The sequence below is a fragment of the Cupressus sempervirens genome, chromosome 5, assembly GCF_028749045.1.
Source record: "Cupressus sempervirens isolate cs-2001-9-10 chromosome 5, ASM2874904v1, whole genome shotgun sequence".
Taxonomy (NCBI): Eukaryota; Viridiplantae; Streptophyta; class Pinopsida; order Cupressales; family Cupressaceae; genus Cupressus; species Cupressus sempervirens.
In genome coordinates this window covers 308660141-308732229 of record NC_143122.1, presented here as the reverse complement: position 1 = coordinate 308732229, position 72089 = coordinate 308660141, and the positions used below count along the sequence as shown (strand labels likewise).

The 72089-nt window shown below is 32.3% G+C and overlaps 2 protein-coding genes and 1 pseudogene across 2 annotated transcripts in view; 2 read left to right on the top strand and 1 right to left on the bottom strand.

Moving 5' to 3' along the window:
* Positions 1-234, bottom strand: part of LOC149555845 (uncharacterized) — a 5665-nt gene extending 5431 nt beyond the window's left edge. The window contains exons 1-2 of the mRNA XM_089829564.1: positions 156-234; positions 1-37 (exon numbers count right to left, since the gene is read on the bottom strand). The exon at positions 1-37 is cut by the window's left edge and continues 147 nt beyond it. Coding sequence (XP_089685690.1) covers positions 1-37; positions 156-234 — 116 coding nt within the window. The remainder of the gene's footprint in view (positions 38-155) is intronic.
* A 13844-nt stretch (positions 235-14078) lies between these two features.
* Positions 14079-17343, top strand: LOC149555844 (putative disease resistance protein At4g33300). Its single transcript, XM_089829563.1, has 6 exons — positions 14079-14424; positions 15309-15406; positions 15803-15955; positions 16316-16663; positions 16979-17123; positions 17240-17343. Exons 1-6 carry the CDS (start codon positions 14079-14081, stop codon positions 17341-17343), a joined length of 1194 nt encoding a protein of 397 aa, XP_089685689.1.
* A 26496-nt stretch (positions 17344-43839) lies between these two features.
* Positions 43840-70923, top strand: LOC149555843 (putative disease resistance protein At5g47280; annotated as a pseudogene).
* The last annotated feature ends 1166 nt before the right edge of the window (positions 70924-72089 follow it).

Genomic DNA, 72089 nt, shown 5'->3' with positions numbered 1-72089 from the left:
GAAGGAGTCTTACCGGATTCAGAGACATCATTGTTATCTGCGCTTGCAAATTCAAACCTAGCTCTATCATTAATGATTGATGATCGACCCACAACCTCAAAAAAAAGATTTAGGTCGATCACTGTTATGAGAGACTAGGTTACTAATGCCAATACCTGGAGCAGATTTAGCCGCTGTCGAAAAAGGATTACCTGGTACTTGCTCGGCGATCTTGCCATTACTCACCTCAAACATCTTAAAGTCTTTAATAAATATTAAATTAGAGTTGCATTTAAATAATGAGCGCTAATTATTCTTATTAATTTAAATAACAAACTATGCTTTAAATAGTGCTTACACTAATTAATAAATGGAGGAAAAGAAAATATAAAAGAATATTTTAATTAAAAAGTTCATTAAATGTGCATGAAAGAATTAAATTTAAAAGATTTGATTAAAGTTCTAATTTAGGCGTATTTATATTTATTTAATTTGATAATAATTTAATTGGAAGTTTTATTTTTAATAAATTCTAAATAATATTATTAGTTAAATTAATAAATATTATATAAAAACTCATCGCATGATTTGATAAGGGAGAGAAAGCTTTAATTTAATAAAGTTTATTTTAATTAAATTGCATAAAGTGTGTGCATGAAAATTAAAATATAGTAATTAAAGAAAAAGGCTTTTCACATGATTGCATGACAAAAGCCTTGATTTGGGGGAAAATATCTTTATTAAAGAAATTAGAGCTCATTTCTAGATACACAGGTTTGGAGGAGCCAATTTTTGAAAATAGGGTTTTCGAAGGAAAAGGAAGATTCTTTTGTGTTTGTGTGTTCATTGTTTTAGCATCATATCCATGTAGGATAATGTGGGTTTGTGCAGTAGTTGCTCATTTTTCAAATTCATGTCTTCTTCATGTCTGTTGTGTTTCTATTTTCAGAAGTTCTTTGGGTTGAAACTCTTGTTTGAGAAAATTGATTTCTATTATAGAATTGTTTGTGATTTAATCTAAAATTTTTTAGTAAATATTGAACTTTAGGGTTTTCAAAACCTAATGAATTATGAAATTCACTTTTGTATGCACTTTATGTAACGTGTGATTTATTAGTGTTTGAGTTTTCGGGTTTGACTTAGATTTGGCCAGTCAACATGTTTACCAGAGGCTCGAGAGTTCTATTTTGTGATGTCATGATGATGTTTTGATCTCGATCTTTTATACTCAACCACAATAATGTGTCTAGTATGCTCTATGAGATGTTTTGATGCATTGATTGTTGCTTCCCAATATTCTTGTGTGAAACTGAGGTGAATGGTGTGACTTATCTAATATAACCTTTGAGTCTTCGATCAGTTGTATTTGGATTTCTTTCCAGTCGCTTTTATAGGACTGAGGTGTTTGTATGATTTGTTCTTGGTGATGTCATGTTATGACATGGATTGGTTTCTATATACTTGATTTTGGGATCAGTCCCGTTAGGATGATTGTATTGGTGGAATCTGCGATTATGATCAGTGTTTTTTTAGTACTTGTCAGTTGCTTGTTTAAGAACTGATGTATGGTATGTGGTCTTTTGTGATCTTTTGATTTTATTGAGCTTAGAGTAAGTTATTTATAATGTCATGTCGAGAAGTGGCTTACAATGGAGGTGAGGGCCCAAAGTGACTGCTAGGGTAACCCATTGTAAGTTGTTTAATAAGTGAAAACATTACAATAAATGGGAATAAAATGAACCTAATAAGAGTCTTTGTATTTCCTCGCCCATGCCTTGAGTTCTAGTACAGACTAGGATGGGAGTAGAGAGGACGCTTGGTTGTGACCATGCATTGTTAGTATGCCTTGTCAGTACGAAAGGATACTAGTGCTGCATAGAGTCACTAGGGGGTTGAGGTCAAGTTAGATTGCTAGGGTAACTCTAGCATTGATTAGTGCGATGACACTTGCCCACTTGCATAGTAGATTACTTACATGTCTGTGTTGCCTCTAGGATTAGTTGATACTTGTGTCTGGGTACCTTTGAGTTAGATTGCTTTTAGGTGATTCCTTGAACCTAGATGTTGGATTTGATTATTGAGTTTGATATCATGTTTGGGACTTGAAACTATCTCCTTAGCATGGTGGGAGTGGGCCTTTTTGGGTTCCACGAGGTCGGGTGGTAGTACTTTTTCTTATACCATTGAGATCTGACTATCAAATATCACTGGTGGATGTGTTTGTGTAGATGTTCCTTTCTATCTATTCTTGTATTTCTATGATGGATGGTTGTACTATTGTATTGTATTTGATTTTATAAGATCTTAAGAGATGATGTAATTTATTTCATGATGTATATTATTTCAGCCTTTCATACCCTATGGCATGTACAATGGATGATTGTGCATTTTTTTTATTGCCAAGTGGCATCATATATAATTGTATATTATCTAAATGGATTCATAATAGTATACTATTATTTGATGTGGATTTATTATATATTAGATTTATTATTAATTAAACTTAAATGTGATTCAACGTCATGAAAACCTTAAGAGTTGTAACTTGTTTATGTGTTGTTGATGTATGTTAATTGCTTCTGCTATGTTATAACTGTTGTTGTTAAGTTATTATCTTTAACTTTAAAAAAAATGTTTGACAAACTTAGTAAAACTTTAGGTTAACTTCTTTTGGGTCACATGGTGGGGCATTACAACTCAAGGGGTTTTTTCAATTTGGGATTAGTAGTTGTTTCTTGGTTCAGTAGGAAACAAAAGTTTGTGGCTTTAAGTTTAGCAGAAATAGAATACATAACAACTAGCACTGTGACATGTGAAGCTATATGGCTTCAAAAGTTGTTGGTAGCCTTGTTTGGTTAGAGAGTTGAAACTACTGTGGTACATTGTGACAATCAGAGTTGCAGCTAGCATGGTGACATGTGAAGCTATATGGCTTCGGAAGTTGCTAGTAGCCTTTTTTGGTCAGAGAGTTGAAACTATTGTGATACATTATGACAATCAGAGTTGCATCAAGTTGTTTGAGAATCCAATGTTTCATGATAGTTATAAACTTATAGACATTAGATATTACTTCATTAGAGATTGTGTACATAGATAGGTTGTTCAGCTACAATGCATACCTGTAGATGGGTAGGTAGCAAAAATTCTGACTAAGGCATTGGGGAAGGCTAAATTCATCTTCTTTAGGGATAAGTTGTGTATCATGTAGAACAACTTCCTTGCTAAGAGGGAGTGTTAATTTTTGTAGTGAGGAAGTTGTCCAGTCCTAATTAAATAATTACTTATTTTACTGAGAACCTTGGTTAATTAAATAATTGTTTAATTATTAAATTCTTACAACCAATTTAATTATGGTTGTTAAGATTTATTTTATCTCAGCTAATGTCATTGATTATTTTCTTTTCAAAGAGAGTAGTATAAAAGGAGGGCTAGAGGGCATTTGTAATCATCAAGTCTTGAAGACACATTTGTAGCAATAACAAATGTATTTGTAGTGTTAGCAAATCAAGTAGTTGATCAAATTTTGTGAAATCATTTGCAGTGATAGAGAATGCATTCACAATGAAAGAGAATAATGTTGCAGTGGGACAAGGGCACAATGTTAGCATTGGGATAATAGTGGGGGATATCAATGGGAGATATTGGGAGTTTGTCAGAGTTTTGCCGGTAAGAGGCAAGGAATTCTTTTGTAACTCTTATATTGCTGAAGATTAATATATTTTTCATTTGAAGAATTGGTTTTCCCTTAGAGGTTTTTCTAGGAAAAACTTTGTCCAAAAATATTGTGTCATCGTGTTCAAATTTCTTTTTGTAGAATATTTTTGAAGTTACAATTGTGTTGTTTAATGTTTGATTGTGAATTAGTTTTTGAGAGGTAAATAATCTTTCAAGATAGGAGATTAATAATCAATGATTGCAATTGTTATTTTTCACACTTTGGCATAGATTTAAAAAAAAATATCGGCTGTGAAAAAATCAAAATTGAATAAACATTATTTAAAATTTTTGAATTTCTAAAAAACCATAATGACAATGGAAAAAAATTGAACAAAAAAAAACCTTAAATGAGATGATCGATACCTTGTGAAAGAGGTGTTTCAATAACATCTTATTGCTTAATGTAATAACCAGTGAAACATGTGGACTCCACCCTAAACCTCAAAGTACCCATCCCGAGACATCACCATGCCAGATACTTGGAGCATTGGACTACCCCCACCTCTGCCATTCTACAACCATGGTGCAACTAGGATAAGTACTTGAATATCTATTTTAATTTTAATTTTTGAATGTTACTAATAGATATGTAATATGTTACCATGTTAAATGATCAATGACCTTGTCACCATCCCCTCCAAAATTGAGACCCGCTGTTGCCATCCCAAAAACTTGTCCAAAACATCCCGTTGTACCCCAATACGAATATTACGAATTTTACACTGGTAATAACTCGTTCCCTCCAAAATTGAGACCCCCTGTTGCCATCCCAAAAACTTGTCCAAAACATCCCGTTGTACCCCAATACGAATATTACAAATTTTACACTGGTAATAACTCGTTCTCTATACTAGAGAAACGGGGAACGAAAAGCAAAACCTGGAAATAATAATAATATAGTTTCTGATGAAATGAAATGAACGATTCCTATGGAAACAATGCTTATTTTTCCTTATTATAAGACCCCAGTTTGAAGTGGAGCTGGACACGGAAGGTTTGCGCGCAAAAAAGTCGATGAAACAGAGGTGAAACAGTGGTCAAACTGCACTGTTACCTTTAAAACGCACAGGAATGACCCTAAAATTATTCGAACAGAATGCTTGGAAAATGTGGAAGCAGAAGACGAGGCACATGGTTTTTAAAAAGTGGAAGCAAATTTTATTTTAAATAGTAATTCAAACATCTATTTTTCTATTATGATAATAGTTTATTACGCAATAAAAGATTTTCAAAGGTGTGAGACCATTTTACAATGTAGGATAGAGCATCTAGTATCTAGTATGATATCAAATAACAATCAAGAAGAGCACCAAGGAAACCACTAAAACCATTACCAAAACTTGCAAATCATCCATCTGGAGGAGGGTGCTTTGTTCTAAAATTTAACCACATTACGAAGATCATTTTGCTTCACAAAGAAAATTTCATAGAAACCACTAACAGATGGAGCATAAACAAAGAAACCAGAGTATGATATCATTCAGGGACTAGTGGACTAGTGCTAACCCCACCCCAGACAAGGACTAGTGCTGCATGCACAACAATCTAATACAACGGGTGTAAGACTCAAAAGGCCTACAGTAAGTAGACATAACCGTAGAAACGCACTAATAGTTTTATTAAAAAAACACTTATTGCATACCCCTAAAAACTACTATTATATGCTGTAGGTGTAGAACAAACAAAAAAACTTGCACCGCAGTCATAAGAAGCGCCACTGACCCTGCGAACGAAGCTATGATCAAAACCCAAATTTCTCATATAGTAGTTATAGAGGCCTTTCCTAGCATTGTTGACAGGTTCACAAATTGGATTCCATGTTGATCTGCTCAATCTTTTCACAATCTCCACAATTTCCTCATCGTCCATGCCCAAGGTTGAAAAGATTTCATTTTTTCTCAGCAACTCCACGTCATTGGTGTCGTGGATTAGCTCCTTCAACAGCCGAATAAAAGCAGTAACAGTGTTTTCTTTAATCTCTGATGAGCATACCTCAAATGCTATCAAGTTTCTAACGATCGTCTCAGTCATAATACCAATCTTTAGCACGGGAAGATATAAAGTAGAATGAGTGGTGTCAAACCGTATCAGTTCAATGCCTCCATCGAAACCGCTGAATTTTACTCCGATTTTGCTCAAGTCTGAAGCAGACTGAATACCAATCTTTCGTCTGTTGCGAAGCCTGACCTCTTCCGATTGTCGCTCCTTGTGATTTCTGTTTCTAAGCCGTGCAAGAGGAGACCAGCCATTTTGAGTAGGCCGTTGGTCAGAGCCCTCATGATGACGCTTCCTATAGAGCCTTGCATGGATGGAATGCAGGAGATGTCGAGAGCTATCTACATCTATTGGCTCTTCATGTCTGTGTTCAATCCACAAGGGGGAGTATCTAGAGCATATGCCTTCAACAAAGTTCTTGAAATTAGACTGATTTAGTGGGCCACAAATAAAAGCATAGAGTGACTCTAAGGCAAGCAGAGGGATTTGATTCTCCAATTTGAAGACATCTGTCATCACAGCAAACCACAGACCTTCACCTGACTTTAGATCATGGAATGGGTTGCTATACTTATCTGAGATTTTTTTTTGGTCGATGGTGGGAGAGGAAAAGGAGGAGAAAGGAAGCATCCCTAAACAGCATCATGGTGAAAGCCTCATCGTTCAGATTTTTGAATAAATGAGCATCCCCGTAGAAGTTCCTGCAACGAGGGACTGCACTTGCAAAGAAATTGTCATCCTTAAGATCTGAAAGACTCCCGCCATTTCGAACTTTTTAAAGTGGGTCAAAGAAATCTGCGGGAAGCTTGCTGATAACTGTCCGTGCAATGACTTGAGATTTCTCAGACTCCATTTCAGCAAGGTGTGGTTTGAGGAAGTGATAGGGCCCTAACAATATCGCCTGAGGAATGAAGATGGCATCGTTTTCTCTGAGAGTAATTGGCACCATGAAAATGCTAGCAAGCCCTTTATCGCTACCCACTTGTAAGATGTATGAATCTTCTTGGTTTTTGGCGAACCATTGTGAAACGTCAATGGGATCTTGACTGTCCATGATACCTTTCAGCTTAGATGTGCACAAACTTCACCAGTATGCAGTAACGGGCTTAAGGTTATACAATGGTAACGGCGGATAATGTTGTACATCATCGGCATGACCACAGAAACGATCCTATCCATCGCGTGTTTTGCCTGGATAGTGATTGACAGGCACTAAGACCTAAATGTGGAATAGCTGATTCAAAGAAAATATAAGAACCTCTCTTTATAATCTTTAATTGATGTCGGCATCAAGAGAAAATGCTAAAAACACAACGGCGAGAAAAGCCTTACCGACTTCAAGACTGGATTCCATTTTGCCCCATAGTTGTGAATATTACAATTACCTTCTCCCACACTAGATTATCTCTTTGATTTTATCTTTGAAGTCAAGTCATTCTAAATTTATTAATAAAAGAGACTTCAAATTCCTTTCTTTCGGTTTGTTGGAATAGTGTACTTTGTTTTGGAACGCTCGCAAATGATATTCTGTTGTCTTTTACTTAGCTTGCAAAATAATCGCATAGTTATTATGTTGTTATTATGTTGTTTTAAGGCAAATCATATTCTGAGGCTTTATGCTTAAGATCTGTTTGGTTTCTGGAATTTAAAAATCTAGAATTTCTATGAATCTTGGTTTAGACAAATCAAGGTTTTGCAAATCTTCATTCTAATTTTTGGGATTTTACTTAAACGGTTTGTTTCACTTGGAAGATGCATGTGAAGGCACATTTTTATAAGTAAGCTTAGAGTTGAAGAAAAATTTCAAAAAGTAGTCCAATCTATTGTTTTCACACTCCTTAAAAGACATAACTAGGTTTTGATTTTCAATTCCTACTTGCTAGTAGGAAGTTGGAAAACCTGGTTTTGAGGCAAAATTGGAAGTCCAATTCGTCAATTCCATTTTGCCAATTTTGAAACAAACACAAAAAATTTCAAATCCGGATTTAGAAAAACCAATCCCTGTCATCTTCCAAGAACCAAACGGACTCTTAGCCTCATACTCTGTGAGAAGAATACTCCTGCTACTTCTCCTGGGAACACCTTTTTATTATAATAAGAATCCGGTTAACTTGGTCGAAAGAAAGCGACTCAAAAGCAGAGAGGAATGTTGAAAGACAAATGATGCATTTGTAGCCGAATCCAAGGATTCTCGGATGGGTTGGTGACAATCGAAATTAAATCCCATGCAACAAATGAAGTGGAATATTATATTCAAAATATTAATCTCATTTATCTCATGTATAATAAAAATTTTTAAAGTATGCATGATTAATCTAAACATTAAAGGAAATTAAAAAAAATCAGAGAAGCAAAGCCTATGCCATGAGAAATGATGTGACAAACTTCTTCTTCATGGCAATATTTCTCCTTCATGTAAAAACTATTGCTGATACAAATCACTACAATCTCCTCAAGCAACTTCTCATTTTAATGAAGATCGACCATGCATGAGGTTCGACCTGTGGAACGTTCAAAATCCTTGAAAAAAAAAATCCACTATCAGTTGGATAAGATAAATCGGAAAACCTTTCCCAACAACTACGAAATTGCATTTCTGGTGCGAAACCCAACTTTAGCAGCCCGAACATCTGTAGGGAGAGTTAAACAAGTCGAAAAACAACCCTTTGCTTTTGTCGACAGTGTGAAAGAGGTTGAAAAACATTGTTTGTCTCCAATGCGAGACAAATCCAGTGGGTAGTGCCCACATAGGGAATTCCTTATCAATTAATTAAAATTGTTAGTACATGAAGAATATAGTATCATTAAAAATTATTATATCATTATTTTTTGCTTACAATGATAGACTCTAGTACGTTTTTAATAATACAATTATTTTTTAGATATACTTTAATGTGAATAAATTAAATTGTAATTAATATTTTTAATCATTAATAAAGTCTTTATAATAATACTAAAAAAGAAATTATATATCAAGATATGGTATTAGAGGCAAGAAGACCCTTTCCATATGTCATGGACATATCCATGCCAACCCAGTGAAAAAAAAACCTCCCCAACAAAAATTTCCACCCAACCCTTTACATACATCATAGCAAAATGACCACATAATTTACATAAATATGATCCATACACCTAGACTTCCAAAACCAAACCAAATGCTACTCAACCTAAACTTATTAAAACCACTTCCCTACATCTTTTTTGGTAAAATTTAGAAACCCAATGCTTGCCCTAACAACCCCAACCTTGCAATAAGCCTACCTCCCACTAGAATCTTTCATACGAGAAGAAGCAAAGACACATCAATGCTTGTTCCAGAGACATCTATAAACTTAGCTAGGGAACCCATCACGAGATCAAGACCTGGCCCAACTCCCTACTAACTAGAGGCATTTGAATCCATAGACAAAAAACTACCCCCAAAACAAGGGGTTTAACTGACACACTCGAACTATTGACTAATACTAGCTAAGAGTAGGCTTAGCCCACTCTTAGCCAATAGCCTGAGCCTAATGCATAACAGTGGCCCTAGGCTATTGGCTAAGAGTGGCATATCACCTCTAGTTTCAAATCAACCACCGTAAGTGATAAAGCCAAAACAAAAGATGAAATCTCCAAATTTGACCTTGGACGTTAATCTTTTTGTAGATATTCTTCACTAAAAAATAACTTTAGCGCCTCCTAGAAAAATTCTCCATCGAACATGAACACATTCTTGAGCCACATGGTTGAAATCAACCCCTTGAAGCATATGATTTTACCATTTGTAGCCAAGGAAAATTTTGCCTCCATCTTGCCACTACACCTCTCTTCTGTGCCTCAATGTGAGTATTTGAAAGTTTGTGACAAGGAACAACTCCTAATGTTAACTACCATTATTACCCAATCTTGCCAATCTACCACACATGCCAAAACTATGGGTACTTAGTCATCTATGATCTCGTCTACCTCCATTTGCATAAGGAATATCAACTTTTAGAGATTTTGATGCAATGGTGGCATCAGTTTGTACAGGTCTAGGTTGCAAAAATCCTCCTCTAAAATTCAAATTTTCAAATTAGCTCCCAACTTTGACAATGTGTATGCCACCTCGTTGCCTTCCCTTATTACACGTGATTAATATAATTCATCAAATTTGTCCAACGAACTTTGTATCAACATGCCATGTTTATCTAATTACCAAGTTTCCATTTCACCTTGGGTGATGTCATTCAACACTAGTTGCGATTCACCTTCCAAATGGATTCTTCGACCCCAATTCTCATGCCCAACAATACTGCTTCTACTACAACTAGACACTCAGCCTGATTATTGGTTTTTCTACTATCCTTTTTATTGCTATTGCTAGGATTGCCAGTCTCATCCCTAACAACTACAACAATCCCAGAGGGTCCCAGGTTTCCTTTGGAAGTCCTTTCCAAATTGACTGTGATCCAACCTTCCTCTGGGACCTTCCACAAATTCTTTTCTTGTTGAATCTAAGAGGATTAACCCCACGAGATCTATTAACACAAAAATTATAAGTAATTTATAATTTTCAATTTAAGTAAAAAATTTACTTCTAAAATATATTTTAAATAGATTAAATATGTTATTTAATTATTTATTTTTTTATATGAATAAAATGACCATTTAAAAAACCTCTATGTAAAAAAATTGTTTCAAAAAATTAATAGAAAAATAAAATGAACAAAATAGCACAAATAAAGATAAGAGAAAAAAAAATTATAAAAATTAAAAATTAAACTAGTTTAAAAATTAGAATTAAAATAATCTAAGAAAGAAACTAAATTAATTTTGAAATCAAAAAAATTAATAAATTAGCAAAATCAACATGAATAGAAGTAAGAAACTAAACTCAAATAATTAACTAAACTAAGAACTAAAGAATTGAAGGCTTGACTGCTTGAGTGCTAGTGTGTGTGTGATGATGTCATGAATGCATGATGCAAAATGGAGCAAATGGATGGGCTTATAAAGGGTTCAAAGTGAACTTTATCCCACAAGTTTACTAAACCTTAAATAACTCCTTAAATCAATCCTTGAATAGGGCTTGAGAGGGGGACAAAAATGGGTCTCAGGCATGGATGCACATCGTGTTGATCTCTAAGCCCAAGTTTCCTATTAGTTTCTAACACTTAGTCATTTCCATGGTAGTGTTGGTAAGTCATCACTATGGATGAGCCATCTAGAGAAGGTCAAGCTACAAAGGACTTGTTTATATTTCTTCACATGCCAAACAAGTCAAAGGTTGTCAAGTACCCAAGTAGAGAAAGTGTCAGGATGCCAAGTAAAAGAGTAGATATTGAGAATTTGGAAAGTTAACTAATGTCGATTGAATTAGTATATGTCGAGCATATAGAAGCTGAGTGCCAACATGAATGTTAGTTATGATTGAGCGTTAGAACATTCAAGTGCCGAGTAAACCAGGTTTGACATATGAGTTTGTAATGATGCAAACACTTATGTAAATCATTTTAGCTGAGTTCTACATGATATTGAATGATTGTAGAGATAGTTAAGGAGAAAATTACACATTTTGGATGAAGACATTAATCCCAAGATAAGCATATTAGCCAATCAAAAAATTAGAAGGATTAAATGACAAAAATATGAAATATGGATCGTTGATTATGATCTACAACTTTCTACGATTATCTATTTAAGGGGGGGTTCTAACCATAAAATCATTATGTGTGATGAATGGAGACGCGGAGGAGTGAAAAAACTTAGACCAGAGTAAGGAAAACTAAGTCAGATAAGAGATCAAACAAAGCAACCAAAGGAGTGAAGGATGAAACAGAGTATATCAGATAAGGAGGTCAAATAGAGATATTGAAGAGAGGAGATCCATAAATATCTTGTAGAGAAAACCAAAGGATCAAGTACTAAATCAATTCTAATAGATTGAGTCAGTGAAAATTTCATAACAAAGTGGTTTTAGTAGTCCTATTTAATTCTTCTAACAGAGTCCTTACTTTATTGTAAGTATTAAATCCTTCAATTAAGGTATGACCTAATAGTCTTAATAGATTTTAATAGAGCATACCTCTAACAGGGTAGATCATTAGATATAATCAAATTGTAGCCCTAACAGGTGAACTTTTATTATTACAACAATAAAGAGTTATGGGTTTCATCCAAGGATAACTTTAAGAAACCCCCTACCTAAAAAAATTATAAAATGTTGGCAAATCCATCATTTTTCAAGAGGAAAAAAAATATTTTCACTTGGAAAAAATTTCAATGTACAAAAACTTTGTTTTAATTGACTATTTTTTTCCAATGTGGAAGAATTTCATAAAATCAGTGTGATTAATTCCTTTTTTTTAGTGAAATACATAACTTAGGAAGCAATTTTTTCCCTCTTGAATGGAAATAATATATAAATTATGAGGTGATGTTTCCCCATTTGATGGAAAAAAATACATAATTAATGAGGCAATTTTTCCCCTTAGCTTGAAAGGGTACATATTTAATGAGGCAATTTGGTGGCTATTAATGCAAACAAATGTAACACATTGGTGAATGTTGTACAACTTGTTTTCAAAGCATGTGAAACATGAAAATTAATTTCCTTTTGGCATTAAATGCATGCTTTATAAAACCAAGTTGCTGAGAAAAATGAGAACATGTACTCAAAGCAGAAGGTTTTCTCTAGATTACCAACTGCGGTTGGGAAATTTGATGAGCATCCCAGGACTTCATATTCATGAGCATCCAAAAGGACAGGCACTAGACCCTATAGTGCACCTAGGGTAGGTTGGGTCTGAAGAAGATTAGTATGATATTATTAGTAGCATGATGAACATTATGTGAAATCTCTAGATAAATTATCCTAGGTATATCAGTGACCAACATGAACTAGAGCAGGAGGTAGAAAGGGAGGTGTTGGACCAGGCAATTCATGATTTGTGATGACAAAAGAGGCTCAATCCACATGCTGCAAACATAGAACACCTTGACAATTTATTGGTAATGTTTCAAGCTATGCGATGGGTACTTCATTAATTGCTTGTTTCCCAAATCATTTTGTAAAATTTTTGGGAAAATTCTCCAAATTAGTTATTAGTTACCAAAGGTACTGAAGCTTGTACACACCCCTTCATTTTCTATAAGAAGGGGTACCAAGACCCTTTGGGACTTGTATTTATAGGATATACAACATATAATACGTACAGTTATAAGGTATTGTACTTTGTTAAATGTTCATAGAATATAATTTATAAGATTATGCAACTATTTCAATTTTCTAGCTTGATTGTACTCATATTTTTAAAATTAATATAAATCCAGAATATTTTATGCCTTACTGGATGATGTTTGATCAAGGTATTTTTTGCCTACTAGACTTTATCTCGAAAGGCCCTCCTTGTTTGGAAAAAAGTACATATTAAAATGTATTACGTAACAACTACAAAATGGAAATGGGTAATAAATACAGAACAGTGGAGTTTTACCGAACAATAATATATCGTTTGATGATTACATATCAATGGTGGAAGTCTTATTTCGGGTCGAATGCCTAAAATGAAACATCGATCTAATTTTAATTTCCATAATGGTGAGAAGTGTCCACTATCCTCACCACCACCTCCACTTCACACTTGAAATGTGAGTTGGCGTTAATTATATGTCCCATCACTGTCAATTACATTCCCTTTACCATTCACTTCAAATGATTCACTTTTTCTTCGGTGTTGAAGAAAAATTATAAACTATAACCCTATATATGTGGGAAATATATCCAAAGATTTTCTACTAATAAAATTTAACTTTAGGGACTAAGGTATACAAAAGGTTAAATGATTTCCATGGCAGTCGACCTTATTAAGTTATTAGTAGGCTCTTTTCTTTGTCATTTCTCAAAAAAAAAATTCATTGGATTAAATTGGTTTATAATTATACCCACTAAACCATTGTGGTGCTCAAAATGTCATATTTATTATTATAATTATGATTCTATTCTAGCTTTTAATTTTTAATTAATTAATAATTATAAAAATGGTTGACTGACTCTCCCTCTCTTGTACTATTTTGAAAACTTTTATTTTTCTAATTTTCTCGAAAGACTTCGGGTTTTCCTAGACAGTAAACTGAAGAGAGGTAAAGGCGGGAAGAAGTACCCCATATGTGGAAAATTTGCTTGCTCGGTCCCTAAATGCAGACAATTCATCGTGGAAAAAATGTGCGAGAAATTTTCACTCTGCTTCCAACATCCCGCGTTCAATTTGTTTGCTTGCTCGCTAAATGAGTACAATTCAACGTGGAATCAACACTGCAAGAAGTTTCCTCTCAGCTTTCATATCCCTCCATTTCCACTTCACTCTAGGGGTCATTGATAAATAAGTGGCTGCCCTAATCACCCCCGATACACTAACAAAATGGTTTTCGCCTATGTTCTTGCGCTTGTTCAAGGAGCTGCTAGAGAGGTTGTTAAATCGCTTCTCTCTAGGCCTGTTGATGCGGGTGTCGATACCCTTCTCTTAGGCTATCAAAAATTGGGACAATGGGTGAGCGAGGGGTTGTTATGCTTGCAACCCTCATCTTCATTTGCAGACTCATACATTCCAAAACTACCCAAACATAGTGTGGGTTTGGAGAATCAAGTAACGGATTTGAAAAGACGATTATTTGAAGATAATTTCAATAAGATCGGAATGATGGGAAGTGCGGGCAGTGGCAAAACAACCTTGGTTGCTGCTCTCTGTATGGATTCTAATGTCCAACGTAAGTAGACCATATATTTACTCTTTGAATCAAGTAATCTTGTAAAATGCATTTTTTGGGAGATGCTCTCGGGAGGGATGCTGAAACCATAAGTTAACCATTTACACACACCCACACAAAAATTCATGCTGAATCAAGGAATTTTGTTAAATACTTGTTTTTGTATTGTCTGGGCTTTGATAGGAATTAGATCTGAGAAGAGGAGGCTATTTTAATGCTGGCCTATATTCGCCCAAGTGTTGGGTGACCTATTTCGCTGCTAGGTAAAATGTGGATCACTTTAGCAATCGGATGAAGGAACTGTTCTAGCATGGAAATCTTCCTCAGTTAGTCAAGCAGGGGAATCCTTTTCCATTGGTATTTGTTAATTGTGTCTCGTCTGCTATTGATGAGCTCTTCATTGTGTGAACCATCTCCTGTTGACAAGGCTGGATAGTCCTCTTCCATCCTCTCCTCCTCACAGTGCCTAAAAATGATTCATGTCTTAATGTTGTTTCTGGATTCTCTTCTCCTTCCCTCCATCTGTCGTCGCCTCCTCGAAGTTTCTAAACACCATTCATGCCTCCACCTTTGATGTGCAATCCTCTCCCCTTCCCCTCTTTCTCTTTTGTCTTCATTGAAGTGCTTAAAGGCAATTGAATCCTCAACTTGCTTATGTTAATGCAATCTTCTCCCTCATCTTCTCAATATATCCTCTTCCTCTCCTTCTTCTTAAAGAGCTTAACGGCCATTGATATCTCCTCTCTTCCCTTCAATAACCCCCTCTTCTCCTCTTTTACGCCTATGAAGAGCATTTATTCATCATCTTGCTTTACTTGGTGTAGTCCTCTCTTCTTCCCCTTAATCTGTACTCTTTTCTGCTCTGCTCTCCTCTTCCTCTTAAGCTATCCTGTTTGGTCAGTCCTGTGAAGACATTTGTCCTCCCCTTCTAATCTTTGATCCATCCATTCGAGCCCCTGATCTATCAAGACCTTACTATCAGGTGAAGTGGCCAATATGCGAAATACTTATGCTTAGGATAGCTTTTATTTTCACTAGGAAGTGGGCTTGTCCTCTGATATCAAAATGACAAGTTAGAAAATGTTTCCAATGAGGAAGTGGTGTGTTTAGAGCTTCTAGTCTGGTTGGAAAAGTTGTGTGGGGATTTTTAGCCTGGCTACAATCCTACATTAAACTTCTAGGGAGACTAGAACATAAGACCTGATCTCACTTACTATAGTATGCTCTTTGTGTTCACACTTTTGTATATTGGTAACATCACCGAATCGTGATTAGACTTTCCTGTCAACCTCTCAATAAAGAATTCAAATTTCAATATCTTGATCCTAACTTACTTCCCAATGCATTCTAATGACAACAGTAATGGGAAATACTTCAGAGTGAGAGCATTCATGAGGCTCTTCAGGAAATACTCAGGCTTAAGCGAGAAAATATTCTAGTCATATTAGATGATGTGGGGCCAAATGTTAATCTCCAAGAATTGTTGTTTGAAGCAGAGGGATGCAAGATTGTTGTTACAGTCAGGGACATTGTAAATTCCATACACCTTGATAGCACTCATTATATGTCTTCGCTTGGAGAGGAAGATGCTCTATCCCTCTTTTGTTATTGGGTCTTTGGACAAGAAAGCATTCCAGATGGATGGTTCAACAAGTAACCAGTCAAAGAGGTATACCTATGTCTATCTACGTCTCATTTGTTGATTTTAGTGAACCTGAAGTCTGCTAAATTTTTCATAATACGACATAATATTTTGCTAGCTGATATTGTGTAGATCTGCTATCCATTCCGTGTTTGCAATTTAAGAAGCATGGTTTGTTTAGTTCAATATGTGTAGATCTAAAGGCCACCCTTTGAGATTATATTGGGGCTAACTAGTCTGTACTAACAGGTAGCAAAAGAATGTCTAGGATTACCACTTGTATTGGAGGTGATTGGACATTATTTACATAAATATAGTGAAAATGCATATTGGGAATACGCCAAAAGGCAGCTTTCACAAGGAAGACGAATCAATATTAGATCTTATGAAGAGGATGTTCTCAAGCGCCTAGCATTGAGCATAGAAGATCTGGACAATGATACAAAAAAATGCTTTTTGGACCTGATATTGTTTCTTGAATTTAAAAATATCCCTGTTGATGCTTTGTTTGATATTTGGATTCTTGTTCACAACTTAAGCCTAGATCATGCATCGATGATTCTTGTTGATCTCGAAAAAAGAGGGCTCTTGAATTTGGTACAGCTAACTCATAATTCAAGGTGTGTGTCTTCTTTTAGATTCTTTTGTTGAAATTGCGGTGAAATATGTTGCAGAAAGATATAGATAGTGATCATCAAGCCGAAAGAGTAAATCTCCCATTTCTTCCAGCATGATCTAAATGGAGTTTGGACATGTAATCGTTTTACTTCAACTCAAAATTTGTAATCGTTGAGATGTTGCTACTTCATTTTGAGAACTTGAAAAAGATGTCTCACTGAAGATTGAATGCATCTTAACTCTTGCTTTCCCAACAATTGTGATATATATTCAGTTAAACATGATATGTTGCAGCGTTTGGCTATTTATTATGCAGAATCTGCGAAAAACAACCAAAATGACAAGATATGCAAAAGGTTGAGATTATCTCCATTCTCTTGCTGGGAAGATCCCTCACATGGAGATATAAAAGCCGCTGAGATTATTGCCATTCACACAGGTTGATTGCTTTAAATTGGTTTATTGATATTCACAAGTATCAGGCTTCAAGCAAATGAGTGAGGCCCATCAAAATATATATATTCCTTCTTTAAAAGGTTTTGAATACTTTTGCAGGTCCAATGAAAGAGAATAAATGGCCTAAGTTGGAGTTTTTGGAGGCCCATGCTCTTGTATTGATATTTGATGGAAATGAATATTTCCTTCCACCATTTGTGTAGGACATGTCTCGGTTGAAAATTCTTATCATAATCAACCAGAAATCCTATAGGGCTAAAATTGACGGCATGTCAACCTCTAGTTCATTGGTTCAACTGAAGAGCCTTCGGCTTGAAAAATTTATTGTCCCTGATCTAGATTATTTTCAATATTTAGAAAATCTCAGGAAGCTCTCACTAAGTCTCTGCAGCACTGATAAGGGACGATTGGACATTGAAGTGTGCTCAAAACTACTTAAACTTGAAGAGATTAATATTGACTGCTCTGAGGATATTGAGGAATTTCCTGTTGGTATTTGCAATTTCACTTCACTGAAAACACTGTCTATAACAAATTGCCATCAACTTCACAAGATTCCTGAGAATCTGGTGAAGCTTGCAGGATCTCTTCAAGTGCTAAGCTTAGTTGCTTGTCTGAATCTCAAAGAACTGCCAGCCTCAATTTATGAACTTGGAAAGTTACATTTCCTTGTCAAGGCTTGGAGGCTCTTCCATGTGACTTCAATAAGTTGGAGAGACTCAAAATTCTCAACATGGTTGACTGCAAAAAAATCAAGAAACTTCCTAGAATGGTTAATGGCCTTACGTCTTTGTCAGATGTGATCTACGATGAGCAATTGAAAAAAGAGTGGTCTCATTTTTGTGAGTCGATTAATGTGATAATTGCAGAACCAACATTTAGATTAGAGTTTCTGGACACATAACTTTGCTCCGGCAATCATTTATATTGTGAACAGTGACTGTGGACCATGGGTTGAGTAATTTTCTTTCTAGTTTTAGAAGCAGAGTTAGAAATTAAGACCATTTGTGTCATTGGGGTTGGAGTTCTATCTATGCAGTTTAAACTTATGGCAAGATCACAGAGTGCTTAGCACTACCGTCAATATTGTATTTGTCAATATTGTATTTATGTCATATGTTTAAATTTTTAAATTATTAAGGGTTTTAGTCCCTAGCTACAGCAGACACATGAGTGATCATGCTGCAATGTTCTTTCCATGGTAAATTGTGCCTGAGCAACAATTAAATCCTTTCGCTCGGGCTTTAACGTGTTTTCCTAGAGTAAGAAATTAGCAGATCAAAATTTTTCTTTGTCGCATATTACATTTTCATGGGTCTGGCAAATGGAAAGGAATTTATAAATTCTTAAGCCTTAACATACATCTGGGAGATGGTGGAGAACAAACAGAATCAGTATAAGTTCGTAATTTCTGGATTTGATTGTGTAGAGTTTTTTTTATCATTAATGTTTTGGATCATAGTACATGATTCATCAATATAAGTACGCAATTTCTGGATTTGATTGTGTAGAGTTTTTTTACCATCAATGTTTTGGATCATACTACATGATCCATCATCAAGATACAAGAGAACAAGAAGATCCATAGTGAGGACAAAAATGAATACTCCATGCAAAATTTCTATCACGCCCTTTGCCAAAAAAATTCTGATGTGGGACTCTATGTATGACAGAAGTCAAAATCCTTCTAAAAGTAGGAACCACTTTTATAAAAAGTTTAACATATTATTAAAATCAATTTGGACTATATTTATGTTTGATAGTTTTTAATTTTTAATTTTTTGATTGGTACATAGTTTTTAAATTTATTATCATGTAACTAAATTTAATAATATTGTTTTACTTTTGATAATTTAATTGAATAAGGGACTTGTATATATATTCATTTACAATTAATATACTATTATTTTATTTCAATAAATAATACATTTGACTTTTTAATTTTATAGTATACTATAATTTTGTATTAACATTTTTAAATTATTTTGACAATTAGTGGAATATATATATATATATATATTTCAATGTTGGTGAGCTAATCTTTTTGTTATTCTAGAAAGCTTTGTACATTGTTATTAGTCCTTGCAAATTAATGTACGGGCATACAATTAATTTTAAAAAAAAGAAATATCTTAATAGTCCAAAATTGAAAATGATTTATTTTTAAAATATATTTATGTTTACTAATTTCATCATTCTTATTGATTGTTATCTTTTTGTTAGGGGCTAAAAGTATTTTTTTTGCGACTAAAAAGCCTCCATCAATCTGGATATTCTGTATCATTTTATTCTAGGGACTTACATCTTACCCAAAATCTACTAGGTGTATTCAAATCAAATCATTTTTACAAACAACACTTAAATTGGTAGGGGATTTTCTAGCCTCAATCCAAAACTAGCCACTGTAAATTGAAAATTGAGAAGTCCTTTCTTCTAATATGAGGCCCAATTAGAAAATCTTATGGTACGACGTCTGCTTCCCCATGCAACTCTCTCTTTTTAATTGGAAGAAATCTTCATTCAACATCAAAATTTTTAATTTTAAAATTATGAACCCTAGTCAATTTCCTTGTATTGATCAATGCCTTTTGCAATCAATTTGGTTTTGTATCTTTTCTTACCTGTCCTCTTATGTCAATCAAAATGTCTATTGATTTTTAAAAGCTCAGTTCTTTAGGAGAAGTGAAAGGAAATCACAAGTGTTATTTGCCACTAGAGGGTGAATTTTTTCTTGCATTGTTTCCCTCCTATTGTCACACTTTGCAAGCACTTATTAAATTTTGGTGTCTCTAACTGATTAGAGAATAAAATCCTTGGCTCTGCTTCTTCTAAGAATAACAACTCATACACTGACATTTTTTTCATCCTCAATCTTAGATTATGACTTGGATCAGTACTTTGGTTTGATTTTTATTAATTAATATTGTCTCTCTTACCAACAACATTTCTCAGTACCCCTCTATCTCTCCGCTTACCTTACCTTAGATCATTTTCCTAATAAAATATAATATAATACTTACTCTATAATAGAAACAAATTTCTAGATTAGTCAGATATGAATAAAACATGATAAAACATATTTAAAAAGGTGATAGATGCTACTCCGTGCAAAGACCAAAACCACGACCTGCAACCTGTAGCTACACCCTTTCATGAGACCATAGGGCATCCAACCAAACTTTTGATGTGACTGAATTGTTAGGATGCCCATGGCTTGTATTCGTTGCATTAAGTAGGAAATGTTTGAAAATATCTCAGTGGCAAGTTAAATGACAATATATTGTCATTCACTTTTTTCTATGCAATTGAACAGGTTGGAACAAAAAATTGTACAAAATCAAACATTAATGACAATTATTTTATAAATTGAAATGAAGCAAGGGGAAGAAACGAGCCCACAACCACCTAAGCAATCAAAGCTTAGTGTGTTGCTTAAGCTCGACCATTTGAAAGGAACACATCTATTTTCCAAAGAAACATGGATGTAACTAAACGTCAACAAACCAAGATGTTGGTCTTTTCACTTAAAAAGGTACATAATGTGGTAACATACAAACTTTCACACTTATGTGGAGCTCCACGGAGATCATGACATAATAAGGATACCTATGCATAGGACTAATCTTAAATAATTAAAGCTTAGTTGGGAATCATAGAGGATGAAGAGAGATAAAGGAGGTTGGAAAACACTATATACTCTTCAAAACACATGTAGGTATCCAAAAACATGGGTTACTTGTCATGTCGATGGAGCTTTATGGATGGGATGTTTGGATAAGCAGCAAATCGAATCTCAAATGTAGGCAGACAAAAGAACTCAAAAGAAAGTTACCATGAGCAGATTCAAGATTAAAGACTAAAATCTTATATGAGATCCTCTATAGAAAATGGGTACTTGTCGAATTGTAGAAGTAGCTATAGTTCACCGCCTAGGGTATCTCAAAAAGATCATGAAATCTGACAAGTGGCCCATTCTAGTATGGAACAAAAGTTGAATAGAATAAATAAAACTTGGATGAACCAAAATAATTTGTTTATTTTTTACCAAGTCATTAAAAGGCCCATGGACTGATCAAGAGATAAAATACAATGAAAACATAAGACTAATCATATAAAATCAAACTAATCATGCAGACAAAAAAAACTAGGGAGGAAGTGGCAAGCCATATGAACATGACCAAAATGTTTACATGGGTACAACAATCAGGTGGAAAATGAAGATACTCACTAGTCTAGCTATTGATTAGCTATTCAAAATTTAGTTATGAGATTGGTAGATTGACAAACTTGAAGACTATAACTATAAATGGAAGTGAAAATATATTGATATTGTAGCGACTAGGCTATTTTAGTGTGTTGGGGAAAATATCGATTAACTCAGTGTCAGTAGGAGGCTCAGGTTTTCATAAAAATGATTTGTACTTTAGTTCAGACATAACTTCCCCAATCCCCTCTCTATTTAGACCTCTATAAAAAAACTAGTTAGTGTATAGGCTTAAATATACACACTCAATAAATGAGGATTAGTAGCACCAAATGATCTAATAATGAAATCACATAAGCTACCAAACATGAGCCTATGAATGTTCAACAAAATAAGAAGCATTAAATAATTGGAATCACATAATAAAATATGCAAACCAATCAAATACTCCAAGATTTTGTTACTTCTCTTTGGTCATATGAAGTGTGCACACAGCTATGATTTTAGTAGCACTTAGACTCCGAGCTCCAAGAAATACGATAAAAAGATAGGATTTCAAATGATAGCAAAATGACATAGGTTCGATCTGAAAGTCAGTAATGAAATTAAGATATATGAGAATTGTTTATATAGATTTTTTCAAAATCTATAAATGGTTGAGATCAATTTGGGAAAATCATGATGAATGGACAAGGATGAAAGAGACTGGAGGAAAAATTGGAAAGTTTCCAATTTTAAATTGAACAAGACAAAGGATAAAATTTGAGATATTTTCAATTTTGGAGAGATAAAGTTTCCAAAAATTGAAAATTGATACTTCAGAATCATTTCTGATTCTGTATTTTTAGAAAAAATAGATTTTTCAGTTTATGAAGATTTTCTAATTTTTAAATTTCAATTTCTCATAAAATTAACTTTTCAGATTTTAGAAGATTTAATTGAATTAAAACTTCAATTAGATTTGAAAGATGAAATTAACTAGCAGTTGCGCATTTATGTACGTGTAACGATTAGCGATAGGAATGATTTGTGTAATTGAATGAAAGGAAACAAAGAACTATTATGGTTAAATTTAGAATTATAATTAGATTAGGTTTACAATTTAACTTAATATTTATTTAGGGTTAGAGTTAAGTTTGAGGTTACATGTTTCAAGTTGGCCAAGATTAGATTTAGGATTATGATTTAAATATATCTTAAATTTTTAATATCACTTAGGATTAATGCAATACTACACTAATATTTCTTAAAATCAATTACATAGTGTAATATTAGGGTTAACTTTTTTATGTGTAAGTATTCAAGTTAGGTTAAAAGCTTAATTTATTGGAGAAGATTTTGGACAATATTGAAAACTCATTATTTCTAGAGTAAGGGTTCAATTTCTATGTATGATTTAATAACACTTAATTTTAGGTTAATGGTTATTTTATTAAGATAGATGGATTTATATTTTTAGCAGGTGAAAACAATTTTCAATCCATAGACAATATTGAATTAACTTAGGATTAAGATTATGTTTAAGGTTTAAGCCATAGTTAACTCACATTGTAGTTACATTATGGTTAAAGTTTGGATTAAGGTTTAGCATAGCGTTAAGGGTTTGGGAAAATGATTATTGTTAAAATTGGGATTATGATTATAGTTAGGATTGAGACTATGGTTATTGCTAGGATTTACATAATGGATAGCTCTATAAGTTGTGAGAATATGATGATCTTAGAATACATTATTATAATATAGATAAATAAATTCTTATATTATGTATTATGTTGGAATTAAAATAAAATAATTTATTTTCAGTAAATAAATAATTGTGAAAATTATGAAAATAAAAAAGAAACAGAAATTAATTTACATATATGACAAACATTTCTAAATTTCAAATCCTTTTAATGTAAAAAATTTCAAATTATAAAATTAAACTATAATTTTACAACTAAAACCTAGATACAAATAAAATCTCTCTATTTATTAAAGGTATGTAAGCAATATTTAATTGCATGCATTTCATTTTTATCTTAATACTTACTAAATTAAAAAATAGAAATGATTTCATTTTAAAATAGAAATAAATTTGTATAACATATATTTTAATTTTTCTTCTACTTTGTAAATCATTTCAAATTTTAAAACTAAACAAAGTACTATATCTATTTCTCAAAATGAATCAACATAAATTAAAAACTAAACAATTGAAATCTATACTTAAATGTTACCTTTCTATATTTATTTATTTTTAAAAACATTTCTACTTTATTTTATGCTTTTTCATGCATATTGATAAGAAAACAATTATCTCATATTTATACTCTAAACAACATTTGTATTAGAATTTATAAAAAATATAGAAAGTAATCTATGTATATAACAAACTTTTCTAAATTTGAAATTATTTTTGTGTAAAAAATCAAATGATAACATTAAAATAAAAATTTAAAACTAAAATCTACTTACAAAGGAAATATGTCTATATCTATTGAAGATATGTAAACTACATTTTTTCATACATTTTATTTTTATCTTAATAATTACTAAATCCAAAAAATATAAACATTTATGTGCTAGATATATATTTTTTAATTTTTCTTCTTCCTTATATATTATTTAAAAAATTAGAATTATATTAAATTATATTTTCAATTTTCTAAAATGAATCAACTTAAATTTAAAACCAAAAAACTAAAAATCTAGACTTAATGCGAACTTTATATATTTTTTAACAATATAAATATTTGTGTTCTATTTTATATTTTTGGATACATATAATTTCAAATTGTAATTGATATGAAAACAATCTTTCAATATTTTTTTCTTAATCAACAGTTCTAAATATAAAATCTAGATACAAATGCAATCTTATTTTATCTTTTAAAATTTTGTATTCTATTTACTTTATGCATTTCAAGTTTTAATTTAAGATAATTTAATTTTTTAATTTTAAAATCAAAATGTGTATATAAATTAACTATCTTTATTATTTTTAAGATTTATTGAAAAAATATGAATCATTGCCAATATATTTGATAATAAAAATAATAGATTTTTAAGATCTTTCATAAATAACACATATTTATGAGTACATATATTTAGAAATGAATATTTTTGCAAATCAAATTGAGGCTATCAAAAATGATTTGAACAATATATAAATTGAAACAAAACTAATATGATTTAATCTTGTTCATATTTATTTTTTGTCATGCATGTATTACCATTTCTATTTGCTTCCTCAACTTCTCTATAATCAATATGCATGCATTTTGTAATTGCTCACTATGCATTTATTACTATATGAAGCTTCTCAAACAATTCAAATAAATATATAAACTTGTTATAATCTATATGCATACATTTTGTAACTACTCATTATGTACTTATTATTATGATAAACTTGTTAAGCAATTCAAACCAGTATATAAACTTATGGCATTATAATAACTGCATATATGAAAAAAAAAATTGAACATGCACAGAAGATAAAATAACAAAGATTGTTGATAGGAAATCCAATAGAACCTACATAATGTCAGAAATGAGAGAAAAAATAGGTTAATTGATAAAAATTTAAGTTAAATAGGAAAAGAAATATAAACTTTTGAAGAAGAAATAAAAGTTAGAAACTTTCCTACAAAATTAACAATGATAAAGGAAACTCCAAATTTTTTTAATTGAGTCTTTTAGATCAACGGAAAATCATAAAACCGTGAAGTCTTACAATATTTATGTCCAGTCTTACAACATTTCCGTGCAAAAAAAGAAAATTGAGGAGCAAAGCTCCCACAATAAGCCTATCGGCTTACTTAGAAATTGAAATTGATGTGAAATGAAGATGAAATTAAATTAAATTTAATAAAGAGGAATAGATTAGTTAATTTAAAAAATCAATAATTATTATTGAAATTGTGGGAAATTGAATTTAATTAACTGATAATGATCAATTAATTAAAGGTTAAATAATTAAATAAATTTAATTAATTTAATTAAAATTAGGGAATGATTAAATGATGCAAAGATTTGATTATATAAGAAATAAGATGATTAATTAAAAATTAATAGAAGAATAATAAGCGTGTTAAATGTAAATTTGCAAGTCTGTCAATTTTTGGGTGTCTACAATTAGACCCCATATTAGTGAAAAAAAAATTGTATACATACACATGTACCGAAAAGAAATAGAATTTATTTAAGGATGCCCAAATCCTTAACTTTTATTAATTTCTTGATAACTCTTCCTTTTACCTCACATTGCCTAGGGTCCTCACATTCCCCATGACCCTAGTGTTAAATTTTGTAGCAAGAAAGTTGTCTAGCCCTACTTAAATAATTATTTGTTTTACCGAGAACCTTGGTTAATTAAATACTTGTTTAATTATTAGATGCTTACAACCAATTTAATTATGGTTGTTAAGATTTATTTTATCTCAGCCAATGTCAGTCATTATTTTCTTTTCAATGAGAGTAGAATAAAAGGAGGGCTAGGTGGTATTTGTAATCATCAAGTTTGAAGATCAAGTCTTGAAGATAGATTTGTATTAATAGCATATGTATTTGCACTGTTAGCAGATCAAGTAGAAGATCAAGTTTTGTGAAATCATTTGCAGTGAAAGTGAATAATCTTACAGCGGAAGTGAGGGCGCAATGCTAGCGTTGGGCTAGTAATGGGTTTACTAAGTAGTGGAGTGTCTTTGTTCAAGTTGTTAGTGGACGATGCACCTTATCAAGTTGGGATCGACTGTAGATTGATTTCACTCAGTAGGATTTTAGACTATATCTTGTCAATGAGGCTAACAAGAGTCTGAAAAATGAGGTGGAACATGAAAGTGTTGCCCTAGTAGGAAAAGGGAAAGAAAAGAACTCGCTAGTAGAATGGATTTCTACGAGAAACTTGTCCAAACTGAACCCAATTGGGAAAGGGATTGCTTATTTTTAAAGGGAGAATGGAAAGATAATTCCACTTCATGGTTTGTTGCATGTTCTTAGCTTAGGTATGAATATGATTTCTATATATGTTCTTTAAGATAAGGGGTATAGTGTACTGTTTAGAGGGAATCATGTGTTGATTAAGCATAAGGATTGAAAATCACCCATAACTATTAGAATTAGGAGTGGTTTCCTTTATAGGTTGTAGTTTGATACTCCTAAGGCACTCATAAGTAGAAATAATCCTAGAGATCTTTGAGAGTTATGACATAGGAGGATGGGCCATATTCATTGTAGAGCACTTAAATTTCTTTAAGACAGTGATAGGTGTTATAGAGGTGAGCACAAAGAATGATGATGTATGCAAGGGATGTGTGTTGGAAAAGTTTGTGAAAGCATCTTTCCCAAGGAGCGATACCAAATTTGAGGGTGTTCTTGATCTAGTGCATTTAGATGTATGTGGACTGATGTCGATGAAGTCTCTCAAAGGATATGAGTACTATGTTTCTTTTATTGATGATTTCTCCAAGAAGACCTAGATATACTTCTTGAAGACCAAAGATGAGGTTTTTAGTTGATTCTAAGAGTTGAAGGCTCTTGTGGAGAATGTGACAGAAAGAAGATAAAGGTTCTTTAGTCAGACAATGGTGACAAGTACAAAGGAAACATCTTCTAAGAGTTCTGTACTAAGGAAGGAATCAAGAGAGAGTGGATTGTTCCTTACAATCCACAATAGAAGGGAGTTGCTGAGAGGGAGAACCATTCTATATTAGAGGTGGCAAGGGCTATGCTACATGACCAGGACATGCTTGACTATTAATGGGCAAAAGCATGTAGTACAACACTTTACATTAAGAATAGGGTTCAACGCAAGGTGCTAGGGAAGATGAGACTAGAGGAAGCTTTCATAGGAAACAAACCAAATGTTGGTCACTTTAGAATATTTTAGAGTTTGGCATATTCTCATATTCCAGGTGATACATGTACCAAGTTAGATCAGACAATAGAGAGGGGGTACTTTGTTGGGTACAATGAAACCTCAAAGGCATATAGGATTTTTAATCTATGGATCAGAATAATTATAGTTAAACGTGACGTTAAGTTCATGGAGGACAAGATATTTAGAAGGTACAAATTTTTTATTGTAGATGATCAGAGTGAGCAACCAACAGAAGCTCCAAGACCTCTAGTCAAGGGTAACAAAGCTCAAGTATAGTTACTAGTATGAGCATAGACTTAGGTGGTGAAGATTCGCAGAGTATGGAGTAGCATGCGCAATAGGAAATGCATCTAGAAGACTTAGAGGTTGATATTTCATCCTCTATAGTTGGCAATAGGAACCATGAGGTTCAAGAGGCACAAAAGGATACTTAGGAGTTTGTGGGATCTCCTAGAAAGAGTACTATACAATGGAGGCAACCATCCAAGTTCAATGACTATGTGGCATTAGTTAGTCAATTGATAGATAATGAGCCTTCCAGTTATCAGGAGGATGCACAACATCAAGTTGAGTATGGGACTAGATATGTTCAAGGTGAAGGTATCAACTTGATGGGCTATATTGACACAAATTGGATAGGCAGTGCGACAGACATAAGGAGCACTTCTGCAATGCCTACCCCTACTTGACTTTTCTGATTTGTTTTGATTGGATTCTTTTAGGCATGTTCTATTATTATGTTCTATGATTAGTGGTGTTAGATTACTAGAATTGATTAGTTGTATTTCATATTCAATTGATATCTATTTATCTATATATATATATATATATATATATATATATATATATATATATATATATATATATATATATATATATATATATATTGAGGTACTTAGTGCCAATTATTTTAGTTATTGAATGATGTATGTGTATGGTGTGCGTGTATGTTTTCTTTATGTTTGATGTTTCTAATGTGGTTGAGGAAGGGATTCGTAGTCACCTGCTAGTCGAGATCGGCACGATGAACCACTTCCTGCCATTGCTTGTTTAGTTTAGAATATTGTGTTTGTACATGTGTGGATTTTATGCAGATTATAGGTACCAGGTATTGACTTCCCTGAATTGCCAAGATGAGCGCACCTTATCATAGTATTTCAATGGTATAAGTGGGGATATAACTCTTGAGTCCAAATCCTAAACCCTAAGCTAATTATCCTAGAAAATAGGACAAATATTCGAGTTAATTGACCCATCCAAATATTTCAAGTGACGTGAATTCGTGATTTTGACCCTGGTGTTTGATTCAAGTGTTCTTTACCTTCAGTTGAGTTGTCATTTTTGTTTTATGGGTATGTGGTGATTTTTTTTTATAATTAAATCAAATTAAAATATAATTTAATGATTTAATTTAATAAAAAATTTATAAATAAATTTGATATTCAATTATATTTAATTAATTGAGAAGTTAATTAAATAAAAGAATTAAATTTAAAGATTTTATTAAAGTTCTATTTTGACGTATTTATATTTATTTAATTTAATGATAATTATTTAGGAGTTTTATTTTAATAATAAACTCTAAATAATATTAATAATTAAGTAAATAAATATATTATTAAAAGTGTCTCATGGATTAATAAAATAAAAAAATTAAATTTAAATATTTTATTAAAGTTTTATTTTTGACGTATTTATATTTATTTAATTTAATGATAATTATTTAGGAGTTTTATTTTATTAATAAACTCTAAATAATGTTATTAATTAAGTTAATAAATATATTATTAAAAATGTCTCGTGAATTACTTAAATAAAAGAATAAAATTTAAAGATAAAGTTATAGTTCTAATTTTGGCATATTTATAATTATTGAATTCAATAATAATTTATTTAAGAGTTTTATTAATAAAATCTAAATAATATTATTAGTTAAATTAAGAAATATGATATTAAAAATGTCTCATGGTTAATTAAAATGATAAAAAAATTAATTTAATAAATATATTTTAATTTAAATTGTTTAAAGTTGTCGAATGAAAATTGTATATAGAAAATTCAATATTTAATTAATTGAAAAAATAATTAAATAATATAATTAAATTTAAAAGATTAAATTAAAGTTCTAATTTTAGCATATTTATATTTATTTAATTTAATAATTATTATTTAAAAGTTTTATTTTAATAATAAACTATAAATAATATTATTAGTTGAGATATAAATATTATTTGATTAAAAAGATATATTAGAATATGTGAATATTTGATTAATTAAAAGCTAATTAAATTTATGATTTAGGTAAAAAGTCTAAATTTAGAAAATTGGTTAAAGAAAGATTAGAATATGATGTTTTTAAATTAATTAGAAATTAATTAAATATGTACTTCAATTTAAAATATTTAGTTTAAAAGTCTAATTTAAGAAGTTGGATAAAAATAGAATTAAAAGATTAAAAGATTAAATATTAAATATTATTTTATTATTATTATTTATTTAATAAATATTAAATTAGAGTTGCATTTAAATAATGAGCGCTAATTATTCTTATTAATTTAAATAATAAACTATGCTTTGAATAGTGCTTACACTAATTAATAAGTGGAGGAAAAGAAAATATAAAAGAATATTTTAATTAAAAAGTTCATTAAATGTGCATGAAAGAATTAAATTTAAAATATTTGATTAAAGTTCTAATTTAGGCGTATTTATATTTATTTAATTTGATAATAATTTATCTATTAGTTTTATTTTTAATAAACTCTAAATAATATCATTAGTTAAATTAATAAATATTATATAAAAAAGCGTCGCATGATTTGATAAGGGAGAGAAAGCTTTAATTTAATAAAGTTTATTTTAATTAAATTGCATAAAGTGTGTGGATGAAAATAAAAATATAGTAATTAAAGACAAAGGGTTTTCACATAATTGCATGATCAAAGCCTTGATTTGGAGGAAAAACTCTTTATTAAAGAAATTAGAGCTCATTTCTAGATACATAGGTTTGGAGGAGCCAATTTTTGAAAATAGGGTTTTCAAAGGAAAAGGAAGATTCTTGTGTGTTTATGCGTTCATTGTTTTAGCATCATATCCATGTAGGATAATGTGGTTTTGTGCAGTAGTTGCTCATTTTTCAAATTCATGTCTTCTTCATGTCTGTTGTGTTTCTATTTTCAGAAGTTCTTTGGGTTGAAACTCTTGTTTGAGAAAAATGATTTCTATTATAGAATTGTTTGTCATTTAATCTAAAAACTTTTAGTAAATATTGAACTTTAGGGTTTTCAAAACCTAATGAATTATGAAATTCACTTTTGTATGCACTTTATGTAACGTGTGATTTATTGGTGTTTGGGTTTTTGAGTTTGACTTAGATTTGGCCAGTCAAGATGTTTACCAGAGGCTCGAGAGTTCTATTTTGTGATGTCATGATGATGTTTTGATCTCGATCTTTTATACTCAACCACAATAATGTTTCTAGTATGCTCTATGAGATGTTTTGATGCATTGATTGTTTCTTTCCAAGGTTCTTGTGTGAAACTGAGGTGAATGGTGTGACTTATCTAATATAAACTTTGAGTCTTCGATCAGTTGTATTTGGATTGCTTTCCAGTCACTTTTATAGGACTGAGGTGTTTGTATGATTTGTTCTTGGTGATGTCATGTTATGACATGGATTGGTTTCTGTATACTTGATTTTGGGATCAGTCTCATTAGTATGATCATATTGGTGGAATCTGTGATTATGATCAGTGTTCTTTTAGTACTTGTCAGTTGCTTGTTTAAGAATTGATGTATGGTATGTGGTCTTTTGTGATCTTTTGATTTTATTGAGCTTAGAGTAAGTTATTTATAATGTCATGTCGAGAAGTGGCTTACAATGGAGGTGAGGGCCCAAAGTGATTGCTAGGGTAACCCATTGTAAGTTGTTTAATAAGTGAAAACATTACAATAAATGGGAATAAAATGAACCTAATAAGAGTCTTTGTATTTCCTCGCCCATGCCTCGAGTTCTAGTACAGACTAGGATAGGAGTAGAGAGGATGCTTGGTTGTGACCATGCATTGTTTGTATGCCTTGTCAGTACAAAAGGATACTAGTGCCACATAGAGTCACTAGGGGGCCGAGGTCAAGTTAGATTGCTAGGGTAACTCTAGCATTGATTCATACGATGACACTTGCCCACTTGCATAGCAGATTTCTTACGTGTCTGTGTTGCCTCTAGGATTAGTTGATACTTGTGTCTCAATACCTTTGAGTTAGATTGCTTTTAGGTGATTCCTTGAACCTAGATGTTGGATTTGATTATTGAGTTTGATATCATGTTTGGGACTTGAGACTATCTCCTTAGCGTGGTGGGAGTGGGCCTTTTTGGGTTCCACAAGGTTGGATGGTAGTAATTTTTCTTATACCATTGGTATCTGACTGTCAAATATCGCTGGTGGATGTGTTTGTGCAGATGTTCCTTTCTATCTATTCTTGTATTTCTATGATGGATGGTTGTACTATTATATCGTATTTGATTTTATAAGATCTTAAGAGGTGATGCAATTTATTTCATGATGTATATTATTTCAGCCTTTCATACCCTATGGCATGTACAATGGATGATTGTGCATTTTGTTTATTGCCAAGTGGCATCATATATAATTGTATATTATTTAAATGGATTCATACTACTATACTATTATTTGATGTGGATTTATTATATATTAGATTTATTATTAATTAAACTTAAATGTGATTCAACGTCATGGAAACCTTAAGAGTTGTAACTTGTTTATGTGTTGTTGATGTATGTTAATTGCTTTTGCTATGTTATAACTGTTTTTGTTAAGTTATTATCTTTAACTTTAAAAAAAATGTTTGACAAACTTAGCAAAACTTTAGGTTAACTTCTTTTGGGTCACATGGTGGGGCATTACAACTTCTAGGTGTTTTTTCAGTTTGGGATTAGTAGTTGTTTCTTGGTTCAGTAGGAAACAAAAGTTTGTGGCTTTATGTTCAGCAGAAGTAGAATACATAAGAACTAGCACTGTGACATGTGAAGCTATATGGCTTCAAAAGTTGTTGGTAGCCTTGTTTGGTTAGAGAGTTGAAACTACTATGGTACATTGTGACAATCAGAGTTGCAGCTAGCACGGTGACATGTGAAGCTATATGGCTTTGGAAGTTGCTAGTAGCCTTTTTTGGTCAGAGAGTTGAAACTACTGTGATACATTATGACAATCAGAGTTGCATCAAGTTGTTTGAGAATCCAATGTTTCATGATAGTTCTAAACTTATAGACATTAGATATTACTTCATTAGAGATTGTGTACATAGATAGGTTGTTCAACTACAATGCATACGTATAGATGGGTAGGTAGAAAAAATTCTTACTAAGGCATTGGGGACGGCTAAATTCATCTTCTTCAGGGATAAGTTGGGTATCATGTAGAACAACTGCCTTGCTAAGAGAGAGTGTTAATTTTTGTAGTGAGAAAGTTGTCCAATCCTAATTAAATAATTACTTATTTTACCGAGAACCTTGGTTAATTAAAGAATTGTTTAATTATTAGATTCTTACAACCAATTTAATTATGGTTGTTAAGATTTATTTTATCGCAGCTAATGGCATTGATTATTTTCTTTTCAAAGAGAGTATTATAAAAGGAGGGCTAGAGGGCATTTGTAATCATCAAGTCTTGAAGACACATTTGTAGCAATAACAAATGTATTTGTAGTGTGAGCAAATCAAGTAGTTGATCAAATTTTGTGAAATCATTTGCAGTGATAGAGAATGCATTCACAATGAAAGAGAATAATGTTGCAGTGGGACAAGGGCACAATGTTAGCATTGGGATAATAGTAAGGGATATCAATGGGAGATATTGGGAGTTTGTCAAAGTTTTTCCGGTGAGAGGCAAGAAATTCTTTTGTAACTCTTATATCGTTATTTTTCACACTTTGGCAATGTTTTTGAAGGCTCTCTTCTTGAGGAAAAACATAATAAAAGCACTAAATTTGAGAAAAATTAGCATAGATTTAAAAAAAAATATTGGCCGTGAAAAAATCAAAATTAAATAAACATTATTTAAAATTTTTGAATGTCTAAAAAACCATAATGACAATGGAAAAAAATTGAACAAAAAGAAACCTTAAATGAGATGATCGATACCTTGTGAAAAAGGTGTTTCAATAACATCTTATTGCTTAATGTAATAACCAGTGAAACATGTGGACTCCACCCTAAACCTCAAAGTACCCATCCCGAGACATCACCACGCCGGATACTTGGAGCATTGGACTACCCCCACCTCTGCCATTCTACAATCATGGTGCAACTAGGATAAGTACTTGAATATCTATTTGAATTTTAATTTTTGAATGTTACTAATAGATATGTAATATGTTACCATGTTAAATGATCAATGACCTTGTCACCATCCCCTCCAAAATTGAGACCCGCTGTTGCCATCCCAAAAACTTGTCCAAAACATCCCTTTGTACCCCAATACGAATATTATGAATTTTACACTGGTAATAACTCGTTCTCTATACTAGAGAAACGGGGAAAAAAAGCAAAACCTAGAAATAATAATAATATATTTTCTGATGAAATGAAATGAACAATTCCTATGGAAACGATGCTTATTGTTCCTTATTATAAGACTCCAGTTTGAAGTGGAGCTAGACATGGAAGCTTTGCGTGCAAAAAGAGTCCATGAAACAGAGGTGAAACAGTGGTCAAACTACACTGTTACCTTTAAAACGCACAGGAATGACCCTAAAATTATTCGAACAGAATGCTCGGAAAATGTGGAAGCAGAAGACGAGGCACATGGTTTTTAAAAAGTGGAAGCAAATTGTATTTTAAATAGTAATTCAAACATCTATTTTTCTATAATGATAATAGTTTATTACGCAATAAAATATTTTCAAAGGTGTGAGACCATTTTACAATGTAGGATAGAGCATCTAGTATCTAGTATGATATCAAATAACAATCAAGAAGAGCACCAAGGAAACCACTAAAACCATTACCAAAACTTGCAAATCATCCATCTGGAGGAGGTGCTTTGTTCTAAAATTTAACCACATTACGAAGATCATTTTCCTTCACAAAGAAAATTTCATAGAAACCACTAACAGATGTAGCATAAACAAAGAAACCAGAGTATGATATCATTCAAGGACTAGTGGACTAGTGCTAACCCCACCCCAGACAGGGACTAGTGTTGCACGCACAACAATCTAATACAACGGGTGTAAGACTCAAAAGGCCTACAGTAAGTAGACATGACCGTAGAAACACACTAATAGTTTTATTAAAAAAACACTTATTGCATACCCTTAAAAACTACTATTATATACTGCAGGTGTAGAACAGACAAAAAACTTGCACCGCAGTCATAAGAAGATCCGCTGACCCTACGCACGAAGCTGTGATCAAAACCCAAATTTCTCATATAGTAGTTATAGAGGCCTTTCCTGGCATTGTTGACAGGTTCATAGATTGGATTCCATGTTGATCTGCTCAATCTTTTCACAATCTCCACAATCTGCTCATCGTTCATGCCCAAGGTTGAAAAGATTTTGTTTTTCCTCAGCAACTCCACGTCATTGGTGTCATGAATTAGCTCCTTCAACAGCCAAATAAAAGCAGTAACAGCGTTTTCTTTAATCTCCGGTGAGCATACCTCAAATGCTATCAAGTTTCTAATGATCATCTCAGTCATAATACCAATCTTTAGCACGGGAAGATATAAAGTAGAATGAGTGGTGTCAAACCGTATCAGCTCAATGCCTCCATCGAAACGGCTGAATTTTACTCTGATTTTTCTCAAGTCTGAAGCAGATGGAATACCAATCTTTCATTGGTTGCGAAGCCTGACCTCTTCTGATTGTCGCTACTTGTGATTTCTGTTTCTAAGCTGTGCAAGAGGAGACCAGCCATTTTGAGTAGGGCGTTGGTCAGAGCCCTCATGATGATGCTTCCTATAGAGCCTCGCATGGATGGAATGCAGGAGATGTCAACAGCTATCTACATCTAGTGGCTCTTCATGTCTGTGTTCAATCCATAAGGGGGAGTATCTAGAGAATATGCCTTCAACAAAGTTCTTGAAATTAGACTGATTTAGTGGACCACAAATAAAAGCGTAGAGTGACTCTAAGGCAAGCAGAGGGATTTGATTCTCCAATTTGAAGACATCTGTCATCACAGCAAACCACAGACCTTCACCTGTCTTTAGATCATGGAATGGGTTGCTATACTTATCTGAGATTTTTTTTTGGTCGATGGTGGGAGAGGAAAAGGAGGAGGAAGGAAGCATCCCTAAACAACATCGTGGGGAAAGCCTCATCGTTCAGATTTTTGAATAAATGAGCGTCCCCATAGAAGTCTCTACAACGAGGGACTGCACTTGCAAAGAAATTGTCATCCTTAAGATCTGAAAGACTCCCGCCATTTCGAACTTTTTAAAGTGGATCAAAGAAATCTCTGGGAAGCTTGCTGATAAACTTTCATGCAATGACTTGAGATTTCTCAGACTCCGTTTCAGCAAGGTGTGGTTTGAGGAAGTGATAGGGCCCTAACAATATTGCCTGAGGAATGAAGATGGCATCATTTTCTCTGAGAGTAATTGGCACCATGAAAATGCTAGCAAGCCCTTTATCGCTACCCACTTGTAAGATGTATGAATCTTCTTTGTTTTTGGCCAACCATTGTGAAACGTCAATGGGATCTTGACTGTCCATGATACCTTTCAGCTTAGATGTGCACAAACTTCACCAGGATGCAGTAACGGGCTTAAGGTTATTATGCCCAAGGCGTTTTTCTATTTGAAGAAGCTAATTTTTCCATCTAACGGCGGATAATGTTGTACATCATCGGCATGACCACATAAACGATCCTATCCATCTCGTGTTTTGCCTGGATAGTGATTGACAGGCATGGAGACCTAAATGTGGAACAGTTGATTCAAAGAAAATATAAGAACCTCTCTTTATAATCTGTGATTGATGTCGGAATCGAGAGAAAATGCTAAAAACACACAGACGGCGAGAAAAGCCTTACCGACTTCAAGACTGGATTCCATTTTGCCCCAGCGCAGTTCTCACAATCTCGACACAAGCAGCAGCAATAATTTGATTACTTCGCTCTATTGAAAGGCACGTTCATTCTGTATTTATTTTTTAAACACCCCCATAGTTGTGAATATTACAATTACCTTCTCCCTCACTAGATTATCTCTTTGATTTTATCTTTGAAGTCAAGTCATTCTAAATTTATTAATAATAGAGACTTCAAATTCCTTTCTTTCGGTTTGTTGAAATAGTGTACTTTGTTTCAGAACGCTCGCAAATGATATTCTGTTGTCTTTTACTTAGCTTGCAAAATAATCGCATAGTTATTATGTTGTTTTAAGGCAAATTGTATTGTGTGGCTTTATGCTTAAGGTCTGTTTGGTTTCTGGAATTTAAAAAAACTGGAATTTCTACGAATCTTGGTTTAGAGAAAACAAGGTTTTGCAAATCCTCATTCTAATTTTTGGGATTTTACTTAAACGGTTTGTTTCACTTGGAAGATGCATGTGAAGGCACATTTTTATGAGTAAGCTTAGAGTTGAAGACAAATTTCAAAAAGTAGTCCAATCTATTGTTTTCACACTTCTTAAAAGACATAACCAGGTTTTGATTTTCAATTCCTACTTGCTAGTAGGAAGTTGGAAAACCTGATTTTGAGCCAAAATTGGAAGTCCGGTTCGTTAATTCCATTTTGCCAATTTTGAAACAAACACAAAAAATTTCAAATCCGGATTTAGAAAAACCAATCCCTGTCATCTTCCAGGAACCAAATGGACTCTTAGCCTCATATTCTGTGAGAAGAATACTCCTGCCGCTTCTCCTGGGAACACCTTTTTATTATAATAAGAATCCGGTTAACTTGGTCGAAAGCAAGCAACTCAAAAGCAGAGAGGAATGTTGAAAGAAAAATAATGCATTTGTAGCCGAATCCAAGGATTCTCAGACGGCTTGGCGAAAATCGAAATTAAATCCCACGCAAAAATTGAGGTGGAAAATTATATTCAAAATATTAATCTCATTTACCTCATGTATAATAAACAATTTTAAAGTATGCATGATTAATCTAAACATTAAAGGGAATTAAAAAAATATCAGAGAAGCAAAGCCTATGTCGTGAGAAATCATGTGACGAACTTCTTCTTCATGGAAATATTTCTCCTTCATGTAAAAACTATTGCTGATACAAATCACTAAAATCTCCTCAAGAAACTTCTCATTTTAATGAAGATCGACCATGCATGAGGTTCGACCTGTGGAACGTTCAAAATCCTTGAAAACAAAAAACCATTATCAATTGGATAAGATAAATCGGAAAACCTTTCCCAACAACCGGGAAATTGCATTTCTGGTGCGAAACCCAACTTTAGCAGCCCAAACATCTATAGGGAGAGTTAAACAAGTTGAACAAAAACCCTTTGCTTTTGTCGGCAGTGTGAAAGAGGTCGAAAAACATTGTTTATCTCCAACGCGAGACAAATCCAGTGGGTAGTGCCCACATAGGGAATTCCTTATCAATTAATTAAAATTGTTAGTACATGAAGAATATAGTATCATTAAAAATTATTATATCATTATTTTATGCTTACAATGATAAACTAGTACATTTTTAATAATACAATTATTTTTTATATATAATTTAATGTGAATAAATTAAATTGTAATTAATTTTTTTAATCATTAATAAAGTCTTTATATTAATACTAAAAAAGAAATTATATATCAAGATATGCCATTAGAGGCAAGAAGACCCTTCCATATGTCATGGACATATCCATGCCAACCCAGTGAAAAAAAAACCTTCCCAACAAAAATTGCCACCCAACCCTTTACATACATCATAGCAAAATGACCACATAATTTACATAAATATGATCCATACACCTAGACTTCCAAAACCAAACCAAACGCTACTCAACCTAAACTTATTAAAACCACTTCTCTAGATGTTTTTTGGTAAAATTTAGAAACCCGATGCTTGCCCTAACAAAACTAGCCTTGCAATAAGCCTACCTCCCACCAGAATCTTTCATACAAGAAGAAGCAAAGACACATCAATGCTTGTTCCAGAGACATCTATAAACTTAGCTAGGGAACCCATCACAAGATCAACACCTGGCCCAACTCCCTGCTAACTAGAGGCATTTGAATCCATAGACAAAAAACCACCCCTAAAACAAGGGGCTTAACTGACACACTCGAACCATTGACTAATACTGGCTAAGAGTAGGCTAAGCCCACTCTTAGCCAATAGCCTAAGCCTAATGCATAGGCCCATGTTTGTATGAGTCGATTAAGCCTGGCCCCAACAGAACCAACACCATCCTGCTCAAAGCTCCTCTTACTCTATCTTACCAAAATTTGCCTTTAGATTCTGAACTTCCTATCCTCACCCATAAGCGTATTTGACTTCTAGGTTGTCACTTTGCACTTCCTCAACACTCAGTATCTAATGAAAACCTGATCCAACTCAATAGCATGCGAGAACTCTAGCAACTTGCACCACCCTTTTTGAGAAAATGGGAGATGTACTTCAACAAGAGTGCTAGCCGACCACACTGGTAAGGGTTGCAACTCACTTGGGGCACCACCAATCATCCACTGAGGTTGATTTTCCATGCGAATAATAACCCCCAACTCCGCCATTATGAAAATATCTTCAATTACGCCACCCCACTTCGGCTCTACACATTCTCTCACCAAATACATCGCCTCTAGTTACAAATCAACCACCGTAAGTGATAAAGCCAAAAAAAGAGATGAAATCTCCAAATTTGACCTTAGACATAATCTTTTTGTAGATATTCTTCACTAAAAAATAACTTTAGCGCCTCCTAGAAAAAATCTCCATCGAACATGAACACATTCTTGAGCCACATGGTTGAAATCAACCCCTTGAAGCATAGGATTTTCCCATTTGTAGCCAAGGAAGAGTTTGCCTCCATCTTGCCACTACACCTTTCTTCCGTGCCTCAAATTTTTAGATAAAAATAAAATTTGGAGGGTGAGTATTTGAAAGTTTGTGACAAGGAACAACTCCTAATATTAACTACCATTATTACCCAATCTTGACAATCTACCACACATGCCAAAACTATGGGTACTTAGTCATCTACGATCTCGTCTACATCCATTTGCATAAGGAATGTATACTTTTAGAGATTTTGATGCAATGGTGGCATCAGTTTGTATAGGTCTAGGTTGAAAAAATCCTCCTCTAAAATACAAATTTTCACATTAGCTCCCAACTTTGACAATGTGTATACCACCTCGTTGGCTTCCCTTATTACAAGTGATTAATATAATTCATCAAATTTGTCCAACAAACTTTGTATCAACATGCCATGTTTATCTAATTACCAGGTTTCTATTTCACCTTGGGCGATGTCATTCAACACTAGTTGCGATTCACCTTCCAAATGGATTCTTCGACCCCAATTCTCATGCCCAACAATACTGCTTCTACTACAACTAGACACTCAACCTGATTATTGGTTTTTCTACTATCCTTTTTATCGCTATTGCTAGTATTGCCAATGTCATCCCTAACAACTACACCAATCCCAGAGGGTCCCAGGTTTCCTTTGGAAGTCCTTTCCAAATTGACTTTGATCCAACCTTCCTCTAAGACCTTCCACAAATTCTTTTCTTGTTGAATCTAAGAGGATTAACCCCACGAGATCTATTAACACAAAAATTATAAGTAATTTATAATTTTCAATTCAAGTAAAAAATTTACTTCTAAAATATATTTTAAATAGATTAAATATGTTATTGAATTTTTTTTTTTAATATATGAATAAAATGACCATTTAAAAAACCTCTATGTAAAAAAATTGTTTCAAAAAATTAATAGAAAAATAAAATGAACAAAATAGCACAAATAAAGATAAGAGAAAAAAATAATTATAAAAATTAAAAATTAAACTAGTTTAAAAATTAGAATTAAAATAATCTAAGAAAGAAACTAAATTAATTTTGAAATCAAAAGATTAAATTAATTAGCAAAATCAACATGAATAGAAGTAAGAAAATAAACTCAAATAATTACAAAAACAAAGAACTAAAGACTTGAAGGCTTGAGTGCTTGAGTGCTAGTGTGTGTGGGATGATGTCATGAATGCATGATGCAAAATGGAGCAAATGGATGGGCTTATAAAGGGTTCAAAGTGAACTTTATCCCACAAGTTGACTAAACCTTAAATAACTCCTTAAATCAATCCTTGAACAGGGCTTGAGAGGGGGACAAAAATGGGTCTCAAGCCTGGATGCACATCGTGTTGATCTCTAAGCCCAAGTTTCCTATTAGTGTCTAACACTTAGTCATTTCCATGGTAGTGTTGGTCAATCATCACTATGGCTGAGCCATCTAGAGAAGGTCAAGCTACAAAGGACTTGTTTATATTTCTTCACATGTCGAACAAGTCAAAGGTTGTCAAGTACCCCAGTAGAGAAAGTGTCAGGATGCCAAGTAGAAGAGTAGATATTGAGAATTTGGAAAGTTAATTAATGTCGATTGAATTAGAATATGTCGAGCATATAGAAGCTGAGTGCCAACATGAATGTTAGTTATGATTGAGCGTTAGAACATTCAAGTGCCGAGTAAACCAGGTTTGACATATGAGTTTGTAATTATGCAAAGACTTATGTAAATCATTTTAGCTGACTTCTACATGATATTGAATGATTGTAGAGATAGTTAAGGAGAAAATTATACATTTTGGATGAAGACATTAATTCGAAGATAAGCATATTAACCAATCAAAAAATTAGAAGGATTAAATGACAAAAAGATGAAATATGGATCGTTGATTATGATCTACAACTTTCTACAATTATCTATTTAAGGGGGGGTTCTAACCGTAAAATCATTATGTGTGATGAATGGAGAAGCGGAGGAGTGAAAAAACTTAGACCAGAGAAAGGAAAGCTAAGTCAGATAAGAGATCAGACAAAGCAACCAAAGCAGTGAAGGATGAAATAGAGTATATCAAATAAGGAGGTCAAATAGAGATATTGAAGAGAGGAGATCCATAAATATCTTGTAGAGAAAACCAAAGGATCAAGTACTAAATCAATTCAAATAGACTGAGTCAGGGAAATTTTTTTAACAAATTGGTTTTAGTAGTACTATTTAATTCTTCTAACAGAGTCCTTACTTTATTGTAAGTATTGAATCCTTCAATTAATGTATGACCTAATAGTCTTAAAAGATTTTAATAGAGCATACCTCTAACAAGGTAGATCATTAGATATGATCAAATTGTAGCCCTAACAGGTGAACTTTTATTATTGCAACAATAAAGAGTTATGGGTTTCATCCAAGGATAACTTTAAGAAACTCCCTACCCAAAAAAATTATAAAATGTTGGCAAATCCATCTTTTTTGAAGAGGGAAAAAAATATTATCACTTGGCAAAATTTTCAATGTACAAAAACTTTGTTTTAATTGACTATTTTTTTCCAATGTGGAAGAATTTCATAAAATCAGTGTGATTAATTCCTTTTTTTTAGTGAAATACATAACTTAGGAAGCAATTTTTTCCCTCTTGAATGGAAATAATATATAAATTATGAGGTGATGTTTCCCCATTTGATGGAAAAAAAATAATAATTAATGAGGCAATTTTTCTCCTTAGCTTGAAAGGGTACATAATTAATGAGGCAATTTGGTGGCTATTAATGCAAAAAAATGTAACACATTGGTGAATGTTGTACAACTTGTTTTCAAAGCATGTGAAACATGACAATTAATTTCCTTTGGGCATTAAATGAATGCTTTATAAAACCAAGTTGCTGACAAAAATGAGAACGTGTACTCAAAGCACAAGGTTTTCTCTAGATTAACAACTGCGGTTGGGAAATTTGATAAGCATCCTAGGACTTCATTTTCATGAGCATCCAAAAGGACAGGCACCAGACCCTATAGTGCACCTAGGGCAGGTTGGGTCTAAAGAAGATTAGTATGATATTATTAGTAGCATGATGAACATTATGTGGAATCTCTAGATAAATTATCCTAGGTATATTAGTGCCCAACATGAACTAGAGCAGGAGGTAGAAAGGGAGGTGTTGGACCAAGCAATTCATGATTTGTGATGACAAAAGAGGCTCAATCCACATGTTGCAAACATAGAACACCTTGACAATTTATTGGTAATGTTTCAAGCTATGCGGTGGGTACTTCATTAATTTCTTGTTTCCCAAATCATTTTGTAAAATTTTTTTGGAAAATTTTGCAAATTAGTTATTAGTTACCAAAGGTACTGAAGCTTGTATGCACCCCTTCATTTTCTATAAGAAAAGGTACCAAGACCCTTTGGGACTTGTATTTATAGGATATACAACATATAATAGGTACAGTTATACGTTATTGTACTTTGTTAAATGTTCATAGAATATAATTTATAAGGTTATGCAACTATTTCAATTTTCTAGCTTGATTGTACTCATATTTTTCAAATTAATATAAATCTAGACTATTTTATGCCTTACTGGATGATGTTTGATCAAGGTATTTTTTTCCTACTACACTTTATCTCGAAAGGCCCTCCTTGTTTCGAAAAAAGTACATATTAAAATGTATTACGTAACAACTAAAAAATGGAAATGGGTAATAAATACAACACAGTGGAGTTGTACCGAACAATAATATATCGTTTGATGATTACATATCAATGGTGGAAGTCTTATTTCGGGTTGAATGCCTGAAATGAAACATCGATCTAATTTTAATTTCTATAATGGTGAGAAGTGTCTACTATCCTCACCACCACCTCCACTTCACACTTGCAATATGAGTTGGCATTAATTATATGTCCCATCACTGTCAATTACATTCCCTTTACCATTCACTTCAAATGATTCACTTTTTCTTCAATGTTGAAGAAAAATTATAAACTATAATCCTACATATGTGGGAAATATTTTCAAAGACTTTCTACTAATAGAATTTAACTTTAAGGACTAAGGTATACAAAAGGTTAAATGAATGCCATGGCAGTTGACCTTATTAAGTTATTAGTAGGCTCTTTTCTTTGTCATTTGTCAAAAAAAAATTTCATTGGATTAAATTGGTTTATAATTATACGCACTAAACCATTGTGGTGCTCAAAATGTCATATTTATTATTATAATTATGATTCCATTCTAGCTTTTAATTTTTAATTAATTAATAATTACAAAAATGGTTGACTGACTCTCCCTCTCTTGTACTATTTTGAAAACTTTTATTTTTCTAATTTTCTTGAAAGACTTCGGATTTTCCTAGACAGTAAACTGAAGAGAAGTAAAGGCGGGAAGAAGGGCCCCATATGTGGAAATTTTGCTTGCTCACTCCCTAAATGCAGACAATTCATCGTGGAAAAAATGTGCGAGAAATTTCCACTCTGCTTCCAACATTCCACGTTCAATTTGTTTGCTTGCTCGCTAAATGAGTACAATTCAGCATGGAATCAACACTGCAAGAAGTTTCCTCTCAGCTTTCATATCCTGCCATTTCCACTTCACTCTAGGAGTCATTGATAAATAAGTGGCTGCCCTAATCACCCCTGATACGCTAACAAAATGGTTTCCGCCTATGTTCTCGCGCTTGTTCAAGGAGCTGCTGGAGAGGTTGTTAGAGCGCTTCTGTCTAGGCCTGTTGATGCGGGTGTCGATACCCTTCTCTCAGGCTGTCAAAAATTGGGACAATGGGTGAGCAAGGGGTTGTTATGCTTGCAACCCTCATCTTCATTTGCAGACTCATATATTCCAAAACTACCCAAACATAGCGTGGGTTTGGAGAATCAAGTAGCGGATTTGAAAAAGCGGTTATTTGAAGATAATTTCAATAAGATCGGAGTGATGGGAATTGCGGGCAGTGGCAAAACAACCTTGGTTGCTACTCTCTGTAGGGATTCTGATGTCCAACGTAAGTAGACCATATATTTACTCTTTGAATCAAGTAATCTCGTAAAATGCATTTTTTGGGAGTTGCTCTCAGGAGGGATGCTGAAACCATAAGTTAACCATTTACACACACCCACACAAAAATTCGTGCTGAATCAAGGAATTTTGTTAAATACTTGTTTTTGTATTGTCTGGGCTTTGATAGGAATTAGATCTGAGAAGAGGAGGCTATTTTAATGCTGGCCTATATTCGCCCAAGTGCTAGGCAACCTATTTCGTTGCTAGGTAAAATGTGCATCACTTTAGCAATCGGATGCAGGAACTGTATGTGTTCCATTGCACTCAGATAAGCCTATATTCAAAACATCAATCATACCCACAACCTTAACCGTGGTGTGACGAGACAATTTACCTCTGGTTTGTGGCGATCTCTATGTATAGGTTATGTTTCGACCTCCTTTTGAAGTATATAATCTCATGCTTAAGTTAGGCAGCTACTCTAGCATGGAAATCTTCCTTAGTTAGTCAAGCAGGGGAATCCTTTTCCATTGGTATTTGTTAACTGTGTCTCGTCTGCTATTGATGAGCTCTTCATTGTGTGAACCATCTCCTGTTGACAAGGCTGGATAGTCCTCTTCCATCCTCTCCTCCTCACAGTGCCTAAAAATGATTCATGCCTTACTGTGGTTTCTGGATTCTCTTCTCCTTCCCCTCGATCTGTCTTCGCCTCCTCGAAGTTTCTGAACACCATTCATGCCTCCACCTTTGATGTGAAATCCTCTCCCCTTCCCCTCTTTCTCTTCTGTCTTCGTTGAAGTGCTTAAAGGAAATTGAATCCTCAACTTGCTTATGTTAATGCAATCTTCTCCCCCATCTTCTCAATATATCCTCTTCCTCTCCTTCTTCTTAAAGAGCTTAACGGCCATTCATATCTCCTCTCTTCCCTTCAATAACCCCCTCCTCTCCTCTTTTACGCGTATGAAGAGCATTTATTCATCATCTTGCTTTACTTGGTGTAGTCCTCTCTTCTTCCCCTTAATCTGTACTCTTTTCTGCTTTGCTCTCCTCTTCCTCTTAAGCTATCTTGTTTGGTCACTCCTGTGAAGACATCTGTCCTCCCCTTCTCATCTTTGATCCATCCATTCAAGGCCCTGATCTATCAAGACCTTACTATCAGGTCAAGTGGCCAATATGCGGAATACTTATGCTTAGGATAGCTTTTATTTTCACTGGGAAGTGGGCTTGTCCTCTGATATCAAAATGACAAGTTAGAAAATGTTTCCAATGAGGAAGTGGTGTGTTTAGAGCTTCTAGTCTGGTTGGCAAAGTTGCGTGGAGATTTTTAGCATGGCTACAATCCTACGTTAAACTTATAGGGAGACTAGAATGTAAGACCTGATCTCACTTACTGTAGTATGCTCTTTGTGTTCACACTTGTGTATATTGGTAACATCACCGAATCGTGATTAGACTTGCCCGTCAACCTCTCAATAAAGAAGTCAAATTTGAATATCTTGATCCTAACTTACTTCCCAATGCATTCTAACGACAGCGGTAATGGGAGAGTTGATAGAATTCATATATTGCTAGGGTGATTACGAATCTGCATATGTGCTTAACCCTTGCAATTTATTGGCCACCACATCGCAGAAAAAACTGCCCTTAGTAGGAGAAGAAAAACAACACAAATACGATACAGACTCAATGAATTAGAAATCTAGCAAATAAACTTATTTATGTTTGTTAATTAATTACTAATGAGACCTTACTTATACTTGTCTATCTATTGGAAATGACCCTTGCGTTCTTTTCTGATTTCCTTGACCTCACGTTCTCCATTCTTCTTCTCAGAACGTTTTGGAGACAAGATAATTTTTCAAACAGTTTCACAGCTACCAGATAACAAGATGATTCTTGAGAACATATGGAAAATGATTACTGGGGATCAACCGTTGCCTGATTCTCAGAGTGAGAGCATTCATGAGGCTCTTCAGGAAATACTCAGGCTTAAGCGAGAAAATATTCTAGTCATATTAGATGATCGAGGGCCAAATGTTAATCTCGAAGAATTATTGTTTGAAGCAGAGGGATGCAAGATTGTTGTTACAGTCAGGGACAGTGTCAATTCCATACACCTTGATAGCACTCATTATATGTCTTCGCTTGGAGAGGAAGATGCTCTATCCCTCTTTTGTTATTGGGCCTTTGGACAAGAAAGCATTCCAGATGGATGGTTCAACAAGAAACCAGTCAAAGAGGTATACCTATGTCTATCTACGTCTCATTTGTTGATTTTAGTGAACCTGAAGTCTGCTAAATTTGCCATAATACGACATTATATTTTGCTAGCTGATATTGTGTAGATCTGCTATCCATTCCGTGTTTGCAATTTAGGAAGCATGGTTCGTTTAGTTCAATATGTGTAGATATGAAGGCCGCCCTTTGAGATTATATTGGGGCTAACTAGTCTGTACTAACAGGTAGCAAAAGAATGTCTAGGATTACCTCTTGTTTTGGAGGTGATTGGACGTTATTTACATAAATACAGTGAAAATGCATATTGGGAATACGCCTAAAGGCAGCTTTCAAAAGGAAGACGAATCAATATTAGATCTTATGAAGAGGATGTTCTCAAGCGCCTAGCACTGAGCATAGAAGATCTGGACAATGATACAAAAAAATGCTTTTTGGACCTGATATTGGAAATATGATAAAAAGATAGGATTTCAAATGATAGCAAAATGACATAGGTTCGATCTGAAAGTTAGTTATGAAATTAAGATATATGAGAATTGTTTATATAGATTTTTTGAAAATCCATAAATGGTTGAGATCAATTCGGGAAAATCATGATGAATGGACAAGGATGAAAGAGACTGGAGGAAAAATTGGAAAGTTTCCAATTTTAAATTGAAAAAGACAAAGCATAAAATTTGAGATATTTTCAATTTTGGAGAGATAAAGTTTCCAAAAATTGAAAATTGATACTTCAGAATCATTTCTGATTTTGTATTTTTAGAAAAAATAGATTTTTCAGTTTATGAAGATTTTCTAATTTTTAAATTTCAATTTCTCATAAAATTAAGTTTTCAGATTTTAGAAGATTTAATTGAATTAAAACTTCAATTAGATTTGAAAGATGAAATTAACTAGCAGTTGTGCATTTATGTACATGCAACGATTAGCGATAGGAATGATTTGTGTAATTGAATGAAAGGAAACAAAGAACTATTATGGTTAAATTTATAATTATAATTAGATTAGGTTTACAATTTATATTAATATTTAATTAGGGTTAGAGTTAAGTTTGAGGTTACATGTTTCAAGTTGGCCAAGAATAGATTTAGGATTATGATTTAAATATATCTTAAATTTTTAATATCACTTAGGATTAATGCAATAGTACACTAACATTTCTTAAAATCAATTACATAGTGTAAGATTAGGGTTAACTTGTTTATGTGTAAGTATTCAAGTTAGGTTAAAAGCTTAATTTATTGGAGAAGATTTTGGACAATATTGAAAACTCATTATATCTAGAGTAAGGGTTCAATTTCTAAGTATGATTTAATAAAGCTTAATTTTAGGTTAATGGTTAATTTATTAAGATAGATGGATTTATATTTTTAGCAGGTGAATACAATTTTCAATTCATAGACAATATTGAATTAAGTTAGGATTAAGATTATGTTTAATTTTTAAGCCATAGTTAAGGTCACATTGTAGTTACATTATGGTTAAAGTTTGGATTAAGGTTTAGCCCAGGGTTAAGGGTTTGGGAAAATGATTATTGTTAAAATTGGGATTATGATTATAGTTAGGATTGAGGTTATGGTTATTGCTAAAATTTACATAATGGATAGCTCTATAAGTTGTGAGAATATGATGATCTTAGAATACATTATTATAATATAGGTAAATAAATGCTTATATTATGTATTATGTTGAAATTAAAATAAAATAATTTATTTTAAATAAATAAATGGTTTTGAAAATCATGAAAATAAAAAAGAAATAGAAATTAATTTACATATATGACAAACATTTCTAAATTTAAAATTCTTTTAATGTAAAAAATTTCAAATTATAAAATTAAACTATAATTTTTCAACTAAAACCTAGATACAAATAAAATCTCTCTATTTATTAGAGGTATGTAAACAATATTTAATTGCATGCATTTCATTTTTATCTTAATGCTTACTAAATTAAGAAATAGAAACGATTTTATTTTAAAATAGAAATAAATTTCTATAACATATATTCTAATTTTTCTTCTAGTTTGTAAATCATTTCAAATTTTAAAACTAAACAAAGTTCTATATCTATTTCTCAAAATGAATCAACATAAATTAAAAACTAAAAAATTGAAATCTATACTTAAATCTTACCTTTCTATATTTATTTATTTTTAAAAACATTTCTACTTTATTTTATGTTTTTGCATGCATATTGATAAGAAAACAATTATTTTATATTTATACTCTAAACAACATTTGTATTAGAATTTATAAAAAATATAGAAAGTAATCTATGTATATAACAAACTTTTCTAAATTTGAAATTATTTTTTTGTAAAAAATCAAATGATAACATTAAACTACAAATTTAAAACTAAAATCTACTTAAAAAGGAAATATGTCTATATCTATTGAAGATATGTAAACTACATTTTTTCATACATTTTATTTTTATCTTAATAATTACTAAATCCAAAAAATATAAATATATATGTGCTAGATATATATATATTTTAATTTTTCTTCTTCCTTATATATTATTTAAAAAATTAGAATTATATTAAATTATATTTTCAATTTTCTAAAATGAACCAACTTAAATTTAAAACCAAAAAACTAAAAATCTAGACTTAATGCGAACTTTATATATTTTTTAACAATATAAATATTTGTATTCTATTTTATATTTTTGCATGCATATAATTTCAAATTGTAATTGACTTTCAATATTTGTTCTTGATCAACAGTTCTAAATATAAAATCTAGATACAAATGCAATCTTTTTTTATCTTTTAAAATTTTGTATTCTATTTACTTTATGCATTTCAAGTTTTAATTTAAGATAATTTAATTTTTTAATTTTAAAATCAAAATGTGTATATAAATTAACTATCTTTATTATTTTTAAGATTTATTGAAAAAAATATGAATCATTGCCAATATATTTGATAATAAAAATAAGAGATTTTTAAGATCTTTAATAAATAACACAAATTTATGAGTACATATATTTAGAAATGGATATATTTGCAAATCAAATCGAGGCTATTAGAAATGATTTGAATAATATATAAATTGAAACAAAACTAATCTGATTTAATCTTGTTCATATTTATTTTTTGTCATGCATGTATTACCATTTCTATTTGCTTCCTCAACTTCTCTATAATCAATATGCATGCATTTTGTAATTGCTCACTATGCATTTATTACTATATGAAACTTGTCAAACAATTCAAATGAATATATAAACTTGTTATAATCTATATGCATACATTCTGTAACTACTCATTATGTACTTATTATTATGATAAACTTGTCAAGCAATTCAAACCAATATATAAACTTGTCACATTGTAGTTACATTATGGTTAAAGTTTTGATTAAGGTTTAGCCTAGGGTGAAGGGTTTGGGAAAATGATTATTGTTAAAATTGGGATTATGATTATAGTTAGGATTGAGATTATGGTTATTGCTAGGATTTACATAATGGATAGCTCTATAAATTGTGAGAATATGATGATCTTAGAATACATTATTATAATATAGGTAAATAAATGCTTATATTATGTATTATGTTGGAATTAAAATAAACTAATTTATTTTAAATAAATAAATAATTGTGAAAATTATGAAAATAAAAAAGAAATAGAAATTAATTTACATATATGAAAAACATTTCTAAATTTCAAATCCATTTAATGTAAAAAATTTCAAATTATAAAATTAAACTATAATTTTACAACTAAAACCTAGATACAAATAAAATCTCTCTATTTATTAAAGGTATGTAAACAATATTTAATTGCATGCATTTCATTTTTATCTTAATACTTACTAAATTAAAAAATAGAAATGATTTTATTTTAAAATAGAAATAAATTTGTATAACATATATTTTAATTTTTGTATTAGAATTTATAAAAAATATAGAAAGTAATCTATGTATATAACAAACTTTTCTAAATTTGAAATTATTTTTGTATAAAAAATTAAATGATAACATTAAACTACAAATTTAAAACTAAAATCTACTTACAAAGGAAATATGTCTATATCTATTGAAGATATGTAAACTACATTTTTTCATACATTTTATTTTTATCTTAATAATTAATAAATCCAAAAAATATAAATATACATGTGCTAGATATATATATTTTAATTTTTCTTCTTCCTTATATATTATTTAAAAAATTAGAATTATATTAAATTATATTTTCAATTTTCTAAAATGAATCAACTTAAATTTAAAACCAAAAAACTAAAAATCTAGACTTAATGCGAACTTTATATATTTTTTAACAATATAAATATTTGTATTCTATTTTATATTTTTGGATGCATATAATTTCAAATTGTAATTGATATGAAAACAATCTTTCAATATTTTTTTCTTAATCAACAGTTCTAAATATAAAATCTAGATACAAATGCAATCTTTTTTTTATCTTTTAAAATTTTGTATTCTATTTACTTTATGCATTTCAAGTTTTAATTTAAGATAATTTAATTTTTTAATTTTAAAATCAAAATGTGTATATAAATTAACTATCTTTATTATTTTTAAGATTTATTGAAAAAAATATGAATCATTGCCAATATATTTGATAATAAAAATAATAGATTTTTAAGATCTTTCATAAATAACATAGATTTATGAGTACATATATTTAGAAATGAATATATTTGCAAATCAAATTGATGCTATCAAAAATGATTTGAACAATATATAAATTGGAACAAAACTAATATGATTTAATCTTATTCATATTTATTTTTTGTCATGCATGTATTACCATTTCTATTTGCTTCCTCAACTTCTCTATAATCAATATGCATGGATTTTGTAATTGCTCACTATGCATTTATTACTATATGAAACTTGTCAAGCAATTCAAATGAATATATAAGCTTGTTATAATCTATATGCATACATTTTGTAACTACTCATTATGTACTTATTATTATGATAAACTTGTCAAGCAATTGAAACCAGTATATAAACTTATGGCATTATAATAACTGCATATATGGAAAAAAAAATTGAACATGCACGGAAGATAAAATAACCAAAATTGTTGATAGGAAATCCAATAGACCCTACACAATGTAAGAAATGAGAGAAAAAATAGGTTAATTGATAAACATTTAAGTTAAATAGAAGAAGAAATAGAAACTTTGGAAGAAGAAATAAAAGTTAGAAGCTTTCCTACAAAAGTAACAATGATAAAGGAAACTCCTAAATTTTTTAACTGAGTCTTTTAGATCAACGGAAAATGATAAAACCATGAAGTCTTACAATATTTTCGTCTAGTCTTACAACATTTCCATGCAAAAAAAGCAAATTGAGGAGCAAAGCTCCCACAATAAGCCTATTGGCTTAATTAGAAATTGAAATTGATGTGAAATGAAGATGAAATTAAATTAAATTGAATAAAGCGGAATAGATTAGTTAATTTAAAAAATCAATAATTATTATTGAAATTGTGGGAAATTGAATTTAATTAACTGATAATGATCAATTAATTAAAGGTTAAATAATTAAATAAATTTAATTAATTTAATTAAAATTAGGGAATGATTAAATGATGCAAAGATTTGATTATAGAAGAAATAAGATGATTAATTAATAATTAAAAATTTAATAATTAATAGAAGAATAATAAGCGTGTTAAACGTAAATTTGCAAGTCTGTCCATTTTTGGGTGTCTACAATTAGACCCCATATTAGTGAAAAAAATAATTGTATACATACACATGTACCGAAAAGAAATAGAAGTGATTTAAGGATGCCCAAATCCTTAACTTTTATTAATTTCTTGATAGCTCTGCCTTTTACCTCACATTGCCTAGGGTCCTCACATTCCCCATGACCCTAGTGTTAAATTTTGTAGCGAGCAAGTTGTCTATCCCTACTTAAATAATTATTTATTTTACCGAGAACCTTGGTTAATTAAATACTTGTTTAATTATTAGATGCTTACAACCAATTTAATTATGGTTGTTAAGATTTATTTTATCTCAGCCAATGTTAGTCGTTATTTTCTTTTCAAAGAGAGTAGAATAAAAGGAGGGCTAGGTGGTATTTGTAATCATCAAGTTTGAAGATCAAGTCTTGAAGACAGATTTGTAGTAATAGCATATGCATTTGCACTGTTAGTAGATCAAGTAGAAGATCAAGTTTTGTGAAATCATTTGCAGTGAAAGTGAATAATCTTATAGCGGAAGTGAGGGCGCAATGCTAGCATTGGGATAGTAGTGGGGGATATCAGCGGGAGACATTGGGAGTTTGTCAAAGTTATGCCAGTGAGAGGCAAGGGATTCTTTTGTAAATCTTATATTGTTGAAGATTAATATATTTTCCATCTAAAGAACTGGTTTTCCCTTAGGGGTTTTTCCAAGGACAATTTTGTTCAAAAATATTGTGTCACTATGTCCAAATTTCTTTTCACATAATTTTTGTGAACTTGCAATTGTGTTGTTATTCAATATTTGGTTGTGAATTAGTTTTCGACAATTAAATAATCTTTCAAGATAGGAGATTAATAATCAATGATTGCAATAGCTCTTTTTCATAGAGTATTAGAGCAATGTTGAGGGTAAAGAATGTTAGGATTAACCTCAGACATAAATAACAATTACATGAAAATATAACCAATACCAGAAAATAGTAGATTGTATAAAAGAGAACACAAGACAACAAGAGTTAACGTGGTTCACCCAATCCTTGGGCTATGTCCACCAAAAAGAAGTCCAATATTATTATTATCCAGTGATTACAAATTAATTATGATTCGTGATCCCTTACATATCAATACTGTCACAAGAAGCTACAAGATCACCATTCATCATGAAATCCCTAACCCTAAGCATTTTTATACAAGCTTTTGTTGTTTACAAAATTAGTGCTAGAATAATAGAAAAATAGTAGCCTGTGCCTTTTACAATATAGGGGCATTTTTTATTTTTGGGGGGCATTGCCTCTTGACCCCACCCTGTCATGTGATAGGGAGCACACTTGGGGTGCTACCCTAGGACCTTGCAGGGGCGCTACCCTCAACCCCCCGTAGAAATAATCTATCCTAGTAAAGAAATTAAGGGTTTATTAAAACCTGATCTCTTTAGATTTATTATTGCTTTAATCCCTTAAGATGGCTTCAGCTTTTGTGAGAGATCAAGATAGATTGGATGGTGCCTCAAATTTTGGTGTCTGGAAGGCTAGACTTTCTTTATTGTTGGAAGAGAATGGTATTAACAATTATGTTACCAGTGTTGTACCTATACCTACAAATGTGACACAACTTGCAACATACAAGAAGGATGATGCCAACGTGAGGATGATAATCCTTGATGGTCTCAAGGATCATATTGTTCCACATATCTTAGAGCTGGATACATCAAAGAAGATGTGGGGTGCCATTTTGAATATGTACCAGAATGCTACCACCAACATGAAGATGATTCTTAAAGAAAAGTTGAAGAATACCCTGATGAACCAAAGAGAAGATGTCACAAGTTAGCTCACCAGGATTAGACTTGTCAAGGATGAGTTAACAGTTGTTGGAGATAGTCTTAGTGATGACGAGCTAGTGAGAATAGCCCTAAATGGGTTTACTAAGTAGTGGAGTCTCTTTGTTCAAGTTGTTAGTGGACGATGCACCTTATCAAGTTGGGATCGACTATGGATTGATTTCACTCAGGAGGATTTTAGACTATGTCTTGTCAATGAGGCCAACAAGAGTCAAAAAAATGAGGTGGAACATAAAAGTGTTGCCCTAGCAGGAAAAGGGAAACAAAAGAAGGGGTCTAGCAAAGGATCGAATTCAAAAAGTGAGAAGAAAAAGGAACTTTCTAAAGTCAAGTGCTTTGGTTGTCATGAGTATGGTCACTAAGTCAATGATTGCTCAAAAAAGAAGAAGGCAAAGAAGCGGTTAGCAACTTCAACAAGTGCAAAAGAACTCGCTAGTAGAATGGAAGATGAGTTTGCACTCATAGCTTGTTTGGTTAGTCCAACCTCACAATTTTTTTTATATACAAATGAGGCATTATTTCATGTTATACGAGTTAGAGAGTACTTCTCCAATTATAAGGAGAACACCAGTATCCACATTTCTATGGGAAACTTGTCCAAACTCAACCCAGTTGGGAAAGGGATTGCTTAGTTTTAAATGGAGAATGGAAAGATAATTCCACTTCATGGTTTTTTGCATGTTCTTAGCTTAGGTATGAATCTGATTTCTGTATATGTTCTTCAAGATAAGGGGTATAGTGTACTCTTTAGAGGGACTCATGTGTTGATTAAGCATAAGGATTGGAAATCACCCATAACTATTAGAATTAAGAGTGGTCGCCTTTATAGGTTGTAGTTTGATACTCCTAAGGCACTCATAAGTAGAAATAATCCTAGAGATCTTTGAGAGTTATGACATAGGAGGATGGGCCATATTCATTGTGGAGCACTTAAATTTCTTTGTGAGACAGTGATAGGTGTTATAGAGGTGAGCACAAAGCATGATGATGTATGCAAGGGATGTGGGTTGGAAAAGTTTGTGAAAGCATCATTTCCAAGGAGCGATACCAAATTTGAGGGTGTTCTTGATCTAGTGCATTTAGATGTATGTGGACTGATGTCGATGAAGTCTCTCAAAGGATATGAGTACTATGTTTCTTTTATTGATGGTTTCTCCAAGAAGACCTAGATATACTTCTTGAAGACCAAAGATGAGGTTTTTAGTCGATTCTAAGAGTTGAAGGCTCTTGTGGAGAATGTGACAGAAAGAAGATAAAGGTTCTTTAGTCAGAAAATGGTGACAAGTACAAAGGAAACATCTTCCAAGAGTTCTGTACTAAGGAAGGAATCAAGAGAGAGTGGATTGTTCCTTACAATCCACAATAGAAGGGAGTTGCTGAGAGGGAGAACCATTCTATATCAGAGGTAGCAAGGGCTATGCTACATGACCAAGACATGCTTGACTATTAATGGGAAAAGCATGTAGTACAACAATTTACATTAAGAATAGGGTTCAACGCAAGGTGCTAGGGAAGATGATACTAGAGGAAGCTTTCACAAGAAAGAAACCAAATGTTGGTCACTTTAGAATATATTAGAGTTTGGCATATTCTCATATTCCAGGTGATACACGTACCAAAATAGATCAGACAATAGAGAGGGGGTACTTTGTTGGGTACAATGAAACCTGAAAGGCATATAGGATTTTTAATCTATGGATTAGAATAATTATAGTTATACGTGATGTTAAGTTCATGGACGACAAGATATTTAGAAGGTCCAAATTTTTGCTTGTAGATGATCAGAGTGAGCAACCAACAGAAGCTCCAAGACCTCTAGTCAAGGGTAACAAAGCTCAAGTATAGTTACTAGTACGAGCATAGACTTAGGTGGTGAAGATTCACAGAGTATGGAGTAACATGCGAAATAGGAAATGCATCTAGAATACTTAGAGGTTGATAGTTCATCCTCTATAGTTTGCAATAGGAACCATGAGGTTCAAGAGGCACAAAGGGATACTCAGGAGTTTGTGGGATCTCCTAAGAAGAGTACTATACAATGGAGGCAACCATCGAAGTTCAATGACTATGTGGCATTAGTTAGTCAATTGATAGACAATGAGCCTTCCAGTTATCAGGAGGTTGCACAACATCAAGTTGAGTATGGGACTAGATATGTTCAAGGTGAAGGTATCAAGTTGATGGGCTATATTGACACAGATTGGATAGGCAGTGCGACAGACATAAGGAGCACTTCTATAATGCCTACCCCTACTTGACTTTTCTGATTTCTTTTGATTGGACTCTTTTAGGCATGTTCTATTATTATGTTTTATAATTAGCGGTGTTAGATTACCGAAATTGATTAGTTGTATTTCATATTTAGTTGATATCTATTTATCTCTCTCTCTCTCTCTCTCTCTCTCTCTCTCTCTCTCTCTCTCTCTATATATATATATATATATATGTATATATATATATATATATGTACATATATATATATGTATATATGTACATATATATATATATATGTACATATATATATATGTATATATGTATATACATATATATATGTATATACATATATATACATATATATATGTATATATATATATATATATATGTACATATATATATATATATGTACATATATACATATATATATATGTACATATATATATATATATATACATATATATATCTATATATGTATATATATATATATATATGTACATATATATATATATATATATATATATATATATATATATATATTGAGGTACTTAGTGCCAATTATTTTACTTATTGAATGATGTTAGTTAGATGAATGATTTTTATGCGGTTTCTAGGGATACTTATCCCATAGTTGCATGTGTATGGTGTGCGTGTATGTTTTCTTTATGTTTGATGTTTCTGATGTGGTTGAGGAAGGGAGTCGTACTCACCTGATAGTCAAGATTGGCACGATGAACCACTTCCTGCCATTGCTTGTTTAGTTTAGAATATTGTGTTTTTACATGTGTGGATTTTATGCAGATTATAGGTACCAGGTATCGAATTCCCTGAATTGCCAAGATGAGCACACCTTATCATAGTATTTCAATGGTATAAGTGGGGATATAACTCTTGAGTCCAAATCCTAAACCCTAAGCTAATTATCATAGACATTAGGACAAATATTCGAGTTAGTTGACACATCCAAATTTTTCAAGTGACGTGAATTCGTGATTTTGACCCTGGTGTTTGATTCAAGTGCTCTTTGCCTTCAGTTGAGTTGTCTTTTTTTGTTTTATGGGTATGTGGTGATTTTCTGTTATAATTAAATCAAATTAAAATATAATTTATGATTTAATTTAATAAAAAATTTATAAATAAATTTGATATTCAATTATATTTAATTAATTGAGAAATTAATTAAATAAAAGAATTAAATTTAAAGATTTTATTAAAGTTCTATTTTGACGTATTTATATTTATTTAATTTAATGATAATTATTTAGGAGTTTTATTTTAATAATAAACCCTAAATAATATTAATATTTAAGTTAATAAATATATTATTAAAAGTGTCTCGTGGATTAATTAAATAAAAAAATTAAATTTAAATCTTTTATTAAAGTTTTATTTTTGATGTATTTATATTTATTTAATTTAATTTTAATTATTTAGGAGTTTTATTTTAATAATAAACTCTAAATAATGTTATTAATTAAGTTAATAAATATATTATTAAAAATGTCTCGTGAATTACTTAAATAAAAGAATAAAATTTAAAGATAAAGGTATAGTTCTAATTTTGGCATATTTATAATTATTTAATTCAATAATAATTTATTTAAGAGTTTTATTAATAAACTCTAAATAATATTATTAGTTAAATTAATAAATATGATATTAAAAATGTCTCATGGTTAATTAAAGTGATAAAAAAATTAATTTAATAAATATATTTTAATTTAAATTGTTTAAAGTTGTCGCATGAAAATTGTATATAGAAAATTCAATATTTAATTAATTGAAAAGATAATTAAATAATATAATTAAATTTAAAAGATTAAATTAAAGTTCTAATTTTAGCATATTTATATTTATTTTATTTAATAATAATTATTTAAGGGTTTTATTTTAATAATAAACTCTAAATAATATTATTAGTTGAGTAATAAATATTATTTGATTAAAAAAAAATTATTAGAATATGTGAATATTTGATTAAATAAAGCTAATTAAATTTATTATTTAAATAAAAAGTCTAAATTTAGAAAATTGGTTAAAGAAAGATTAGACTATGATGTTTTTAAATTAATTAGAAATAAATTAAATATGTACTTCAGTTTAAAATATTTAGTTTAAAAGTCTAATTTAAGAAGTTGGATAAAAATAGAATCAAAAGATTAACAGATTAAATATTAAATATTATTTTATTATGATTATTTAATTGATAAATATTAAATTAGAGTTGCATTTAAATAATGAGCGCTAATTATTCTTATTAATTTAAATAATAAACTATGCTTTAAATAGTGCTTGCACTAATTAATAAGTGGAGGAAAAGAAAATATAAAAGAATATTTTAATTAAAAAGTTTATTAAATGTGCATGAAAGAATTAAATTTAAAAGATTTGATCAAAGTTGTAATTTAGGCGTATTTATATTTATTTAATTTGATAATAATTTATTTAGGATTTTTATTTTTAATAAACTCTAAATAATGTTATTAGTTAAATTAATAAATATTATATAAAAAATCGTCGCATGATTTGATAAGGGAGAGAAAGCTTTAATTTAATAAAGTTTATTTTAATTATATTGCATAAAGTGTGTGCATGAAAATTAAAACATAATAATTAAAGACAAAGGCTTTTCACATGATTGCATGATCAAAGCCTTGATTTGGGGGAAAATCTCTTTATTAAAGAAATTAGAGCTCATTTCTAGATACACAGGTTTGTAGGAGCCAATTTTTGAAAATAGGGTTTTCAAAGGAAAAGGAAGATTCTTGTGTGTTTGTGCGTTCATTGTTTTAGCATCATATCCATGTAGGATAATGTTGGTTTGTGCAGTAGTTGCTCATTTTTCAAATTCATGTCTTCTTCATGTCTGTTGTGTTTCTATTTTTAGAAGTTCTTTGGGTTGAAACTCTTGTTTGAGAAAATTGATTTCTATTATAAAATTGTTTGTGATTTAATCTAAACACTTTTAGTAAATATTGAACTTTAGGTTTTTCAAAACCTAATGAATTATGAAATTCACTTTTGTATGCACTTTATGTAACGTGTGATTTACTGGTGTTTGGGTTTTCGGGTTTGACTTAGATTTGGCGAGTCAAGATGTTTACCAGAGGCTTGAGAGTTCTATATTGTGATGTTATGATGATGTTTTGATCTCGATCTTTTATACTCAACCACAGTAATGTGTCTAGTATGCTCTATGAGATGTTTTGATGCATTGATTTTCGCTTTCCAATGTTCAAGGTTTTGCAAATCTTCATTCTAAGCCTTACCGACTTCAAGACTGGATTCTATTTTGCCCTAGCGCAGTTCTCATAATCTCGACACAAGTAGCAGCAATTATTTGATTACTTCACTCTATTGAAAGGCACGTTCATTCTGTATTTATTTTTTAAACACCCCCATAGTTGTGAATATTACAATTACCTTCTCCCTCACTAGATTATCTCTTTGATTTTATCTTTGAAGTCAATTCATTCTAAATTTATTAATAACAGAGACTTCAAATTCCTTTCTTTCGATTTGTCAGAATAGTGTACTTTGTTTTGGAATGCTTGCAAATGATATTCTGTTGTCTTTTACTTAGCTTGCGAAATAATCGCATGGTTATTATGTTGTTTTAAGGCAAATCGTATTCTGTGGCTTTATGCTTAAGGTCGGTTTGGTTCCTGGAATTTAAAAAACTGGAATTTCTATGAATCTTGATTTAGACAAATCAAGGTTTTGCAAATCTTCATTCTAATTTTTGGGATTTTACTTAAACGGTTTGTTTCACTTGGAAGATGCATGTGAAGGCACATTTTTATGAGTAAGCTTAGAGTTGAAGACAAATTTCAAAAAGTAGTCCAATCTATTGTTTTCACACTCCTTAAAAGACATAACCAGGTTTTGATTTTCAATTCCTACTTGCTAGTAGGAAGTTGGAAAACTTGGTTTTGAGGCAAAATTGGAAGTCCGGTTCGTTAATTCCGTTTTGCCAATTTTGGAACAAACACAAAAAATTTCAAATCCGGATTTAGAAAAACCAATCCCTATCATCTTCCAAGAACCAAATGGACTCTTAGCCTCATATTCTATGAGAAGAATACTCCTGCTGCTTCTCCTTGGAACACCTTTTTATTGTAATAAGAATCTAGTTAACTTGGTGGAAAGCAAGCAACTTAGAAGCAGAGAGGAATGTTGAAAGACAAGTGATGCATTTGTAGCCGAATCTAGGGATTCTCGGACGGGTTGGTGACAATCGAAATTAAATCCCACGCAACAAATGAGGTGGAATATTATATTCAAAATATTAATCTCATTTACAATTTTAAAGTATGGATGATTAATCTAAACATTAAAGGGAACTAGAAAAATATTAGAGAAGCAAAGCCTATGCTGTGAGAAATCATGTGACGAACTTCTTCTTCATGGCAATATTTCTCCTTCATGTAAAAACTATTGCTGATACAAATCACTACAATCTCCTCAAGCAACTTCTCATTTTAATGAAGATCGCCCATGCATGAGGTTCGACCTATGGAAAATTCAAAATCCTTGAAAACAAAAAACCACTATCAATTGGATAAGATAAATCGAAAAACCTTTCCCAACAACCAGGAAATTGCATTTCTGGTGCGAAACCCAACTTGAGCAGCCCGAACATCTGTAGGGAGAGTTAAACAAGTCGAAAAAAAACCCTTTGCTTTTGTCGACAATGTGAAAGAGGTCGAAAAACATTGTTTATCTCCAACGCGAGACAAATCTAGTGGGTAGTGCCCACATAGGGAATTCCTTATCAATTAATTAAAATTGTTAGTACATGAAGAATATAGTATCACTAAAAATTATTATATCATTATTTTGTGCTTACAATGATAAACTAGTAAGTTTTTAATAATAAAATTATTTTTTAGATATAAGTTAATGTGAATAAATTAAATTGTAATTAATTTTTTTAATCATTAATAAAGTCTTTATATTAATACTAAAAAAGAAATTATATATCAAGATATGCCATTAGAGGCAAGAAGACCCTTCCATATGTCATGGACATATCCATGCCAACCTAGTGAAAAAAAAAACCTTCAAAACAAAAATTGCCACCCAACCCTTTACATACATCATAGCAAAATGACCACATAATTTACATAAATATGATCCATACACCTAGACTTCCAAAACCAAACCAAACGCTACTCAACCTAAACTTGTTAAAACCACTTCCCTACATCTTTTTTGGTAAAATTTAGAAACCCAATGCTTGGCCTAACAACACCAGCCTTGCAATAAGCCTACCTCTGACCAGAATCTTTCATATGAGAAGAAGCAAAGACACATCAATGCTTGTTCCAGAGACATCTATAAACTTAGCTAGGGAACCCATCACCAGATCAACACTTGGCCCAACTCCCTGGTAACTAGAGGCATTTGAATCCATAGACAAAAAGCCACCCCCAAAACAAGGGGCTTAACTGACACACTTGAACCATTGACTAATACTAGCAAAGAGTAGGCTCAACCCACTCTTAGCCAATAGCCTGAGCCTAATGCATAACAGTGTCCCTAGGCTATTGGCTAAGAGTGGCTAGGCCCATGTTCGTATGAGTCGATTAAGCCTGGCCCCAACAGAACCAACACCATCTTGCTCAAAGCTCCTCTTACTCTGTCTTACCAAAATTTGCCTTCAGATTCTCAACTTCCTATCCTCACCCATAAGCACATTTGACTTCTAGGTTGTCACTTTGGACTTCCTCACCACTCAGTACGTAATGAAAACCTGATCCAACTCCATAGCATGTGAGAACTCCAGCAACTTGCACCACCCTTTTCGAGAAAATGGGAGATGTACTTCAATAAGAGCGCTAGCCGACCACACTGGTAAGGGTTGCAACTCACTTGGGGCACCACCAATCATCCACTGAGGTTGATTTTCCATGTGGATAATAACCCCCAACTCTGCCATTATGAAAATATCTTCAATTCTGCCACCCCACTTCGGCTCTACACATTCTCTCACCAAATACATCACCTCTAGTTTCAAATAAACCATCGTAAGTGGTAAAGCCAAAAATAGAGATGAAATGTCCAAATTTGACCTTGGATGTTAATCTTTTTGTAGATATTCTTCACTAAAAAATAACTTTAGCGCCTCCTAGAAAAATTCTCCATCAAATATGAACACAGTCTTGAGCCACATGGTTGAAATCAACCCCTTGAAGCATAGGATTTTCCCATCTGTAGCCAAGGATAAGTTTGCCTCCATCTTGCCACTACACCTCTCTTTCGTGCCTCAAATTTTTAGATAAAAATAAAATTTGGAAGGTGAGTATTTCAAAGTTTGTGACAAGGAACAAATCCTAATGTTAACTACCATTATTACCCAATCTTGCCAATCTACCACACCTGCCAAAACTATGGGTACTTAGTCATCTACTATCTCGTCTACCTCCATTTGCATAAGGAATGTCTACTTTTATAGATTTTGATGCAATGGTGGCATCAGTTTGTACAGGTCTAGGTTGCAAAAATCCTCCTCTAAAATATAAATTTTCAAATTAGCTCCCAACTTTGACAATGTGTATGCCACCTCGTTAGCTTCCCTTATTACATGTGATTAATATAATTCATCAAATTTGTCCAACAAACTTTGTATCAACATGCCATGTTTATCTAATTACCAAGTTTCCATTTCACCTTGGGCGATGTCATTCAACACTATTTGCGATTCACCTTCCAAATGGATTCTTCGACCCCAATTCTCATGCCCAACAATACTACTTCTACTACAACTAGACACTCAGCCTGATTATTGGTTTTTCTACTATCCTTTTCATTGCTATTGCTAGTATTGCCAGTCTCATCCCTAACAACTACACCAATCCCAGAGGGTCCCAGGTTTCCTTTGGAAGTCCTTTCCAAATTGACTTTGATCCAACCTTCCTCTGGGACCTTCCACAAATTCTTTTCTTGTTGAATCTAAGAGGATTAACCCCACAAGATCTATTAACATGAAAATTATAAGTAATTTATAATTTTCAATTTAAGTAAAAAATTTAGTTCTAAAATATATTTTAAATATATTAAATATGTTATTTAATTTTTTTTTTTTTTATATGAATAAAATGACCATTTAAAAAACCTCTATGTAAAAAAATTGTTTCAAAAAATTAATAGAAAAATAAAATGAACAAAATAGCACAAATAAAGATAAGAGAAAACAATAATTATAAAAATTAAAAATTAAACTAGTTTAAAAATTAGAATTAAAATAATCTAAGAAAGAAACTAAATTAATTTTGAAATCAAAAAATTAAATTAATTAGCAAAATCAACACGAATAGAAGTAAGAAAATAAACTCAAATAATTACAAAAACTAAGAACTAAAGACTTGAAGGCTTGAGTGCTTGAGTGCTAGTGTGTGTGGGATGATGTCATGAATGCATGATGCAAAATGGAGCAAATGGATGGGATTATAAAGGGTTCAAAGTGAACTTTATCCCACAAGTTGACTAAACCTTAAATAACTCCTTAAATCAATCCTTGAACAGGGCTTGAGAGGGGGACAAAAATGGGTCTCAAGCATGGATGCACATCGTGTTGATCTCTAAGCCCAAGTTTCCTATTAGTCTCTAACACTTAGTCATTTCCATGGTAGTGTTGGTCAGTCATCACTATGGCTGAGCCATCTAGAGAAGGTCAAGCTAGAAAGGACTTGTTTATATTTCTTCACATGTCGAACAAGTAAAAGGTTGTCAAGTACCCCAGTAGAGAAAGTGTCAGGATGCCAAGTAGTAGAGTAGATATTGAGAATTTGGAAAGTTAATTAATGTCGATTGAATTAGTATATGTTGAGCATATAGAAGCTGAGTGCCAACATGAATGTTAGTTATGATTGAGCATTAGAACATTCAAGTGCCGAGTAAACCAGGTTCTACATATGAGTTTGTAATGATGCAAACACTTATGTAAATCATTTTAGCTAACTTCTACATGATATTGAATGATTGTAGAGATAGTTAAGGAGAAAATTACACATTTTGGATGAAGAAATTAATCCGAAGATAAGCATATTAACCAATCAAAAAATTAGAAGGATTAAATGACAAAAAGATGAAATATGGATCGTTGATTATGATCTACAACTTTCTACAATTATCTATTTAAGGGGGGGTTCTAACCATAAAATCATTATGTGTGATGAATGGAGAAGTGGAGGAGTGAAAAAACTTAGACCAGAGTAAGGAAAACTAAGTCAGATAAGAGATCAGACAAAGCAACCAAAGTAGTGAAGGATGAAACAGAGTATATCAGATAAGGAGGTCAAATAGAGATATTGAAGAGAGGAGATCCATAAATATCTTTTAGAGCAAACCAAAGGATCAAGTACTAAATCAATTTTAATATACTAAGTCAGGGAAAATTTCTTAACAAAGTGGTTTTAGTAGTCCTATTTAATTCTTCTAATAAAGTCCTTACTTTATTGTAAGTATTAAATCCTTCAATTAAGGTATGACCTAATAGTCTTAAAAGATTTTAATAGAGCATACCTCTAACAGGGTAGATCATTAGATATGATCAAATTGTAGCCCTAACAGGTGAACTTTTATTATTGCAACAATAAAGAGTTATGCGTTTCATCCAAGGATAACTTTAGGAAACCCCCTACCCAAAAAAATTATAAAGTGTTGGCAAATCCATCATTTTTCAAGAGGAAAAAAAATATTTTCACTTGGAAAAATTTTCAATGTACAAAAACTTTGTTTTAATTGACTATTTTTTTCCAATGTGGAAGAATTTCATAAAATCAGTGTTATTAATTCCTTTTTTTTAGTAAAATACATAACTTAGGAAGCAATTTTTTCCCTCTTGAATGGTAATAATATATAAATTATGAGGTGGTGTTTCCCCATTCGATGGAAAAAAATACATAATTAATGAGGCAATTTTTCTCCTTAGCTGGAAAGGGTACATAATTATTGAGGCAATTTGATGGCTATTAATGCAAACAAATGTAACACATTGGTGAATGTTGTACAACTTGTTTTCAAAGCATGTGAAACATGAAAATTAATTTCCTTTTGGCATTAAATGAATGCTTTATAAAACCAAGTTGCTGAGAAAAATAAGAACGTGTACACAAAGCACAAGGTTTTCTCTAGATTAACAACTGCGGTTGGGAAATTTGATGAGCATCCCAGGACATAATATTCATGAGCATCCAAAAGGACAGGCACCAGACCCTATAGTGCACCTAGGGTAGGTTAAGTTTGAAGAAGATTAGTATGATATTATTAGTAGCATGATGAACATTATGTGGAATCTCTAGATAAATTATCCTAGGTATATCAGTGACCAACATGAACTAGAATAGGAGGTAGAAAGGGAGGTGTTGGACCAAGCAATTCATGATTTGTGATGACAAAAGAAGCTCAATCCACATGCTGCAACCATAGAACACCTTGACAATTTATTGGTACTGTTTCAAGCTATGTGGTGGGTACTTCATTAATTTCTTGTTTCCCAAATCATTTTGTAAATTTTTTGGGAAAATTCTACAAATTAGTTATTAGTTACCAAAGGTACTGAAGCTTGTATGCACCCCTTCATTTTCTATAAGAAGGGGTACCAAGACCCTTTGGGACTTGTATTTATAGGATATACAACATATAATACGTACAGTTATAAGTTATTGTACTTTGTGAAATGTTCATAGAATATAATTTATAAGGTTATGCAACTATTTCAATTTTCTAGCTTGATTGTACTCATATTTTTCAAATTAATATAAATCTAGACTATTTTATGCCTTACTGCATGATATTTGATCAAGGTATTTTTTGCCTACTAGAATTCATCTCGAAAGGCCCTCCTTGTTTGGAAAAAAGTACATATTAAAATGTATTTCGTAACAACTACAAAATGGAAATGGGTAATAAATACAACACAGTGGAGTTGTACCAAACAATAATATATCGTTTGATGATTAGATATCAATGTTGGAAGTCTTATTTCGGGTCGAATGCCTGAAATGAAACATTGATCTAATTTTAATTTCTATAATGGTGAGAAGTGTCTAATATCCTCACCACCACCTCCACTTCACACTTGCAATGTGAGTTGGCATTAATTATATGTCCCATCACTATCAATTACATTCCCTTTACCTTTCACTTCAAATGATTCACTTTTTCTTCGATTTTGAAGAAAAATTATAAACTATAATCCTACATATGTGGGAAAAATTATAAATTTGCTTGCTCACTCCCTAAATAAGTGCCTGTCCTAATCACCCCCGATATGCTAACAAAATGGTTTTCGCCTATGTTCTCGTGCTTGTTCAAGGAGCTACTAGAGAGGTTGTTAGAGTGCTTCTCTCTAGGCCTGTTGATGCGGGTCTCGATACCCTTCTCTCAGGCTGTCAAAAATTGGGACAATGGGTGAGCAAGGTGTTGTTATGCTTGCAACCCTCATCTTCATTTGCAGAATCATACATTCCAAAACTACCCAAACATAGCGTGGGTTTGGAGAATCAAGTAGGGGATTTGAAAAGGCAGTTATTTGAAGATAATTTCAACAAGATCGGAGTGATGGGAATTACTAGCAGTGGCAAAACAACCTTGGTTGTTGCTCTCTGCAGGGATTCTGATGTCCAACATAAGTAGACCATATATTTACTCCTTGAATCAAGTAATCTCATAAAATGCATTTTTTGGGAGTTGCTCTCGGGAGGGATGCTGAAACCATAAGTTAACCATTTACACACATCCACACAAAAATTCATGCTAAATCAAGGAATTTTGTTAAATACTTGTTTTTGTATTGTCTGGGATTTGATAGGAATTAGATCTGAGAAGAGGAGGCTATTTTAATGCTGGCCTATATTCACCCAAGTGCTTGGCAACCTATTTCGCTGCGTGGTAAAATGTGCATCACTTTAGCAATTCAATGCAAGAACTGTATGTGTTCCATCACACTCAGATAAGCCTATATTCAAAACATCAATCATACCCACAACCTTAACCGTGGTGTGACAAGACAATTTACCTCTGGTTTGTAGCGGTCTCTATGTATAGGTTATGTTTCGATCTCCTTTTTAAGTATATAATCTCATGCTTAAGTTAGAGAACTACTCTAGCATGGAAATCTTCCTCAGTTAGTCAAGCAGGGGAATCCTTTTCCACTAGTATTTGTTAATTGTGTCTCATCTACTATTGATGAGCTCTTCATTGTGTGAACCATCTCCTGTTGACAAGTCTGGATAGTCCTCTTCCATCCTCTCCTCCTCGTAGTGCCTAAAAATGATTCATGCCTTAATGTGGTTTCTGGATTCTCTTCTCCTTCGCCTCGATCTATCTTCACCTTCTCGAAGTTTCTGAACACCATTCATGCCTCCACCTTTGATGTGAAAACCTCTCCCCTTCCTCTCTTTCTCTTCTATCTTCATTGAAGTGCTTAAAGGCAATTCAATCTTCAACTTTCTTATGTCAATGCAATCTTCTCCCACATCTTCTCAATATCCTCTTGCTCTCCTTCTTCTTAAAGAGCTTAACGGCCATTCATATCTCCTCTCTTCCCTTCAATAACCCCCTCCTCTCCTCTTTTATGCGTATGAAGAGCATTTATTCATCATCTTGCTTTACTTGGTGTAGTCCTCTCTTCTTCCCCTTAATCTGTTCTCTTTTCTACTCTGCTCTCCTCTTACTCTTAAGCTATCCTGTTTGGTCACTCCTATTAAGACATCTGTCCTCCCCTTCTCATCTTTGATCCATCCATTCGAGCCCCTGATCTATCAAGACCTTACTATCAAGTCAAGTGGCCAATATGCGGAATACTTATGCTTAGGATAGATTTTATTTTCACTGGGAAGTGGGCTTGTCCTCTGATATCATAATGACAAGTTAGAAAATGTTTCCAATGAGGAAGTGGTGTGTTTAGAGCTTCTATTCTGGTTGGCAAAGTTGCATGGGGATTTTTAGCTTGGCTACAATCCTACGTTAAACTTCTAGGGAGACTAGAACAAAAGACCTGATCTCACTTACTGTAGTATGCTCTTTGTGTTCACACTTGTGTATATTGGTAACATCACCGAATCATGATTAGACTTGCCTGTCAACCTCTCAAAAAAGAAGTCAAATTTAAATATCTTGATCCTAACTTACTTCCCAATGCATTCTAACAACATCAGTAATGGGAGAGTTGAAAGAATTCATATATTGCTGTGGTGATTACAAATCTGCATATGTGCTCAACCCTTGCAATTTATTGGCCACCACATCGCAGAAAAAACTGCCCTTAGTAGGAGAAGAAAAACAACACAAATACAATTCAGACTCAATGAATTAGCAATTTAGCAAATAAACTTATTTGTGTTTGTTAATTAATTACTAATGAGGCCTTACTTATACTTGTCTATCTATTGGAAATGACCCTTGCGTTCTTTTCTGATTTTCGTGACCCTTGCGTTCTTTTCTGATTTCCCAGACCTCATGTTCTCCATTCTTCTTCTCAGAACGTTTTGGAGACAAGATAATTTTTCAAACAGTTTCACAGCTACTAGATAACAAGACGATTTTTGAGAACATATGGAAAATGATTACTGGGGATCAACCGTTGCCTGATTCTCAGAGTGAGAGCATTCATGAGGCCCTTCAAGAAATACTCAGGCTTAAGTGAGAAAATATTCTAGTCATATTAGATGATGTGGGGCCAAATGTTAATCTTGAAGAATTTTTGTTTGAAGCAGAGGGATGCAAGATTATTGTTACAGTCAGGGACAGTGTCAATTCCATACACCTTGATAGCACTCATTATATGTCTTTTCGTGGACATGAAGATGATCTATCCCTCTTTTGTTATTGGGCCTTTGGACAAGAAAGCATTCCAGATGGATGGTTCAACAAACAACCAGTCAAAGAGGTATACCTATGTCTATCTACGTCTCATTTGTTGATTTTAGTGAACCTGAAGTCTGCTAAATTTTCCATAATACGACATTATATTTTGCTAGCTGATATTGTGTAGATCTGCTATCCATTCCGTGTTTGCAATTTAAGAAGCATGGTTCATTTAGTTCAATATGTCTAGGATTACCACTTGTATTGGAGGTGATTGGACGTTATTTACATAAATACAGTGAAAATGCATATTGGGAATACGCCAAAAGGCAGCTTTCACAAGGAAGACGAATCAATATTAGATCTTATGAAGAGGATGTTCTCAAGCGCCTAGCACTGAGCATAGAAGATCTGGACAATGATAGAAAAAAATGCTTTTTGGACCTGATATTGTTTCCTAAAGTTAAAAAAATCCCTGTTGATGCTTTGTTTGATATTTGGATTCATGTTCACAACTTAAGCCTAGAGCATGTGTCGATGATTCTTGTTGATCTCGAAAAAAGAAGGCTATTGAATTTGGTACAGCTAACTCATAATTCAAGGTGAGTGTCTTCTTTTAGATTCTTTTGTTGAAATTGCGCTGAAATATGTAGCAGAAAGATATAGATAGTGATCATCAAGCCGAAAGAGTAAATCGACCATTTCTTCCAGCATGATCTAAATGGAGTTTGGACATGTAATCATTTTACTTCAACTCAAAATTTTTAATCATTGAGATGTTGCTACTTCATTTTGAGAACTTGAAAAATATGTCTCACTGAAGATTGAATGCAAATTAACTCTTGCTTTCCCAACAATTGTGAGATATATTCAGTTGAACATGATATGTTGCAGCGTTTGGCTATTTATTGTGCGGAATCTGGAGACAACAACCAACATGACAAGATATGCAAAAGGTTGAGATTATCTCCATTCTCTTGCTGGGAAGATCCCTCACATGGAGATATAAAAGCCGCTGAGATTATTGCCATTCGCACAGGTTGATTGCTTTAAATTGGTTTATTGATATTCACAAGTATCAGGCTTCAAGCAAATGAGTGGGGCCCATCAAAATATATATATTCCTTCTTTAAAAGGTTTTGAATACTTTTGTAGGTCCAATGAAAGAGAATAAATGGCCTAAGTTGGAGTTTTTGGAGGCCCATGCTCTTGTATTGATATTTCATGGAAATGAATATTTCCTTCCACCATTTGTGTAGGAAATGTCTCGGTTGAAAATTCTTATCATAATCAACCAGAAATCCTATAGGGCTAAAATTGACGGCATGTCAACCTTTAGTTCATTGGTTCAACTGAAGAGCCTTCGGCTTGAAAAATTCATTGTCCCTGATCTAGATTATTTTAAATATTTAGAAAATCTCAGGAAGCTCTCACTAAGTCTCTGCAGCACTGATAAGGGACGATTGGACATTGAAGTGTGCTCAAAACTACTTAAACTTGAAGAGATTAATATTGACTACTGTGAGGATATTGAGGAATTTCCTGTTGGTATTTGCAATTTCACTTCACTGAAAACACTGTCTATAACAAATTGCCATCAACTTCACAAGATTCCTGAGAATCTGGTGAAGCTTGCAGGATCTCTTCAAGTGCTGAGCTTAGTTGCTTGTCTGAATCTCAAAGAACTGCCAGCCTAAATTTATGAACTTGGAAATTTACATTTCCTTGTCAAGGCTTGGAGGCTCTTCCACGTGACTTCAATAAGTTGGAGAGACTCAAAATTCTCAACATGGGTGACTGCAAAAAAATCAAGAAACTTCCTAGAATGGTTAATGGCCTTACGTCTTTGTCAGATGTGATCTGCGACAAGCAACTGAAAAAAGAGTGGTTTCGTTTCTGTGAGTCAATTAATGTGATAATTGCAGAACCAACATTTAGCTTAGAGTTTCTAGACACATAACTTTGCTCCGGCAATCATTTATATTGTGAACAGTGACTGTGGACCATGGGTTGAGTAATTTTCTTTCTAGTTTTAGAAGCGGAGTTAGAAATTAAGACCATTTGTGTCATTGGGGTTGGAGTTCTATCTATGCACTTTAAACTTATGGCAGGATCACAGAGTGCTTAGCACTACCATCAATATTGTATTTATGTCATATGTTTTAATTTTTAAATTATTAAGGGTTTTAGTCCCTAGCTACAGCAGCCACACGAGTGATCATGCTCCAATGTTCTTTTCATGGTAAATTGTGCCTGAGAAACAATTAAATCCTTTCGCTCGTGCTTTAACGTGTTTTCCTAGAGTAAGAAATTAGCAGATCAAAAATTTTCTTTTCCGCATATTACATTTTCTTGGGTCTAGCAAATGGAAAGGAATTTATAAATTCTTAAGCCTTAACATACATCTGGGAGATGGTGGAGAACAAACAGAATCAATATAAGTACGTAATTTTTGCATTTGATTGTGTAGAGTTTTTTTATCATAAATGTTTTTGATCATAGTACATGATTCATCAGTATAAGTACATAATTTCTAGATTTGAATGTGTAGAGTTTTTTTACCATCAATGTTTTGGATCATACTACATGATCCATCATCAAGATACAAGAGAACAAGAAGATCCATAGTGAGGACAAAAATGAATACTCCATGCAAAATTTCTATCACGCCCTTTGCCAAAAAAATTCTGATGTGGGACTCTATGTATGACAGAAGTCAAAATCCTTCTAAAAGTAGGAACCACTTTTATAAAAAGTTTAACATATTATTAAAATCAATTTGGACTATATTTATGTTTGATAGTTTTTAATTTTTAATTTTTTGATTGGTACATAGTTTTTAAATTTATTATCATGTAACTAAATTTAATAATATTTTTTTACTTTTGATAATTTAATTGAATAAGGGACTTGTATATATATTCATTTACAATTAATATACTATTATTTTATTTCAATAAATAATACATTTGACTTTTTAATTTTATAGGATACTGTAATTTTGTATTAACATTTTTAAATTATTTTGACAATTAGTGGAATATATATATATATATATATAGATATATATATATATATTTCAATGTTGGTGAGCTAATCTTTTTGTTATTCTAGAAAGCTTTGTAC

What these genes read in the sequence shown, in the direction of transcription:
- LOC149555844 (XM_089829563.1), top strand. Translation starts at nt 14,079, where the DNA reads ATGGTTTTCGCCTATGTTCTTGCGCTTGTTCAAGGAGCTGCTAGAGAG. An exon ending in AAAGAGGGCTCTTGAATTTG is followed by an intron (nt 16,664 to 16,978) that starts GTACAGCTAACT and finishes GATATGTTGCAG; the next exon opens with CGTTTGGCTATTTATTATGC. An exon ending in GATTATTGCCATTCACACAG is followed by an intron (nt 17,124 to 17,239) that starts GTTGATTGCTTT and finishes ATACTTTTGCAG; the next exon opens with GTCCAATGAAAGAGAATAAA.